Genomic DNA, 72,089 nt, shown 5'->3' on the forward strand with positions numbered 1-72,089 from the left:
AGTTACCACCCTACAAAAAGAATCCAGTCTCTCTCACTCTCTATTGCTTTGATTCCCTTTTATGAACAGTTCTGAGACCCCTAAAGTCTTCTTGCTCTTCTTTTTATTTCTAATAGTGGGGCTTCCCCAACTCATATCCTCTTCTCATGTTGACCTCTTTTTTTTTGGAAAGTTTTTCTCATATTTAAAGATACAGTTTGAACAGAAAAGTATGTATGGACCAGTGGTGGCCACTCATGTGCTCACATGACTCCAGTGGTTTATTTTTAATTCTCAGCGAAGACACCAGGGTCCATTTCAGCTGGCTTCTTGCTGGAATTTCCTCTGGCCATTTCTTTGTCCACTTCCTAAGAATTTGTTCTGTTTGGTCTTTTCATTTTCTCACCCTCTCACTGATTTCAGTGTCTCTGGTAGGCACAGAACTAGGCATTATGGGAGAACACGTGGGGATGCGTGCAGTACTGGCCTCAGAGATACCTAGTAGGAAGGAACCGGCTTTAGGAGAGCTGACCGACAGAGAGGCTTAGCAAGCCATCAGGGTTCTAGGCAAACTAAAGTTGCAGCCATATTGGGGCAAAGTCCAGGCTAGTTATGGGCTGAAAGGGAGACTGGTGGAAGATTAGGCACAGTGATAATTGAGCTGGGAAGGAGGGACTTGGAAACATAGGCATAAAGCAGGCCATAGAGGCTGCCCTAGGTAATAAGCCTTGTTGACACAACTAGAGTAATCTGGGAAGGCTTTCTGAAGGAGTTGGGACTGGATTTCGGGCTTGAAGAAAAGGGTAGAGTCTGCAGAGTTGAAAAGAAGTATGACATTCTGCTTCCTGTGATGTGAATATACATCACTCAGTGATTCGCACCTAAACTGGGCATTTCCATATGCTGATTGGCTAAAGTCACCTGTGGGCTAAGGGCCCAGCCATTAGGTCAGCATGATGTCTCACAAGGGCAGCTGAGGTAACTCCTGCAGGGAAGCCATCTTTACAGTAGGTTCTCATAGAACGTTGTTTCTTCAATGTCACTTCATTATAACATTGATTAAATACCATAGGAACTTAACCCTTGTTTATTAATTATAGATAATGGTAAAATTGGTTATGTTATACATCATTTTGGGTTTTGTTATATATTGTTTTACTTAAAGTTGCAGAACCTCTGGATGGACCTTGATAACATTATACTGAGTGAAATAAGTAAATCAGAAAAAACTAAGAACTATATGATTCCATACATAGGTGGGACACAAAAATGAGACTCAGGGACATCGACAAGAGTGTGGTGGTTATCAGGGGGAGGGGAAGGGATGAGAAGGAGGGGGTGGGGGGAGGTGAGGGGCACAAAGAAAACCAAATAGAAGGTGTCGGAAGACAATTTGACTTTGGGTGATGGGTATACAAAATAATCAAATATCAAAATGACCTGGAGATGTTTTCTCTGAATCTATGTACCCTAATTAATCAATGTCATCTTGTTAAAATTGTCTAAATTAAAAAAAAAATTGCAGAACCTCTTATCCATGACATTAAGTGAAGACTTTCTGTCCCTGATTCACAATTTAAAGGGTGCACAATTGTTTCTACTTGTTCTGAACAAATAGATCAAATCCAATTCAGCAAGGGAAATGATCTAAAGGCCATATTTAACAAGAGACACACGGTTTCTCTTTAAAAACAGTTAGAAACACATGTGTGCACATAATCTTTACTATAAAGTTTAAGCAAACTGTACTTTGAATGGCCAATTTTTCAAATGAGAAGGGCATGCTGGGTCCACATAAACTCCTGCCCATGGGAATTCTGAACTCAGCAGTCACAAACTCAAAAGTTTATTGAGAAGGTAACATAAATAATAAACCAAGACAATTGTGATGCAATAGGAAATGGTGGCGTCTATGGCTAATGGAGAGCACACACCTCATTTAAAGAAGACAGCTACTATCCCCTTCCTTGCTTTGTGTCTGTGCAAGAATGAGTCCACTGTGATCAGAGTTTCATATATATATATATATTATATATAATTTTATTATTTTTTTCTGAAGTAAGAAGCATAGGGGAAGCAGATAGACAGACTGCTGCATGAGCTTGACTGGGATCCACCCACATGCCCACAAGGGGGCGATGCTCAGCCCCTCTGGGGATTTGCTCCACTGCAATGGGAGCCATTCTAGCGCCTGAGGTGGAGGCCATGGAGCCATCCTCAGTGCCCACACCAACTTTGCTCCAATGGAGCCTTGGCTGCAGGAGGAGAAGAGAGAGAGAGAGAGAGAGAGAGAGAGAGAGAGAGAGAAAGAGAGAGAGAGAAAGGAGAAGGGTAAGGGAGGAGAAGGAGATGGGCACTTCTCCTGTGTGCCCTGGCTGGGAAATGAACCTGGGACTTCCACACGCTGGGCCAACGCTCTACCACTGAGCCAACTGGCCAGGGCCCAGAGTTTCTAATTTTTCAAGAGAAACGAGAAGTGCTTATTTTTTTGTAAGAAACTCCTAATCTTAAAAGTATTGTATGGGGTGCCTCCTGCTGTGGACCACCAGTTCCCTGTCCATGCATAGAGGCCATCTATGTTTGAAAATCACCTATACCTGTTCTCAGTCATCCTGGAAGGAAGTGTAGGCACCTGTAAGAAGAAGTCCAGCCCCTAATGACAGGAAAGATTCTGGCCTACTCTCCCAGACTTATCTTCCCCTGTGCTCACCTCCCACTTTGCTCTTTAGCCCTGCTGAGTGAACTGTAGCTTCTCCAATGTGCAAGGACCAGAGTCAGCTTCAACCTTAATCTAAAACCTTAGGAAAAGAAAGGTCATTGTCAGCCTGAGCTAAGACTGTGTAGAAATTCTAAAGTATGTCCACAACTGTTTTCTACATTTCTTCCATTAATGGTGGGCTTGAAAACTAGTTGGGCTTCTGTGACAAGTTCAAACAAGAGAGTATGTGGGAATGATGCTATCGGGCTTCCCAGGTTAGGGCATGAAAGGCAACACAGCTTCCACCTTGCTTGCTACAACTCTTCCTCCTGGTGCCTTCAGCTGCCATGTAAGCATTCTCAATGCCTGGGAGCTGCCATGCTGTGAGGAAGCCCAAACCAGCATGGGGAGAGACACCATGGAGAAGTTCTGAGGTGGCATAGAAAGAATTGTTGGGCCAGTCCCCCAGTGGCTCCAGCTTCCTGCTCTTTTTGACCTGACTACAACTGCCTGAGAGACGGTGAGCCAGACCCACCTTTCCCAAATCCCTGACTCATGAAAACTGTGAGAGATGAAATGGTTATTATTGTGATAAGCCACCAGTTTTGGGGATGATTTGTTATGCGATCTTTGAAAAAGAACCCAAAGTTTGGACTGGGCCAGAGGCAGCTTCAATGTGTATGTTGCATAGTCTAGTCTGGTATCCTGGCTTCTCTGCCCTTGATTCTGTGCACTTATGGACCAAATCCCTGTCATTCTTCCCGTGAAACTTTCAGAGGGAGCCAGAGTGATTAGCCAAATTAGTTAACATTACCTGTATTGCATGACTCTTTGGCAGTTTGGCTAGCCTGAGCCTTTGGGTCAGGTGTACACTCATCCAATCAGTAACCACTCTTGTTTGCTGTCACAGTTTGCCTGTTTAGGGGACTGTAAGTATGGCTCTCGGTCTGAAGTTAGGCTGTCAGGTGTCCAGTGGACCTGTGTGGTACCTGTGCCTTCTCTCTGCCGTTCCATGCTGTGCTCTGTGCTTTAGAATCAGCCCACTCCCAACACTTATTCATCTTCACAGTCTCAATTCAACATTGCTTTCCTTGCAAAGCCTGACAGGTTTCTTCAGAGCCCTCCTTTGGCTCTTTGCATTCCTGCCCCACTTCAGAAAACTCAATGGCTTCCTATTCATCCCTCCCAGCAGGTTAACTGCAACTGCTGCTGAATGACTGGGCCTGGGACCTAATCATTTCAGTATTCCCAACGCTGGCCTCTGCTGCTGGCTCCTAGCAGGGCTGGAGAAATCTTTGTTGAATAAATAGATGTATTTAGGTAAAAGAGGAGAAAAGGAGCCATCACACGAGCCACTCTTGAGTTTGGAATGCTTTTCATGTCTAAGTTGAAGGGCTGGGTTCTGGTTTACTCCTCTTCCAACATTTTGATACTGGCTAATTGATTACGTCATTCTGTTAACTGAACTAGGAACAGGTTGTGTCCTAAGTACGTGGTCTGGAACTTGAAACACATTTTTCCCTCATAAAAACAATGTTACAAGTCGGTGGTTTTCAGATTAAAAATCAGCAAACAAAAAAAGTCATGAAACTCTTTTCAAAAGAAATTGCTCCTTGAAGCTCACTTTCCCCCCTGCTTTCTACATCCCCTAACCCCACGCTATCAGCAGCAGATATCCAAGGTAGACACCTGCAAGCTTAGATTTGAAGCCACAGCCATAAACCAGTGTTGGGCCGAAGCACAACCTAGAAAGCCCAGAAAACACCTGAAGTAAAGGCCTAAGGTGGTTGTAAGCTGCCTAAAGCTTATTGGGAACATAGCCAGAGGCAGCAAAAGGTATCTACAGGAAAAGCAATAATGCAATTAATTTCTATTTATTCAGTGCTCACTTTAGATGCCTTCTTTTAATTCTCGCAACAGCTACGAAATGGGGAAAATGATAAAGATCTACTTTGGAAGTTGTTGGGAATAGAGATAATGTATGTAAAATGCCTGTGCTATGTGGCCTAGAATAAATAAATGTTTGTTGATTGTGTGGTCTCCTTTTCAGTCTGCCAAGGATTCCCACCAGCCTTGGAAGGTCTGTGCTCATGGGTCAAGGTCTTGAGCCTCATGACAGGTGGTGAATGCCTGAGAGTTCACATCAGGAAGAGTCTTCATTTGGGGTTAAGCATGCTAGCATGGAAGTTGAAACTTGTAGGTCCAAATCCTGGCTTTTCTAATTACTAGTATGTACTTCTGTTTCCTAATCAGTTGAAAGCAGATGATGATAATGATGACGATGATGAAGATACCTGTCCTCTCAGGTTGATGGAAGCTTACATGCATCGATACACCTGAGAACAGAGCACACGGGAACGCTCACAAATGGCAGCTGTCAGGGCCACTGCTTTCCCCTTTGCTCCCAGAGATAGAAGCAGAAGCACTCCAACAAGAGTGTCTCTCACTCCTTTTTTTTTTTTCTTTTTTGGCTCTTGAATTTTTTTTGCATCCCAAACATCTGAGTCAGAAAGTCAAGAGTGGAGACCAACAATCTGCATTTCAACAAAGGCTTCCAGAGAGTTCTGAGGCATACTCTAATTTGAGAACCACTGTTAGAGATCAAACTGCTGAAATCACTTGTTTAAGACACTCTCACTCTTTAAGCTTTCAGAGTCCTGAGTTATGTATGTAAAATAGATATTGCCACAAAAATGACCCCTGGAAAAATTTTCTACTTGCTACACTAAGACACCCTAGTAAAGGCAGCATTATTTTAAATGTCTCTGAACCACTTTTACAAAGTGGTCATATATTTAATTCCCTTCTAAATTCTAAATTGAAAATTACTTTCATATTGTTGGCACCTATCATATGTGGCTTGTGTTAGATAGACCTATTCTGTGTTACTACAGAATACTCACTTATTCAAGTAATCACAATTCAACTCTTTGAATGTTGATATAGCACCTACCAGTTTATAGCAGTCTTTTATGCGTTAGGAAAGAACAGACAACAGACCTGCTTTAATTTTTCAGATTTTTATTTTAAAAATAAACATTTTCAATGGCATTTGGAAGTTTATACTTGTAAAGAATTTGAGTGAGTTTGGGGAAATTTTCTTTAGCTCTTTAAAAATGTCTGGAGTTCCCTTGACCTTCTCTCACATTGATGTCCAAATAAGAGAAGACTTTCCAGGATTTTGCTGCTTTCATTGAGTTCTAGATTCCAGGTACAAAGAAATTATATCTTAGGTTCTGGAGGGTTTGCTGGATAGAAGACTTGTCCTAATGGTGTTCTTTGAGCCATTTTAGGGCAATGACAGAAGGCCTGGAAGAGGAGAGCTGAATAAAAGTCATTTGGATGCTCAGAGGGAGGTTACAACTTGTTGAAATACTACTGCTTTTGTCTCCGACAAGTTCTAGACTAGATTACTTAAAATAATGATAATAATAACTCCTGGTGCAGAAAAAATGGGGCCCAGAGATGTGCTTGAAATAGTGGGTGCACCAGCACGTTCCATGGTTGCAGCACTGGTTTTGACCACACAACTCCATTTTATCACCCAAGGGCTGGCTCTTCCGAGTAGAATATCCTTTTAAGGCCATCAGGCAGGGTGGCCTTACAGGGTAACTGTCAGAGGAAAAAAATGTGCACTAATTGTCACACAGAAGAAAATGCCTGACAAAATGTTGGATTCCAGCACAGTGACTCACTTAGTCAAGATTACTGAAAACACTGGCTGTGTGATGACAGGAATGACAGCTGACAGCAGATCCCAGGTACAGAGGGCATGCTATGAGGAAATGCGAGCATTGGGTGAGGCTCCTGTGGACACACTCTGCCAAAGAGTTGCTGGTGTTTCTCAGGTCTACATGCAGGATGAAGCTGAAATGAGGACTTTTGGTTGCTGCATGATTTTAATTGGTATCGTTGAAGAGCAGGCTCTCAGGCAAACCAGTGTGATCCTGCAGGTTACTACTGTGGGTTTAAAGCTGCTGCAGCAGGAGTAAGACAAACCAAGCCGACCAGTTTTCTTGAGGAAAAAAAAGTGAAGAAAAAATTTAATTGGACATTTTAACAGGCGGTGAAAACTGTGATTACATGCCTGACTATGGTTCTATAAACTTTTCAAACCTTCAGAATTAGAGTTGCACCAAAGTTGTGAGTTCGATCCCTGGTCAGGGCTCATATGGGAAGCGAACAATGAATGCACAATTAAATGGAACAAAATAAATGCTTCTCTCTCTCTCTCCAAATCAGTTAATTAAAAAAATAGAATTTCAAGTAATTACAGCAGAAAACCCTAACTTCAGAATTCTTACAGAAGCAGAGATGGACACTTATCTTGTTGCTATAGCAGACAGACTAAACATTGTAGTTAAACCAAATCCATGATGATACCACTTGCTGGTGTGTTTGGTGTCCACAGACCACCATTACGGAGCCCCTGGATTGAAAAAGGAACTTCTCTCACTCCTTCTGCCACTGAAGTGGTTAAGACTCTATATAAATAAAAACAGTGCTTTTTGGAGAAATATAATAATAATAAAGTTTGAAAGACTTTTGGAAAAGTAGCAGTCACTGGCATTCAGCCTAAGATTTTAAAAAACAAGCTAGGTCAGCCTGACCTTTTCATCGCTTAATATTGTTTCTAGAGTCATCTATTGAGGAAACATAATAGACACAAAGTCTGGAGCATAAGAGAGACTCAATCCATATTTGTTGACTGAATAAATGAAGACTTTTGCAAGGCTTTTGATAAAGTCTTTAATGACTTGGTTGATACAGTGATAGCACAATGCAGGCTGGATTCAAGGGCAATTAGCTGGGTTAGACTTGCTCAGAAAATGCCATGCATACCAGCCTGGAGGCACAGTGCTAATGCTGGGCGATCTCTCTCCAGAAAACTCTCCGTGACAGGGATGCAACATAGAGAACAGGCTCTTTGAATAATGCTGGAAGGCAAGGTATATATGTGCTGAGGAGTGGAATCCAGACCAACAGACTTTACTTAGCAATTAAAAAAATTATTTGTTGGCCTGACCTGTGGTGGCGCAGTAGATAAAGCGTCGACCGGGAAATGCTGAGGTCGCCGGTTCGAAACCCTGGGCTTGCCTGGTCAAGGCACATATGGGACTTGATGCTTCCAGCTCCTCCCCCCCTTCTCTCTCTCTGTCTCTCATTTCTCTCTCTCCCTCTCCTCTCTAAAATGAATAAATAAAAAAAATATTAAAAAAATTATTTGTTGATTTTTAGAGAGAGAAGAAGGGAAACAGAGAGAAAGAGCTTCACTCATTCGTGCTGTCATTGGTTAATTCTAGTATGTGCCCTGACAAGGGATTGAACCCACAACCTCAGAATATAGGCTATACACTCTAACCAACTAAGCTACCCAGTCAGGGCCTACTTAACAATTTTTAAACTTCTTTATTCCTTCTTGGATATATGCAACACCTACTTACTGTAGGCAATTTGAGAAATATAGGAAAAGTTAAGGAGGAAAAGAAAAAGAATTCATAATCTCCCTTTACTCAAATATAACCACAGTTAATGGTAATATATCTTTTCAAAATGCTGGTTTAATGTATACACATTTTTAAACCTAGATGAGTTAAGTTGAGATCTCTTTTCACTTAAACTAAACTCTTGTAAAGTATAATTTGTACTGATTATGTAACATTCCATCATACCTGGCTCTGCACATTTGCTGAGCCAAAATAAGTAATAGCAAACACAGTAGCAAATATCCACAAGGTATTTTATTAAGGCTCAGGTACTGTTCTAAGGAGTTTACACTGAACCTTTTTAATCTCCAAAATAACTCTATGAGGTATTATTATTATCCTTATTTTACAGATAAAAAAAGAAACACAACTTAGAGTTTAAATCACTTGCTCCAAATCACCCAGATATTAGGTTGTGTGGGAACAGGAGTTTTTCTCCTTTCTGAAGTCAGTTCTGATAGTTTACATTTATTACATGGTATGGGAATAATTAAAGAGCCATCTGGAAAAGAAATTAGGTAGATTTTCATATTACACTTTACCTTAGTATAAATTCCAGATGAATCAAAGACTTCAATATAAAAGATGAAATCTTAAATATGCAAAAACAGTGGTTTTCAGTGCTGGTTTAGAGTCACCTGAAGAATTTAAATAAGAATTATCTATTTAAATCAGAATCTCTGGAGAGAATGGAGGCCCTGATATTTTATAAAAGCCTCCCTTTCCCCATGATTGGATTGCAGCCAGTGTTGAGAAGCATGGACCAAAAGAAAAAATGTGCAGAATTAAAAATACATGTGGGAAAAGAGAAAGCTTTCTATATGATATATAAAACAAAAATTCTAAAGAAAAAGATGATCAATTTAGGGGGAGTTGTTATTTAATGGGTATGGAGTTTCAGTTTGAGAAGATGCAAATTTCTGGAGAAAGATGGTGGTAATGCTTGCACAACAATGTGAATCAATGCCCTTCATGCCATTGAACTGTATGCTTCAAAATGGTTAAAATGGTAAATTTCATGTTATAATATTTTACCACAATAACAACTTGCACTACAAAAAATATCATAGGAACAATCAAAACATAAATAACAGACTGGAAAAAATATGTAACCTATTATAAAAGGAACTTATATATAAAGAGCTTCCACAAATCAATAAAAAAGAACAACTCAATGTAAAAATAGATAAAAGATATGAAAATACAGTTTATAGAAAATACAAAAAGTTCTTAAACATAAGAAAAAAGAGCATTCTTACTAATTGTGAGAAAAAGTAAAATTAAAACTACACTAAAATATTATTTTCACTTAGATTAAGAACGATAAAAACAGTTGGCTAACTCAGTGTGTTGATAAAGGGCCTTAGGAAAAAAGTTACTTTTATTTATTGCTGTTGGCAATAAGATACAATATACACTGGTATACTGTCTATGATGGGCAATATCAATTAAAATTCCTAATGTGCACACAATTTGATCTCATAATTCCACATTCTAGAAATTTATTTTATATAAATATTTATGTACAAACTGACATGTGTATAAGGTTATTAACTACAATATTTTTAAAATGGCATAAGTAGTTCCCAACATCTGTCAGTAGAAGAATTCACTGGGGAACAATTTTTTTCCCCATCTTCTGTTGTATGAGGTTTTAGAACTGTTTCTATATATTTCTGCATCGCTGATTTCAAATCTGAAATCCGTTTTTTGGTGCATGCTCTAGTTTTTATGCAATTTTAATTTCTTTTTGTTACAGTTAATGGCATGCATTGGTTTTTTAAATTGGAGTTAAAGGGCAACGACTCTTGAATTGAACATAAGCACAAGGCAATTAATGTTTTATAAACAGAACTTTTACATAATTGTAGTTGTTTTGAAATGTAAAAAATTATCTGATAAAAACACCCTCTTATTTTGTTTTAAGATTGAATCATGGCTTCTCCAAGTAAGCGTAAATGTAAAAATAGTCCTGACACCTTCTGTTATATATGTGGCTGTTACACACTTCAATGTCAAAGGCGCAATATTTCATCATTTGTGACACGTGCATATATTGCCTATTTTCAAATTCCCCTTGGCTATCAAGACAAGAATTGGGCTCCTCATATTGTGTGTCATAATTGTGAGGAAATGCTTCGTGACTGGACAAAAGGAAAACACAAAAGAATGCCTTTGGGTATTCCCATGGTTTAGCATAAACCTAAGGACCACAACAGTGACTGTTATTTCTGTCTGATCCATACAAAGGGCATCAGCAAGAAAAAACGGCATATGATCGCATATCCTAATATTCCTTCAGCAATACGACCTATCTCACACTCTGAGACACTCCCGGTTCCAGTTTTCAATGGTTTTATTTCTTCTAAGGATGAAGAAAGTGAACATGGTGATCAAGTGTATTTTGATAAGATGCATGAGGAAATGGTTGTAGAATCTGAAGGGTCTTCTTCTGATGCCAAGCAGTCATTAACCCCTCAGCAGCTTAGCCAACCCAAATTGAATGACTTAGTAAGAATGACATAAAAATTGTCCTCAACTTTCTGAAGTATGAGGAGAATACCTGGATCATTTGTGTGATCTTAAAATGGTAAATTTCCTGCTAGGACAGCAGAGAGGTTTCACAAAGTATCCTTGCTTTTTGTGTTTGTGGGACAGCCGAGCTCAGGAGAAACACTGGACACAGAAGGAGTGGCCAAAACATGAAGCTCTGGAAGTAGGGATGCAAAATATTGTGAATGAACCTGTAGTTAATTGAGACAGGATTATTTTCCCCCCACTTCACATACATCAAACTTGGCTTAATGAAGCAATTTGTTCAGGCTTTGAAAGTGACTGCTTTCAACATATTATTTCTGCTTTTCCTACCTTGTCTTTTGAGAAGATAAAAGCAGGTGTATTTGATGGACCTCAAATTCGAACCCTCATATGTGACAAAGAATTTGCCAGGAAGATGAATAAGAAGGAGAAAGCGGCATGGCAGTCTTTTGTGGCAGTTACAAAGAACTTCCTTGGCAACAAAAAAGCAGAAAACTATGAACTTCTGGTTCAAAGGATGCTGTTGACTTTCTGTGACATTGGATGTAACATGAGCATTAAGATTCACTTCCTGAGGCCCTGGCTGGTTAGCTCAGCGGTACAGTGTCGGCCTGGCGTGCAGGAGTCCTGGGTTCGATTCCCGGCCAGGGCACACAGGAGAGGCACCCATCTGCTTCTCCACCCCTTCCCCTCTCCTTCCTCTCTGTCTCTCTCTTCCCCTCCTGCAGCCAAGGCTCCATTGGAGCAAAGATGGCCCGGGTGCTGAGGATGGCTCTGTGGACTCTGCCTCAGGCGCTAGAGTGGCTCTGGATGCAACAGAGCAAAGCCCCAGAGGGGCAGAGCATCGCCCCCTGGTGGGCGTGCCGGGTGGATCCCGGTTGGGCGCATGCGGGAGTCTGTCTGACTGCCTCCCTGTTTCCAGCTTTGGAAAAATAAAAAAAAAAAAAAAAAAAAAAAAAAAAAAAGATTCACTTCCTGAACAGTCACCTTAATAAGTTTCCCGAAAATCTTGGAGCTGTTAGTGATGAGCAGACTACTGCTGGAGCATCAAACAAGGTTGTCCTCAACAAGTACACAAACGTAAGAGCTACAAACACAAATTTTTGCCTGAATAGAATTTAAATAAGTTTTGCGCAAGTTTTATGATTAAAATAAGTGTTTTTATATGTTCTTTTTTAAAATTGTAGACAAATTCTGATGCAATCATATCTTTTAGTGTATTAGTGTATTTACTGCATTATATAAATTATATAAATTATTATATTTTCACAAAGATGATGCTACTACCAAGAAGACATTCTACTTCATTGTATTAAATTAAATTTTGAAAATTTTACAATAAGATGAAAACCTAAAATCTTGAATTGCAAAAAACTGTAGCTTACAGAGAAAAACTAATGTCAGATTTGAGATTAGCACACTCAAAATAGGTAAGATCAAGTATTTTTGTGGATGCAACAAAAATTTTGTTCCCCAGTGTTTCAAAATATTTTTGATATGTTTATTGTGTATACTTAGGAGTAAGCTGGAGGATATTTAAAAAATAAGGCAGATTTATATATGCTATAAGGAATGGTTGTAGCTATGTGAAAACAGCAAGTTTGAAACAGAGAAAGAATATAAAATAGATGTAATTTTACGCATGTAAAAATATGGTAAGAAAAGTGGTCTCTGAGAAGAGGACTGGGATATAAAAATGACATTTTTCACTGTGTGCTTTTCTTAATCATGACTTTAAAAGAAAACTTTATGAATGTTTAATCTCTCCAAAATAATTATTTTTCTTTAAATGAAGCTTCACTAGGGAGGAAAAGAGCTCTATGAATGGGATCCAGTGGAACAGAGAGTTGAGGGCTTGTTGTTGTCTGCTTTTGTTTTTAAACAGTTGGGGGAAGACTCAGATATTTTTTATGATGCAGGGATAACATCGGAAGAAAGAAAGAGGCTGCTGAGGCCAGTTATTTGGGGAGTAAAATCAAGATCGCAAGGGAAGCCTTAGCTTTGGACCAGAGCAGACACAACCTCTTCCCCGAAATAAGGGGAGGACTGGTCCCGAGAAAGACGAAAGTGGGGGCAAGAGGGTCGAAAGAGTTCAGAAGAGATGGACATCCTGGTAGGCAGGTGTAAACTGGATAGGTAGGTATGCATTCCTTGAATCCAGCAGTGGCTGTGTGGACTCAGCTGGTTCACTGGCTTCTGGGGAAATTGAATGTCACGGTTACTTTTTGCCATAACCTCCCAGCTGGCCTTTTAACTTCAGTGGCAGGTGCCATCCAGAGCCTTTCTAGATCTATCTGGTCTGCTGACAGACTGAGGTCGACATCTGCACCAGGATCTTCAGAAAGGCACTTGCGTTGGAGCTGAGTCCCAAGATGTGCCCTGGGACGAGTTGTGTGGTGGTTTCAAAGCCCTGGCCAGGCCTCTCACTTCTGAAAGATGAGGTTCTAACTGCCCTGGAGTGCTGCCTTGATTAGGGCTTGACTAGGTCTTGCATTGTCTGGAGGGACTGAAGCTCCAGCCTCATAGTCTTTATTTTCTGTGGAAATCCTAAGATAAGTTATCTGCAGATAGTGAGGTGGTGGTAGCCCTGGGGAGCAGGGTTAGGGGACCACAAGGACAGTGGTTAAAATTTAAAGCTGCTGTTGTGTGACAGTGAACAAGCACTGGGGAGGCTCAGAAGGTGATAGTTGGCAGCTTTGAGGGCCCTGTGAACCTTCAGTGATGACAGTCCCTGTGGCTGAGTTTTCTCTAGCAGTTTCTAGGACCCAAGGACACTGAATAGACAATAAAGAAGGGAAGGAGCTGGCAGATGGAGGAGTGGGGGTGCTAGAGGGAATGAGGTCTGAGGTCAAGAGGGGAGAGGGGAAGCATTCATATCCCGTGCTTGCCCCTTTGTCTCTCCTGTGGACTAGACCCTCCCTTTCAGCTCCAGGCCATCCCAGGCCCAAGTCTCACCATCCCCAGGGCCTGAGATAGTGCCTCATTGGGCACTGTGGAATGTTTGACCCTGCAAAAACAAAAACCACACAATACAAAAACAAACAAACCCGAAGTCTTTTATCGGTTGATTAAAGCTGTAGGTGTCTTTTATCCCAAATGGCATTACCCGGCTTATTTGCCTAACTTGTTCCCCAGACTTGTTTGCTATTTCCAAATATGAAAAAAAAAAATTAATTGACTGCCCGTCCACTCAAAGAATGAAGCCTTTCAGCTTAGTGGCCATGCAGTGGCGCAGCACTGTTGGCTGAGCACCATGGGACTTCCGAGGAACTAGATTGCCTTTGCCTAAGAGATATATACTGAAGGATACCCACCTGCTCAAAATAATCAAATTTTCCCTTAACTTAATTAAAACCACTTTCAAAGGAAGATGATATTGAAGATCTATGTTTTTAAATATATATTAAGCTATGATTATGATGACAAATAATTTGCAGAATTCCAAGCATCCCCTCTCCTTTCCTAAAAACAGTTTTATCACTGGTGATTGGAATTCTACTCTTGGTGATCCATTGCTGTGTACTCCTCTCCCAAAGTGTTTGTGCTTTGGGGTTGGGGGTGGGGTTGTGGGAGGAAGGTTCTGTAGAGGAGAGGGCATGCCCCTGCCTGGGGTAACACTTTGTTACTGACTCTGATGTACTGGTGGCTTGCAGCTCAGAGGGGCCAGCAGACACTCAATGTGTGAGGAATGCAGAGGGGAGGTTCTTAGACATGATTTGGAAACCAGCTATCTTCCGTAATTGAGGAGGGCCTACCCTTCCTCCCTTCCAGACTATGCTGAATGTTCTGCTATGTTTTTTTCTGATTTTCTTTCACCTCTATGAACCAAGGAGCTTCCTACAGCCTCCAAGAGAAACTCTTATTTGTTCAGTCATTCATCCGGCAGCATTTAGGCACCTGCTGTGTGCCAGCTCCTTTGGTAGGAGCAACGTAAAGGTGCCTGTGTTCTGGATCTCTCCCTGGATGGCTTGCATTCATATGTCCTCAGCTCCAGCTGGCTCAAGGTTCCACAGATGTCTTTGGGTATTATTATCTAAATACCAGGATTAACAACTCACTCCTGAAGCCTGAGCCATAGAGAGACAGCAGTGTCCTCCGAGGACCTGGGAAAGTGCACATGCTAGGCAGCACGTAGCTGCTACTGCAGGAATGACAGCGTTGCTATGGAAACAACCCAGGCAGCCTTTCCGATCACAACCGCTAGTTTCTTTTTGTTATTAGTTCCAGGGAGACACGTGCATAGCTGTCTCTCCTTCCTTTTCTCATTTCTGGGAGTCGTTGAAAAATGGGGTAGGGAGAGGTTGAATGGAGCCTGGGCAGGAAAACAGCTGGTGGGTGGTGGGAATCCAGCAGACCAGTGGGACAGTGGGACAGTGGCTTATGTCCCAGCTCACAGCCTCTGCCACTGCTGCTGGAAAAGCCTCTCAGAGCTGATCACATTACACCAGACCCCTTGCCCACCCTTCTTCCTGTCCCCTCAGGATGCATGGCATTTAGGGGCAAGGCCAGAGAAAGCAAGATTACTGTAATTAAACCTTGTTCAGTTTCCCAGAAGACAGAAGCAAGGACTCTCAGGCTGTGCACTGTAGTTGCAAAAGTACTGGAATTGGAGTCAGGAATCTATCAATAGATTCTGTCTGAGGCCTGGCACAGTGTGATCTTAGGCAAGTCATTTCCATCCTGCTGCCTCAGTTTGCTCATCCAGAAAACAAGGGGACTGAAATAGAGCAATGATTCCAAAGTGTTGCATCAGAATCATCTGCAGATTCTTTAATAAAAATGCATATTTCTAGAACCAATTGCAGGGAATCCTATTCAATATGTCTGGGGTGGGCCCAGGGAATCTGTATTAAGGTGAATATAAGTTTAAATCATTTGAAGAGTGTTTATATAATTGAGATAATTTAGAAACACCTTGAGAGCAGTCACACCAGGACTGTGAATCACTGAATTAGAGGTAAATGTCAAGTACACTCAGATAATGGCAAAGAATATACTAAGAGTATGTTATCTGATTAATCTCAGGCTGTTTTGGTGGTAATGCCACTTAGCTCATTATGTAATGTCTTTTAGTACAACAACAACAAAAAAAAGGAAAAGAAAAGAAAAAAATGACCATTGCTAAAATTCTCTTAGCCAGGCATGACTTTAAGGGTGTACTTTGGTATCAGGAATGGACAGGTACTTATTCAGCCTCTCCCCAGTGACCATGACCTACCAACTGCCATACCAGTGAGTGCTGTAAGAGGTGGGGCAGGGGTGGGGTGGGGTGGAGTGGGGAAGAGTAGGATTCCTAATACTTTCTCAAAAATTTCTTTCCTTCACTTGAGTAAATCCATTTTCTCTGGGTCTTTTAGGAGTCTTCACCTTTAAAAAAAATTTATTCAATAAATATTCATTGAATGCATACATATAGCCAGACTCTGTGCTGGGTACTGGGAGACAATGAAAAAGAGGGTTATAGTCTAGTGACAATAGATGTTATGAGTGCTATGAAAGTGCCAGAGGAATACTTAGGATGGATTCTCAACCAGGCTTGCCTGAAATACCTTCTTGCACTTATCCTGCCTCTAAGTATAAGCATCCCCCAGGGCTCAGTTTTACACAAACATAACATGGCATTTATTGGCAGAAGGATGGACCAGAACAAGGCAGGCCATGACCAGCAAACTGAATGGATTAAGGAAATGAAGGTGGCCCTGGCAAGAAGAATCTTACAGTTGATGAGAAGTTTGAACTGGAGGTCAATCAGCATCAAGAAGGTTTGAAGAACTTGACCAGGTGGTGGCACAGTAGATAGAACATCAGACTGGGATGCAGAGGACCCAGGTTCGAGATCCCGAGGACGCTTGAGCACGGGCTCATCTGGTTTGAGCAAAGCTCACCAGCTTGGACCCAAGGTCGCTGGCTTGAGCAAGGGTTGCTCAGTCTGCTGAAAGCCCATGGTCAAGGCACATATGAGAAAGCAATCAAGACAGAAAACACCAAGCCTAGACTCAACCAGCTTTACAAACAACACACCCAAACACACAGACATAATGAGAAGACAGAGAAGTGCAATTCAAATGAAACCACAAGAGAAACCTCCAGGAAATAAACTGAGTAATATGGAAATAACCAAACTTCCAGATGCAGAGTTTAATTTTTTTTTTTTTTTTGCATTTTTCTGAAGCTGTAAACGGGGAGAGTCAGACAGACTCCCGCATGTGCCTGACCAGGATCCACCCGGCACGCCCACCAGGGGGCGATGCTCTGCCCCTCCGGGGTGTCGCTCTGTTGCTACCAGAGCCACTCTAGCGCCTGGGGCAGAGGCCAAGGAGCCATCCCCAGGGCCCGGGCCATCTTTGCTCCAATGGAGCCTCGGCTGCGGGAGGGGAAGAGAGAGACAGAGAGGAAGGAGAAGGGGAGAAGCAGATGGGTGCTTCTCCTGTGTGCCCTGGCCAGGAATCGAACCCGGGACTTCTGCACGCCAGGCCGACACTCTACCACTGAGCCAACTGGCCAGAGCCCAGATGCAGAGTTTAAAATAATGATTGTTAGGATGCTTAGGGATCTTAGAACAACAATGGATGGTCATTACGAACACCTAAATAAAGAAATAGCAAGTATAAAAGAGAACATTGAAATATTAAAAAGAATCTGTCAGAGATGACAAATATAATATCAGAAATGAAGACCACAATGGAAGGAATTAAAAACAAAATGGTTCTGGCATAAGATCAAGCATATAGGATCAATGAAACAGAATAGAGAACCCAGAAATAAACCCACACTTCTATGGACAACTGATATTTGACAAAGGAGGTAAAAGCATACAATGGAGTAAAGACAGCCTCTTTAATAACTGGTGTTGGGAAAATTGGACATCTACCTGCAAAAAAATGAAACTAAACCAAAAACTTACACCATTCACAAAAATAAACTCAAAATGAATGAAAGTCTTAAACGTAAGCTGTGAAACCATAAGCATCTTTCTTAGAAGAAAACATAGGCAGTAAGCTCTCTGACATCTCTCGCAGCAATATATTTGCCGATTTATCTCCACAGGCAAGTGAAATAAAAGACAGGATAAACAAATGAGACTATATCAAACTAAAAAGCTTTTGCACAGCTAAAGACAATCACAACAGAATAAAAAGACAAACACACAATGGGAGAACATATTTGACAATATGTCTGATAAGGGATTAATAACTAAAATTTATAAAGAACTTGTAAAACTCAATACCAGGAAGACAAACAATCTAATCAAAAAATGGACAAAAGAAATGAATAGACACTTCTCTAAAGAGGACATACAGATGGCCAATAGGCAGATGAAAAAATGCTCAACATCACTAATCACTAGCAATGCAAATTAAAACCACAATGAGATATCACCTCATACCAGTCAGAATGGCGCTCATCAACAAAACAACACAGAATAAGTGCTGGCGAGGATGTGAAGAAAAGGGAACCCTCCTGCACTGCTGGTGGGAATGCAGACTGGTGCAGCCACTGTGGAAAACAGTATGGAGATTCCTCAAGAAATTAAAAATCAGACTGCCTTTTGACCTAGCTATACCACTTTTAGGAATATACCCCAAGAACACCATAGCACTGTTTGAAAAGAAGAAATGCACCCGCATGTTTATGGCAGCATTGTTCACAATAGCGAAGATCTGGAAACAGCCCAAGTGTCCATCAGAGGACTAGTGGATTAAAAAGCTTTGGTACATATAAACTATGAAATACTACTCAGCCATAAGAAATGATGACATCGGATCATTTACAACATGGATGGACCTTGATAACATTATCCTGAGTGAAATAAGTAAATCAGAAAAAACTAAGAACTATATGATTCCATATATAGGTGGGACATAAAAATGAGACTCAGACCCCCTGGGGGTGGGAGGGTAGGAGAAGGATAGAGAGGGAGGGGATAAGGGAGAGGAGGGGCACAAAGAAAACCAGATTGAAGGTGATGGAAGACAATTTACTTTGGGTGAGGGTTATGCAACGTAATCAAATGTCAAAATAACCTGGAGATGTTTTCTCTGAACATATGTACCCTGATTTATCAATGTCACCCCATTAAAATTAATTGAAAAAAAGAAAGCTTTCTGAGTGTTGTTTAATTTAATACTCATGTCAGTAATTTGCAATTTTGCTGAGGCATAAAATGGCTCTGAGAGGTTAAAATTTATCTATTATATTTATATAAAAAAAGAGGAAGCAATCAATGAACAACTAAGGTGTCACAACAAAAAAACTGATGATTGATGCTTCTTATCTCTCTCCGTTCCTGTCTGTCTGTCCCTCTCTATCCCTCTCTCTGACTCTGTAAAAAAAAAAAAAAAAATTAATTAATTAAAAGAAAAGAAGGTTCGAAGAGCTCAGGAGATGAATATTCTGGTAAGCTGGTAAAAACTAGACAGGTAAGTATATATTCCATGAATTCAGCAGTTGTATGGGCTCAGCCTCAGGGTTCTGGGGGAATGACCACGGTGATGCCTTGTTCAGAGGAACTGAGAAACTGCACATGACATCCAGGCACGGACACTGCCATGGGGCATGACAGGGGTAGAGGGAGATCAGTGAGAGATTCTCTGGGAAAATAATATTGGAGCTGAGATCTGGGAAGAAGGAATAAAAATTAACTAGACAAGAGAAGAGGAAATTATTCCAAAAAGAGGAAGCAAGATGTGGAGGCCTAGTAGAGAAAAGGCTATCAATGCCTGCTTCCTGAATGGGATCAATGGGTTCACCTTCTATAGAGAATGAATAAGGGCTCAGGAACCTTATAGGGAAATGGGCTAGGTCAGGCATGGCCAACAGTTTTTGCCCCCAGGCCAGATTAGAAAGAAAATTATTGTCATGGGCTGGACGAAATATTAAAATTTAAAAAGTGTTAAATACAAAAACGATTCTTTTAAGTGAACAAAATTTTATTATGTAATTCGTTTCTGAATAAATGTGAGTAAAAAAATTTTAATATACAATATTATTTTAATAAAAATATAATAACATACCATATAAATATCCAAACTGTATCACAATCAATTGAAACAATATTTAATTAATAGAATGAGCTTGAAGGGGTTATATCGCAAATAAAACAATTATTTCATTTTACAAACAGCCTGGACACGTTTTCAACTATCAACTGCAGCTATTGTCTATGCTACAATGCCACTTGATTTAGCACACTTAACCACAAAAATAACAAATTGTTTAATCTTGGGTGTGCACTGGCAAACTCCGCCTAAAAGAATTTGGGTTTCACATCACCGCTAAACGTCAAACAGTTCATATCAAGTACAGACGAGTACAAACGTTGTAAATTTTTATAATGGAATTTTTATTTTGTGGCAGTGACAGGGAGAGTCAGAGAGAGGATCAGATAGGGACAGACAGACAGGAAGGGAGAGAGATGAGATACATCAATTCTTTGTTGCAGTTCCTTAGTTGTTCATTGATTGATTTCTCATATGTGCTTTGACCGGGGGGTGGGGTGGGGCTACAGCAGACCGAGTGACCCCTTGCTCGAGCAGGGATCTTGGGCTCAAGCTGGTGAGACTTGCTCAAACCAGATGAGCCCACGCTCAAGCTGGCGACCTCAGGGTCTCAAACCTGGGTCCTCCACATTCCAGTCAGACGCTCTATCCACTGCACCACCACCTGGTCGGGCTATAATGAAATTTTTTAAAAAAAATAAAGAACTATTTTGAATCCATTCCACTGGGGAACAAAATTTTTGTTGCATCTACAAACACACTTGTTTTCACACAATTTGAATATGCTGATTTCAAATCTGACATTAGTTCTTTTCTGTAAGCTACAGTTTCTTTTTGGGTTTTTTTGCAATTCAAAATTTTAGGTTTTCATCTTATTGTAAAATTTTCAAAATTTAATTTAACACAATGAAGTAGAATGTCTTCTTGGGCATCATCTTTGTGAAAATATAATAATTTATATAATGCAGTAAATATACTAATACACTAAAAGGTATGATTGCATCAGAATTTGTCTACAATTTTGAAATAGAACATATTAAAACACTTATTTTAATCATAAAATTTGTGCAAAACTTATTTAAATTCTATTCAGGCAAAAATTTGTGTTTGTAGCTTTTGCGTTTGTGTACTTGTTAAGGACAATCTCCTTTGATGCTCCAGCAGTAGTCTGTTCATCACTAACAGCTCCAAGATTTTTGGAAAGCTTATCAAGGTGACTCTTCAGGAAGTGAATCTTAACGCTCATGTTGCATCCAATGTTGCAGAAAGCCAACAGCATCCTTTGAACCAGAAGTTCATAGTTTTCTGCTTTTTTGTTGCCAAGGAAGTTCTTTGTAACTGCCACAAAAGACTGCCATGCTGCTTTCTCCTCCTTATTCATCTTCCTGGCAAATTCTTTGTCACATATGAGGGTTCGAATTTGAGGTCCATCAAATACACCTGCTTTTATCTTCTCAAAAGACAAGGCAGGAAAAGCAGAAATAATATGTTGAAAACAGTCACTTTCTCTATTTAAAGCCTGAACAAACTGCTTCATTAAGCCAAGTTTGATATGAAGTGGGGGAAAAATGATTGATTAACTACAGGTTCATTCACAATATTTTGCATCCCTACTTCCAGAGCTTCATGTTTCGGCTACTCCTTCTGTGTCCAGTGTTTCTCCTGAGCTCGGCTGTCCCACAAACACAGAAAGCAAGGATACTTCATGAAACCTCTCTGTTGTCCTAGCAGGAAATTTACCATTTTAAGATCACACAAATGATCCAGGTATGCTCCTCATACTTCAGAAAGTTGAGGACAATTTTTATGTCATTCTTACTAAGTCATTCAATTTAGGTTGGCTAAAGTGCTGACAGGTTAATGACTGCTTGGCATCAGAAGAAGACCCTTCAGATTCTACAACCATTTCCTCGTGCATCTTATCAAAATACACTTGATCACCATGTTCACTTTCTTCATCCTTAGAAGAAATAAAACCATTGAAAACTAGAATTGGGAGTGTCTCAGAGTGTGGGATAGGTCGTATTGCTGAAGGAATATTAGGATATGCGATCATATGCTATTTTTCTTGCTGATGCCCTTTGTATGGATCAGACAGAAATAACAGTCACTGCTTTGGTCATTAGGTTCATGCCAAATTATGGGAATACCAAAAGGCATTCCTTTGTGTTTTCCTTTTGTCCAGTCACGAAGCATTTTCTCACAATTATGACACACAATATGAGGAGCCCAATTCTTGTCTTGATCACCAAGGGGAATTTGAAAATAGGCAATATATGCACGTGTCACAAATGATGAAGTATTGCTCCTTTGACGTTGAAGTGTGTAACAGCCACACATATATATATAACAGAAGGTGTCAGGACTATTTTTACATTTATGCCTACTCGAACAAGCCATGATTCAATCTTAAAACAAAATAAGAGAGTGTTTTTATCAGATAATAATTTTTTACATTTCAAAACAACTACAATTATGTAAGAGTGATATTTGTAAAACAGTAATTGCCTTGTGGTTATGTTCAATCCAAGAGTCATTGCCTTTTAACTCCAATTTAAAAACCAATGCATGCCATTAACTGTAACAAAATGAAATTAAAACTGCATAAAAGCTAGAGCATGCACCAAAAAACGAATTTCAGATTTGGAATTAGTGATGCAGAAATATATAAAAACAGTTCTAAAACCTCATGCAACAGAAAATTTAAAAAAGAAATGTTCCCCAGTGAATTATTGAAAGTTAACCCTAGATTAGTTACACGCTGAATTCTTTTCCATGTATCACTATCTTCTTAAATATCTCGATTTCCAATAATCAAAGATGCTTCCACTTCTGAGTAGCTGAAATTTTAAAGTAGCGGTGAATATTAAAAATTTAATCGTAGCCTGACCTGTGGTGGCGCAGTGGGATAAAGCATTGACCTGGAAGTGCTGAGGTCGCCGGTTCAAAACCCTGAGCTTGCCTGGTCAAGGCACATATGGGAGTTGATGCTTCCAGCTCCTCCCTCCCTTCTCTCTCTCTGTCTCTTCCTCTCCTCTCTAAAATGAATAAATAAACAAACAAACAAAAAAAACAACAACCAAACTTAAAAATTTAATCGCAGGCCACAGAAACTCATTACGCGGGCCGGATTCGGCCCGCAGGCCGTTATGTTGGCCATGCCTGGGCTACGCCCTGGGAGGTATTTGGAAGCTTGCAAATGAGACGGAATTTGGAAAAAAAGTTCCTTCCTAACCAAAGGGAATATTAATGATCACTGTACAGTAGGTCTGGCTATTGTTTTGAGATGGCCAATTTGGATGGCCTTTCATCCCTTTGGGATAGCTAGATAGCAGGAAAGGAAACACGAGGTGCTTGGATGTGGTTATATATATATTTTACTTCCACAAAGCTATGTACCTCATAATAGATTGTTACTTTTGCTTTAAACAGTCAATTATCTTTTAATAATTTTAAAAAAGGAAAAAAGATTTAAAAATATTTTCCCATATAGTTACCATTTTTGGTGGTATTTAGTCTTTCTTCTAGATCTGAATTTTTATATGGTATTATTTCCCTGTCACCTGAAGAACAGCCTTTAACATTTCTCATATATGGATTTACTGATGATAAGTTCAGTTATTATTAACCTGAAATATCTTTATTTCATCTTTAATTTTAAAGGGTATTATGATCGGATATAGAATCCTAATTTGGTAGTGTTATTATTTCAACACTTGAGAGATATCATTCTATTGTCTTCTGGCCTCTGTGGTTTCTGGAAAAAAAGTAATCATCGTTCTTATGATTCTCTCTGTATGTAATGTTTTCTCCCCTTTTACAACTTTAAAATTTTTCTCTTTTTTGCCTGACCTGTGGTGGCGCAGTGGATAAAGCGTTGACCTGGAAATGCTGAGGTCACCGGTTCGAAACCCTGGGCTTGCCTGGTCAAGGCACATATGGGAGTTGAAGCTTCCAGCTCCTCCCCCCTTCTGTCTCTCCTCTCCTCTCTGTCTCTTTCTCTCCTCTCTAAAATGAATAAATAGAAATTAAAATTTTTCTCTTTTTCTGTGGTTTTCAGAAATTTAACTGATAATAATGTTTTCTTTATATTTATTATAATTAAGTTTTCCTGAGCTTCTAAGTTGATGTTTTTAATAAAACTTGAAAAAATTTTTTGTCTGTATTTCTTGAAACAATCTTTCTGCTCAATTCTCTTGTTCTCTCATATCTTTCTGAGATTTCAATGGCCTATGTTTTTGACTTCTTACCATCTCACATGTCATTAAAGTTTTCTTCCTTCTTTCAATGTTTTTTTCTTTGTATATTAGTTTGAATAATTTTTATTCACTAATTCTTTTCTCTACATTATTTAATCTACTCTTAATCTTATCCAATAAATTTTAAAAGTTCAGATACTAGAATCTTTAGTTTTATAATCCCCATTTGGTTATTTTAAAAATAATTATTTATTTATTTACTTTCTTTACAGAGAGAGAGAGTCAGAGAGAGGGATAGATAGAGACAGACAGGAACGGAGAGAGATGAGAAGCATCAATCATCAGTTTTTCGTTGGGACACCTTAGTTGTTCATTGATTGTTCTTTCACATGTGCCTTGACCATGGGCCTTCAGCGGACTGAGTAACCCCTTGCTTGAGCCAGCGACCTTGGGTCTAAGCTGGTGAGCATTTTTTATTTTGCTCAAGCCAGATGAGCCCGCGCTCAAGCTGGCGATCTCGGGATCTCGAACCTAGATCCTCGGCATCCCAGTCCGACACTCTATTCACTGCGCCACCGCCTGGTTAGGCTTAAAAATAATTTTTAACTCTCTCATGAAATGTTCCATTCTTGATATCCACTCAGAGATTTTTTTTTTTTTTGTATTTTTCTGAAGCTGGAAACGGGGAGAGATAGTCCGACAGGCTCCCGCATGCGCCCCACTGGAATCCACCCGGCACACCCACCAGGGGGCGATGCCCTGCCCCTCTGAGGCGTCGCTGTGTTGCGACCAGAGCCACTCCAGCGCCTGGGACAGAGGCCAGAGAGCCATCCCCAGGGCCCGGGCCATCTTTGCTCCAATGGAGCCTCAGCTGCGGAAGGGGAAGAGAGAGACAGAGAGGAAGGAGAGGGGAAGGGGTGGAGAAGCAGATGGGCGCTTCTCCTGTGTGCCCTGGCCAAGAATCGAACCCGGGACTTCTGCATGCCAGGCCAATGCTCTACCACTGAGCCAACCGGCCAGGGCCCACTCAGAGATTCTTTAACATATTTATCACTGTTATTTTATTTATTTATTTATTTATTTATTTATTTATTTATTTAGTGAGAGAGAGAGACAGATAGATATACAGACAGATAGGGAAAGACAGACAGGAAAGGAGAGAGATGAGAAGCATCAACTCATAGTTGCGGTACCTTAGCTGTTCATTGATTACTTTTTTATATGTGCCTTGACTGGGTGGCTCCAGCTGAGCCAGTGATCCCTTGCTCAAGCCAGTGACTTTGGGCTCAAGCCAGCAACATTGGCTTTCGAGCCAGCAATCTTTGGGTTCAAGCCAGTGACCTTGTGGTAGTCTATGATCCCACAATCAATCTGGTTACCCAGCACTCCAGCTGGTGAGCCCACATTCAAGCCAGCAACCTCAAGGTTTAGAACCTGGGCTCAGGCCAATGCTCTATCCACTGCACCATCACCTGGTCAGTCTCATTGTTATTTTAGAATGCTGTTTTTAAATTCTAACATAGGGGTTGCCAATATGTCTGTGTCCATTGACTCACTGACTATTTTCTCTTGACTTTGAATCACAATTTTCTGCTTCTTCATAAGTCTGATAATTTTTGTAATATATTCAATATTAAATGTTGCATTGCATAGGTACTGGTTTAGCAATCTTACTCCAGAGAGGGTTAAGTTTTGTTCTTGATGGTAGTTAAATTACTGGTGGTTCACTCAGTTATTATGGAGGCTTCATTTTAGTTCTGTTATGTCAGGGATATTTTTCCCTTAATCCAGCGGGTTAGCCTTTAGTCTTACTCCTAAGATATAGCACTTATGGGACTTCACTGGGAAAGTAAGACCCTCTAAATTGGTTTGAAGTTCAAACTTGAACTTAAAAGTCAGTCTCCTCAGCATCAGACAACTCTTGAAATATCTGCATATAAAGTTATTGCTTTCTGCTGGGTTGTTTGGATTCTTTTTCTGAACATGTTTAGTTCAAAGTAATACAATGATTTGAAGGGGGTTTGCACATAGATTTTGGGGTTTCTCCTCTGTGACTCTCTTCTTTCCAGGATTTTCCCCTTCAATGTCCAGTTGCTTTCCCAAACTCTGACCTCTGACTTCTTAGCCCACTAAGACTGATGCTTTTTCTCTTTGAGCTTTATTCCCCTGCACCACACCACACAATCCTTAGGGGATAGATAGGGTAACCATGGATCTAATTCATCATATTTTCCTTCTTTTAAAGGTAAAATTCTCTACACTTTCTGCTATCCACCAATGTTCTCCAGTGCCCTTAAACTTAAAAAAAATACTTTGTTTATAGTTTTAAATGATCAACAGGAGGATTAATCCTATATCCCAATATATTACTGAGATAAGAACGAATAAAAGGTGAGTTTAGTCTTTGCATCTGACTTACAAGTTTGTGAATCCAAAGTAGAAGTGATAAGAATGACTCTAAATGACTCATTTGGAACTGAGGGAAGTTTAAGGGTCAATATGGCCCTTTCATAGAACTGAGAACCAGCATTCAGAGTTGTGATGATGGAGACCAGTTAGGGGGCTGAGGTCTTTATGTAGGTATGTGTTGAAGTCTCATTTTAGAAGGATGGCAATGAAAACAGTGATGGGATTCAGCTAGGCAAGTGGACAACCTTGGGTCTGATGGAGTAAAGAGGAACAGGAAGATAAAATAGACAGAGAGGACCCCTCCGTTTTAATCTTGAATGGTAAAATAATAGCACAGCTCTTGAGAAAGCCATGAAAATTGAGAAGAGTTGTTACAGGTAGAGGTGATAACAGTATCTGTGAATAGTTCACCTGGAGGAGACAGTGTTGAAGTCAATTAAAGTAGAAGTGGTGGTCTTGTTGAAGGAGAAGGTATGGAGAGAGACAAGTGGCAACCCAGGGACTGATCCTTGGCAAATACTGGCATTTAGAGGATGGGAGGGTAAAGTGGAAGCTTCAACAGGTCTAGAGGAAGGAATGGAAAGGTGGAAGGCAATCTCTAGGATAAGCTGTTAAGAAGGGTAGTTCAAGAATAAGGGAGCCCAAAAGTTCAGGAGCCCAAGTTGGGAGAAGGCAAAGAAAAACAACCAGAGGTAAGTAAGTGGTCACTCATGACTTGGTGAGGGTAGTTTCTGGAGAGTCATGAGAACAGAAGTCATCATAAAATGTTAAAGAGGGCCTGACCAGGTGGTGGCGCAGTGGATAGAGCATCGGACTGGGATGCAGAGGTCCCAGGTTTGAGACCCTGAGGTCGCCAGCTTGAGCGTGGGCTCATCTGGTTTGAGCAAAAGCCCACCAGCTTGAACCCAAGATCGTTGGCTCCAGGAAGGAGCTACTCAGTCTGCTGTAGGCCCGCAGTCAGGGCACGTTTGAGAGGGCAATCAATGGACAACTAAGGTGTTGCAACACGCAATGAAAAACTAATGATTGATGCTTCTCATCTCTCCCCGTTCCTGTCTGTCTGTCCCTGTCTATCCCTCTGACTCACTCTATCTCTGACTCACTCTCTGTCTCTGTAAAAAATAAATAAATAAATAAAAGTGTTAAAGAGGAAGTGAATTTAATTATTTTTAAAGAATGTCCTCTGCCTTTAATGCAGCCCTATCCCTCATTCTCCACTCTTCAAATCTCAGGTCAGGCCCTTAATTGCCTCCAATCTTCCCAGAGACTGGTGGTTGCACCTGTTGCCAAGTGGCTTTTACTGGGAAGTTTCAGCCCTCTGGGAATTAACCACCCAGAATAGGACTTGGCTCTGGGAAAAGGAATGAGCTCGCTGGTTGAGCAGCCTGGCCTTCCCCTGCTTGGAGATAAAAGCGTTCCACTTCAGAATTTTAATTTGAGCTTTCTAAACATTTAACTAAGATAACAGATAACACTTAATTGCACACCTATCTTCCTCAAAGCATTTTGAACTAGATTCTCCCAGGATCCAGATTGTCTGGAGATAAATCAGAAGGAAAAATTTGTTTCTTAAGCATCATTTTCTCTTCTTACAATCTCAGTATTAGCTTTTGGAGCTAGTCTCAGATGGGGTCAGCTTCGAGCTTGATGTGGACACAGTAGGTGCTGGCCATTGATTATAGTTCCCCAAACCGAGAGGCTAAGACATGGATTAACTGGGCATGGAAAGTAGGCTGGACAAATGTGGGGAGGAGGTCAGGATGCTCTGTGAGGTCCAGTTTGATGAATGAAGAGGCCATTCAACAAGATAGGGAATACAGGAGGAATAATGCATTTGGGGAAGAAATCATGACCTTAAGAACTGTTTGGTGAAGGGGTAATTTGAGATAAAATCATTCTTTTTTTTATTTCTGTAAACATTTTTTAATGTGGTATAGGTAACTAGTAATGACAGCAATTAAATTTTTAGAAAGTCTCTTCATAATAGTGCTCAGTAAATACTTTAAAAAATTCTTCTTAAAATAATTTCAGGCCCTGGCAACTGGCTCAGTGGATAAAGTGTAGGCACAGCATATGGAAGTTCCGGGTTGGATTCTTGTTCAGGGCACACAAGAGAAGCAACAATCTGCTTCTCCCCTCTTCCCTCTTCTCCTTTGCTTTCTCTTCTCCTTCTGCAGCCAGCGGCCAAATTGGTTCGAGCTTGGCCCCAGCGCTGAGGATAGCTAGGTTGGTCTGAGTGTGTCAGCCCGAGGTGCAAATGTAGCTCAGGACTGGAGCATCATCCCCAGACTGGGTTGCCAAGTGGATCCTGGTCAGGGGACACATGGAGTCTGCCTCACTATCTCCCCTCCTCTCACCTAAAAAACCCACAAAAAACAACAACAACAAAAAACCCCAGTCCTTTTTCAGATAAAGGAAAGGATCACATAACTTAATTCTATTATGACAGCTTCTGACTTCTAACACCGGTAGGGGTCCTATCTCAATTCTTCTACTGCCTCCAAGTCAAGCACAAGAATGAACACAGAAATTGGGGTGGGTCTGGTCTGAGCTGGTTCTGGGCAGGAAGATGGTTAAAGGGCCCCACTGATGAGGCTGGTTGAGGCATGGCAGGGTGGGGGAGGGTTGTAGGTTGGTGTTGCTGCATGGGGAACAAGGCAGTGGGAAACTTGCAGAAATAAGCTCAATGTCTGGCAGATAGTATATACTTCAATAAATGGCACCATATTTCCCTATGTATAAACCACATCTTAATTTTGGGAACTGAAATTTGGAAAAAAATGTATTACATAAAGTTATTGAACTCAAGTTTTATTCATCATAAAATTTATACAACTTGCCAAACTAGGCGGTGGTGCAGTGGATAGATTGTTGGACTGGGATGCGGAAGACCAAGGTTCGAGACCCCGAGCTCGCTAGCTTGAGCACGGGCTCATCTGGCTTGAGCAAAAAGCTCACCAGCTTGGACCCAAGGTCCCTCGCTTGAGCAGGGGTTACTTGGTCTGCTGAAGGCCCGCAGTCAAGGCACATATGAAAAAGCAATCAATGAACAACTAAGGTGTCGCAATAAAAAAATATTTATACAACTCCTCATTACTGTCAAAACTCCCATCCATTAGCTTGTCCTCATTTGTGTCAGATGGTAGATCACTGACTTCATATATTGCCTTGTCCTCAGTTCCATCTATGGCATTTGAAATGCCACACTTCTTAAATGACTTGATAATGATCTCAATCTTGGTATTATCCCAGGATCTTTTCACCCAGGTACAAACTTCTCCTATAGTTGGTTTCTTCACTCTTCCTACCGCTGTCAAATTGTCCCCAGAAAACTTCATCCATTGGTTCCATTCATCTCTCATTACAGCCTTGAAGGGTTTGTTAATGCTGACATCAAGTGCTTGGAGCTGGGATATCAAGCCTCCATGTATGATGGCAAGTTTTATTTTTCACTCTGCAGTAGTCTTCTTTGTGTTTTCTTTTGTTATGTGTGCCCTTAACTGATCAAGCACCAATAGGGCAGGTTTGCGTAAGAGCCCACCTGGTCTCCTTCTCCAAACTTTCTCAAACCAGATCTTCATTCCATCCTGATCCATCCAACACTTGTCATGAATGTGGACTATCACTCATTGAGGAATGTCTTCTTTTGGCATTGTTTTGCATTTGAAAATCAGCATAGGAGGCAGCAGGGTTCCGTGGGCACAATAAGCTAGAACAACTATATAATGGCTCTTTTCATATCCACTTGTCTTCACAATTACAGTTTTCACCCCCCTCTTATCAACAGTTCTGTTACTTGGGACATCAAATTGAAAGGGGACTTCGTCCATATTTGCAGTCTGTCCCAACTCAAACTGATGTGTCTTCTTACATTGAATGTCAACACGATGAAATTCAAGGACCTTCTCAGGCACCTTTTGGGCAAGTCTGGTGCATGTAAGCATATTTAGTACATTCCGTTTCATAAACCTGAAGCACCAGTTGTGTTCTCCTTTGAAATTATTAACTTCTTTTTCATCAGTCATTCTTCTTACCTCATGCTGAACCATCTTTGTGGACACAGGAATTCCAATTGCCCTTTGCTCTTCAATCTATATCTTCAATTCCCTCTCTAAATCAGGCTATTTTGCTGATTTGCCTCTGATGGCTTTCTTCTGCCGTGGCATTTTCAGTAGGGTTTCTTCTTCCCGTAGCCAGTCTCAGATTGATTTCTCAGTTGGAGGAGGACCAAACTTATGTTCAGCAGCATGATTTCCATTCACTTTTGCAAACTGGATCATTTTTAACTTGAATTCAGCACTGTATGAAAATCTTTTCTGAGCCATTTCTGGGCAGAATGTGGCAAAACATAACCTACTGTAATATACCGGTAACAAATACAGTACAAAACAATGAGCTCAAAGACAACAAATGCAAAAAAGCGGGAAATGCAAGTAAAAATATCTACAACCACTGTATGAGACGCACCTAGTTTATAGATCCCAAATTTTTCAAAAAAGGTGCATCTTATACATGGGGAAATACTAGTTATCATTACTTATACACTATTATTTTTCAAAGCATACTGTATACTGGAAATCTCAGACAATATAAATGTTAGTAGATATGAGAATGCAAATGAATCTAGGAACCACATTCATGGTGGCAGGGACAGTGGGGACACATTTACCACATCCATAGGGCTTAGCAAACTATCCAGAACATAGTAAATGCTCAATAAATATTTATTGACTAAATAAATGAGTAAATAAAATCAAGCCCAAATCATTTATCTCTGCAGAGATATGGTAAAGTGTGTTGGTTAAAAACACATATTCCAAGCCAGATACTGGGGTCCATATCCTGAAACTGACTAGCTGGGAGACCCTGTGCAAGTTACTTAACTACTGTACTCTATGCCTTGGTTTCTGCATCTGAAAAAGGAAATGATAGCAAAAGTAACTCCCTCAAAGCATTGATGAGAGGTCTATATGAATTAATATCTGTGATGTGCACAAAATAGTCTCTGGCACATTGTCAGAGCTATATAGTGGTTTGCTTCTTTGAGACGCATTTGCACTTTTAAGAGACTCTAAATGCAGATGAAGCATTTATGATGGAATAGCCCCCCAAATAAATCACTAATGACTAAATTCCAGTATCTTTGAACATACATAAAGAAAGCAGTCATGGCCCTGGCCGGTTGGCTCAGCGGTAGAGCGTCGGCCTAGCGTGCGGAGGACCCGGGTTCGATTCCTGGCCAGGGCACACAGGAGAAGCGCCCATTTGCTTCTCCACCCCTCTGCCGCGCCTTCCTCTCTGTCTCTCTCTTCCCCTCCCGCAGCCAAGGCTCCATTGGAGCAAAGATGGCCCGGGCGCTGGGGATGGCTCTGTGGCCTCTGCCTCAGGCGCTAAAGTGGCTCTGGTCGCAACATGGCGATGCCCAGGATGGGCAGAGCATCGCCCCCTGGTGGGCAGAGCGTCGCCCCCTGGTGGGCGTGCCGGGTGGATCCCGGTCGGCCGCATGCGGGAGTCTGTCTGACTGTCTCTCCCTGTTTCCAGCTTCAGAAAAATGCAAAAAAATTAAAAAAAAAAAAAAAAAAAAAAAGAAAGAAAGCAGTCAGTGTCACCTGTGTCCCAAGTCAGGTGCTATTTTTCTCAGAGGGGAATTTGATGACCAAAGAGGCCATTAAACAAGATAGAAAATACAAACATTCTGAGATAAGATTTAGGAAAATTGCATGAGCAGGGAGGGTGGTACTTGATTCTAAACAGCCAGAGAAAATGCTACCTTCTGTTTCCTAGAGAGAAAATGCTTGGGAAATGGCCATGCTGACTCTCTTGTGAGAATGATGGGAAGGAGGTAACTCAAAGTGGTGCTGAGTCTATCCACTTCTAATTCAGCCTGCACCTTCCTGCGGGCCCAAGACTTGAGACATTTTTACAGCATTGATAGAACCTTGCAGAAGTAGAAATTCTTCTTCTCTAATAGGTTGAGATCTAGAAATGAGGACTTTATTTAATGAGAAGATCAGATGTGACCAATAACAGAAGTTAGAAGTTAGGAGAGGGAAGTGTTCTTCACTATCTATTTTACTTGTAATAAAATGTTACATTATTTGTATTGGTCCAGATTCAATCAGGGAGGTTGAATCACTATGAGTATTGTGGAATAAGGAATTTAGAGAAATTATACCTTACATGATTGTGGAAGCTTCTGGGTGAGCACAGGCCTCAAAAGGGGATTTGAAGGATCACAGGAGAGTCATTAACCAGTCCTGGTGCTTGTAATTGAGCTGAAACTTGAAGGGAAGTTGGGAGGATGGGCACGTCCTGTAGGTGAATTGTCCTGCAAAGGTGGCCCATGTAGAAGTCTGTGGAAGGTGGAGGGTTTAGTGTGGCTTGTGCCTCTGAATGGGTGATCTGCATATCTTTCAAGCCAGTGTCTTGAAGTACAGTGTCTGGTAGCAAGACCTGGGCTCACTACTGGCCCACAGGGCTGGCAATTGGGAAAGACCTAGGAAAGGAGCTAGTCATGAGGGGAAGCTGCCTGTACCTCTGCACTGAGTGTTTCTCACCACTCTTATTTATGAGGCTGTTAGAGCCCAATGGTTGCTGCTACTGCCCCACATTGCATCCAACTTCCCCTCTGAGACCCACAGTCATATGGTCAAAGGGGTTTTGTGAGACATAGTTCCCAACATAGACAAGATAGGTTCTTTTGTTTATTTTACTTATTTTTTTAAGAGTTATTTTTTAAACTTTTTAAAAAATGTATTCATTTTAGAGAGGAGAGAGAGAGAGAGAAAGAGAGAGAGAGAGAGAAAGGGGGGAGGAGCAGGAAGCATCCACTCCCATATGTGCCTTGATCAGACAAGTGCAGGGTTTTGAACTGGCGACCTCAGCATTCCTGGTCGATGCTTTATCCACTGTGCCACCACAGATGAAGCCTGTTTATATTTTTTTAATTCCCATTTTGCTTCATTTAAAAAAGGATTTCTGAAGCAGCTTGGAGAAATATTTGCCACTGAGTGAATTTTTTAAAGGAAGTGATGGAGGCAAAGATGAAAGTGTAGGACAATAAAATAATTCGAGGGTGATGTTAGTGTTCAAGAAATTCATCTAAGAGCCTGTTCATTGAAGATGAGGGCTATAAATTTGCTTAGAACATCCTTGGAGCTCAAGCAAATATTTTGTAATAATGATTGTCACAAAGGAGTGGCATGGATTATCCTGGTCCTGAGACTTAAGAGAAATATCTTCTGGGGTCCTCAAAAATAACCCTGCAATAGTGCCTTGGAACTATTCAATGAGAGCTGTTCTCCTACAAGGGGTTAAGGCAAAGTAGACCGAGCAGAGCCCCATTCTATATACACTCTTCTGTTGGAAAAGGGACAGGAGACTGTTTCTTTTTTTTCTTAAGTGAGAAGCAGGGAGGCAGAGAGACAAGCTCCTGCATGTGCCCTAACCGGCATCCACCTGGCAAGCCCCCTATGGGCGATGCTCTGCCTATCTAGGGTTATTGCTCCATTGCTCAGCAATAGAGCTATTTTAGCACCTGAGGCAAGGCCATGGAGCCATCCTCAGTGCCCAGGGCCAGCTTGCTCCAACCAAGCCATGCCTGTGGGAGATGAAGAAAGCAATAGAGAGAGAGAAGGGAGAGGGGGAGGGGTAGAGAAGCAGATGGTTGCTTCTCCTGTGTGCCCTGACTGGGAATTGAACCGGGAACATCCACACACTGGGCCAATGCTCTACCACTGAACCAATTGCCGGGGCCTGGAGACAACTTCTAAACATTATATCTAGATGAATGGGTGATCTGCATATCTTTCAAGCCAGGGGTTAACAAACATTTTCTGTCAAGGGCCAGATGGTAAATATTTCAGATGTTAGGGCCATGAGATCTCTTACAGCTAATCAATGCTGTCATCGTAGGGTAAAAGCAGCCACAGAGACTCTGTAAACAAAGGAGTGTGGCTGCGGTCCAATAAAACTTTATTAGGAACACTAAAATTTGAATTTCTCATAATTTTTGTGTGTCACACAATGTTATTATCCTTTAGAGTTTTTTGAAGGTGTAAAAACCATTCTTAGCTTGTGGTCTGTAGCTGTACAGAAATAGGTAGCAGTCTGGGTTTGCCCATGTGCCAAGATTTGCTGACCTTAGTTTTAGATGATCCTCTATAAACAGTGATTTTTATAATTGGCTAAGAAAGTGGGAGGTAAAGTGTTTGATGTTAGGGTGGGTAACATTACTATAACAGACAAACCTCAAAATCTTGGTGGCTTACTGTAAGTATAGTTCTCTGCTCATGTAATGTCCAAGCAGTTGTCCTTAACGGGTGGGTGGCTCTCCTCCAAAGGGTGACTCAGGGATCTGGGCTCCATCCTCCTTCTGGCTCCACTCCCTGTTAGCAGATGTGAAAAGACAAGGTGATGGTGTGCCTGGTTTTCAACCCAGAATTGATACACACAATCAGCTACATTTAGATGCAAAGATGTGGGTGGTAGGTGTGCTGAAGAAGACAAAAAACTGGCCACTGTCTGATAATGATGCACCCCTGTGAAAGGAAATGCTAGTTTGTGTTGGGCTGCTAGCTGCCCTGCTACAGTGATGTTCTTGGGCAAGAACTTGAGTATAGATAGTGATGCTGAGAAAAGGTGGCTCTTGAACCCCAATGAGTGTAGAGAGGACATTATTTTTTGAAAGTTAAAGCTACTAATCAGTATACATAGAGAACTAAAATGTTGCCCTTGAAAACTACTCTGGGTGTGTCCAGTACAAGCTCCAACGTGCAGGTGAAAGCTTCAATATTCTTTCTTCAAAAACATGATTGTGCCTGACCAGGCAGTGGCGTAGTGGATAGAGTATTGGACTGGGATGCGGAGGACCTAGGTTCAAGACCCTGAGCTTGCCAGCTTGAGTGCGGGCTCACTAGCTTGGACCCAAGGTCACTGGCTTGAGCAAGGGGTTACTCGGTCTGCTGTAGCCCCACGGTCAAGACACATATGAGAAAGCAATCAATGAACAACTAAGGTGTTGCAATGAAAAACTGATGATTGATGCTTCTCATCTCTCTCCATTCCTGTCTGTCTGTCCCTATCTATCCCTCTCTCTGACTCTCTCTCTGTCTCTGTAAAAAAAACAAAAAACAAAAAACAAACAAAAAAACCATGATTTTAACATACTTTCTGGAAAACTTCAAAGAGTTGTGACCAATTTCCCAACATGGCCAAAGAAAAACAAAACAAAACCATCAACAAAGAACCCAGCGAACTTATAGTATTAAGCAATATAACCTGCTGTTGAACTTTCCAAAATATAGTCATCTTAAAAAGTATTTCCAGATGGCTCAGGAATTCTCAGCCTTGGCACTCTTCATATTTTGGGCCAGATAACTCTTTGTTGTATGGACTTTCCAGTGCATTACATGACAAAAGTAGCTTCCCCACCCAGCTTTTATATACTAGATGCCTGTAGTGTCCTCTGCCCACCCTGCCACCCCCACTCCTCCAGTTGTGACCATCAAAAAATGTTTCTGGACATTGTCAAGTGTCCCCTTGGGGACAAAATTGCTCCAGGTTGAGAAATATTGACTATCTAAATGACAAAACTTACCAAATAAAATTGCTGAAAATGAGCCAACTAAATGTTGCAGAGCTAATGCCATTAATGACTATGTTGATTCTCGAGTGGTTGGTCTGGGGTCATGCTTCCTGTCAATTAGGAATTGGGTTGGTCTGTTAAGACCTCTCTTGGTAAAAGATGATAGCACTTTGTCAGTGGCATAGACCTGAATGGCTGCCTTCAGTATGTTCCCTTCAATTCTCAGAAGCAGGAGGGTATTTAGCTACACATCCAACGTGGTTCCATGTCAATACATTTAAAGTAAATTATATAAAGTCTATGGTATTGGGACTAAAATATGCCAGAGTAAACTTGCATGAAACTAGTATCTGATCTGCCAGATCAACTCTATCAACCCCCACCCTGGAGGTGGCTGTAAGTCACAGGCTCTAAATACATCAATACTGCTCAGAGCCCTGACCTTTCTTATTTTCTGATTTTGGTCTTAGAGGCAAAGATGTGATCAAATAAAGGCTGAAAACTGATCCATTTCTAAGAGTATGCTCTGCAGTGTGATGGAAAATGCACTTAGCTTAATGGCTGAAACAAAATAAATAATAAACGTTAGTTATCTTTGTTGTCATTTATTTACTTTTTGTGACAGAGACAGAGAGAAGGACTGATAGGGACAGACAGACAGGAAGGAAGAGAGATGAGAAGCATCAGTTCTTTGTTGTGGCACCTTAATTGTTCATTGATTGCTTTCTCATGTGCCTTGACTGGGGGCTACAGCAGAGCAAGTGACGCATTGCAGAAGCCAGTGATCTTGGGCTTCAAGTCAGTGACCCTTTGGACTCAAACCAGTAACCATGGGGTCATGTCTATGATCCCATGCTCAAGCTGATGAGCCCATGCTCAAGCTGGCAACCTCAAAGTTTCGAACCTGGATCCTCTGCCTCCCAGTCCGATGCTCTCTCCACTGTACCACTGCCTGGTCAGGCATCTTTGTTGTTATTATTGCCGCTATTACTATTATTATTGTTACAACTGGCAATCACAGAGAAGCTTTGCTGAAAGATATGCAAGCAGGTAGGGTAGAATATCTCCCTGCCTCCTAGTTCATTAAAGAGGAAATTAGACTAGAATACAATCCAGACTCATTACATGGACTTCAAGACCCTGAGTGATCCAGCCCCAGCCTGAATCTAACCTGATCTTGCGCCATTTTGTCCCTAGCTCACCAAACTCCACCACTTCGGCTTTTTTAATTTCCTCTGCCTCTGGTAATTTGGCTTCAGTGGGTGTGAGGTAAGCCCAGGAATGAGTACTTTTTCCTACTGGTTCTGATGGGCCAACAAGTCTGCAAGTCATGCTTGGCTTAACCTAACCTAGCTCCGAAGCCAGACAGTTGCAAAGTGAGGTAAAAAGCATGTGCTCTGTGAAGCCAGGACTTCTTGTAGGGAGGCTGGTGTTTTAGCAGCAGTGTGGGCTGAGTCCAGGCTTGTGGAGAGTGGTGGGGAAGAGGAGACAAGCCCAGGGAAGGCAGAGCCTAGCAGGCAAAGTGAATAATGCAGTATCCACTTCAGGATTTCCCTTTCCTAATTGTGAAAAGTTGGGGGTGAGTTCAAGGCCTCAGCTCAGAACTAGACACTCGAGGAGGAGTGGAATCACTGGTGGTGGTGGTGAATAGGGCGAGAATGGTGTCATCTCTTAAAATAAAACATCCCGGGTTTCTGGTTATGGTGGGTCAGAGATGATGGAACCCGGAGCCTCTCCAGAGGACCCCTGGGTCAAGGTGGAGTATGCCTACAGCGACAACAGTCTGGGCCCCGGTCTTTTTATTTATTTATTTATTTATTTATTTATTTATTTATTTTTCCGAAGCTGGAAACTGGGAGGCAGTCAGACAGACTACCACATGTGCCCGACCGGGATCCACCCGGCAATGCCCACCAGGGGGCGATGTTCCGCCCCTCTGGGGTGTTGCTCTGTTGCATCCAGAGCCATTCTATCGCCTGAGGCAGAGGCCACAGAGCCATCCCCAGGGCCCGGGCCATCTTTGCTCCAATGGAGCCTTGGCTGCGGGAAGGGAAGAGAGAGACAGAGAGGAAGGAGAGGGGGAGGGGTGGAGAAGCAGATGGGCGCTTCTCCTGTGTGCCCTGGCTGGGAATCGAACCCGGGACTCCTGCACGCCAGGCCGACGCTCTACCGCTGAGCCAACCGGCCAGGGCCTGGGCCCCGGTCTTTTCATAGCATCGGTTCTACCAGTGCCTCTTCCATCCCCAACACAGATGACGAGGACAGTGATTACCACCAGAAGTCCTACAAGGAGTCCTACAAAGACCGGCAGCGACGAGCACACACTCAGGCTGAACAGAAGAGGAGGGATGCCGTCAAGAGAGGTTATGATGACCTTCAGACCATCGTCCCCACCTGCCAGCAGCAAGACTTCTCCATTGGCTCCCAGAAGCTCAGCAAAGCCATTGTTCTACAGAAGACTATTGACTACATCCAGTTTTTGCACAAGGAGAAGAAAAAGCAGGAGGAGGAGGTGTCCACACTACGCAAGGACGTCATGGCCCTAAAGATCGTAAAAGTGAACTATGAGCAGATCGTGAAGGCACACCAGGACAACCCACATGAGGGGGAGGACCAGGTCTCTGACCAGGTCAAGTTCAACGTGTTTCAAGGCATCATGGACTCCCTGTTCCAGTCCTTTATTGCCTCCATCTCCATGACCAGCTTTCAGGAGCTGTCAGCCTGTGTCTTCAGCTGGATTGAGGAGCACTGTAAGCTCAGACCCTACAGGAGATCGTGATTGGCATCCTGCATCAACTAAAGAACCAGCTTTATTGACTCACAGAATGGCCAACAGGAGGCCTTTAGTCTCCTACTTGGCCAAAGTCACTGGGCTTATGAGATTGGACTGCAACACGGTATATCAGTCAGCTGATTTCCCCTTGATGTTTGGTCCCCAAGTCTCCCTCATCCTCAGTGGGACTGGGTTGCTTTTTGAAAGCTTCTCATTACTTTATTATATTGACCATAGAGTTCAAACCTACCCAGTGTTTCCCCCTGTAGAAATAATCAAAGTGGGTCTGTCTGGGTACCCCCCCTTTTCCTGAGCCTCAGATTACAGGTTTTGGCACATGACCTATAATATTTAGAAACAATTGTTTGCTTGTCTTGGTCTCTTGGGTAACAACTGGCCCAAGTTTAGCCATTTTGGCAATAGTCAGATGGAAGAAAAGAATTAAGAGGAAACACTTCCACAGCGACAAAAGGTGAAAGGCCACTCACGCCTAGGTTACAGTTGCCTGGCCAGCCCAAGGTAAAAAGCCATGGCTTTCTGGCCCTGCCAGTTTCCTGCTCCTGCCTTCTCTTGCCCTCTCCGTCCCTCTCAGGCAGCAGTACTGCACAGCAAAGTCAAATGTGACACAGCACCACCTATTAAAGTTTTTATTTTTCTAAATACCAACAATGCAATTTTGCTAAAGTTACAATTTTAGAAAATTAGCTGGGCCTCAAAACCACCCCCAGCCTTTCTTGTCAGGTATATCTTTGTCTCCACCATCTCTCTGCTGCCTGCATTTCTCCCAGGACTTGGGGGTGGGTAAAGGCCTTCTAGGGTGTATAGAACCCAAGGGAGTCTGGGGTGCAGCCCTCGAGACTCCCTGAATGCTGTATATAATAGCCTCTCTACCCTTGTCCCACTAAGCTCCCTTTTGGCCTTCCTCAGGTTTCATATCTGGGAGGTTTGATTATCCAGAGGAAATTAAGTATTTTTATATCAAATTATATTACAATAAATATTGCTAATGTTTTCCTTTAAAAAAAAAAAAAGTAAAACATCCCTATTGTCAAATTTTCCTTCAATGACCTGCATTTGCCCATGAAACCCCAAGTCCATTATGTGCATATGTTACTCTGTTTAGGAATTCTTTTTCACACCAACACTTAACATTTAAGAGCCACTAAAAAAAGAACTACTGATGATGGTAGCACAACCTTGCAAATGTTGAATGCCACTGAATTGTACCCTTGACAATGGTTAAAAATGAGAAATTCTATGTTATGGATAGTTTGCTTCCCTCCCCTGGTGGTGGTGAGGAACACTGGGCTGGACTAAATGATGTCATAAAAGGTAAATCTATATGTGGACATGGGACATTTAAATAATTCCCCTTTAACCTCTAAAAAGAGTATAGGTGGAGAATTCCAAAGAGTTCTTGCAGGATTTATTCTATTCTGGCTGTTTTCATTTTGAACTTTTTATTATAGAAATTGAAAAACACATTTAAAAGGTAGAAAGAATTGGCCATGGCCAGATAGGTTGGTTGCTTAGAGCATAGTCCCAAAGTGATACAGCCCCAGCCTGAATCTGATCTGGCTGGCTTGATCCCTGGTCAATGTACATACAGAAACAGATTGATGTTTCTCTCTCCCTCCCACTTCCTCTCTTTCTCTGAAATCAATCAATCAATTTTTCTTTTAAGTAGAGAAAATTGAACAATGAATCCTCTTTGAATCTAGGACCCAGCTTCAACAAACATCAATTTTTGCTATTCTTATTTATATATTCCTTTGACTTTATTTTTTGGAGTATTAACAGATCATCTACAAACACTTTAATTATTCTATTCTATGTTAACATTAAGATTTCAGAGCTCAAATCTCATTCAGTGACTCATTTGATGTTATAAAGATTAAACAAAATAAGGAGATTAGGCTAAAAAGTTAGCTCATGCTGTAGGTGGTCCTGCCTTCAACAAGTTTATACTTGACCTAAAAATACAGACCTCTAATAGAAAATGAGACTACACAGAATTAAAGTTACACTCTCAAAACCACAAATGCCAAAGGGCAGCCAGTGTGTATTCTGTTATAAGATCTGAATCCTGGGTATGTCAGCTGTGCAGAAATCCCAGAGAGAGCTAAGCAGTTGAGGAGGTCAAGATAAGAAAAATGCCAGAATGGATCAGAAATAGATAATAGTGTCTCTTTTACTAGTCTTGATAATGAAAACTTGGTATCCCTCAGAGGTTGTTTGTAACTGGCAAGCTTTAGAGATCTAGACTCCTCGGCTTTTGAATTCTAATCCTCTGCCCCATCTGACCCTCTCTGCTTTTATAACATTCTTATACCAGCAGTCCTCATCATAGACTCTTTATTCTAGTGCTCCCCTTAGGTGTGCTTCCACCCACTCCCTGCTTCTCCTGGAGAACCTTCAAGACTCTGCTCATGCTGGGCAATGGGAAGATGCTTCCCACTAGCCTCCCTCCAGCCTTCTGGTTCTTTGGTGGGGCTGGGGTGGAGCCCACTGCTGCTGTTTGAGACTAGTGAATCTTGTACATGCTTTGTGGATTGAACTCACCATGAGACCAAAAAGCCTGTTGGTGGGGTAGTGAACACACAATACAATATACAGGTGACATTTTATAGAATTACACACTTGAAAATTATATAATTTTATTAACCAATATTACACCAGTAAGTCAATTAAAAATACAAAAACCAAAAACCAAAGAGCATGTTCAGCAAACTCATGTAAGTAATGAAGGCTGAACTCCAGTGACTAAAAAGCAGTGGGCAGGGGAAGGATGGAAGAAAAGAAGGACGGGAGAAAGAATGAATTAGAAGTGTAGCTGAGGCTGTCAAAGAGGCTGGTGACAGTGGCTGAGTCAGTGCTCAAGGGTCTGGGAACCAGTTCAGCCCGAACAAAAGCAGGCCTGACGACCTGACCATTGCCACCTGATGCCCTCCAGGTCTGCTCAGGGCATGTCAGGGAAAGTTCAAGTAGGGAATCTTAAGGTGGGTTGGGGTGAAATCGATTCTGCCAGGAGACAGATGAAAGGTGACCCGAACTGGAAATGTATTAAATGCAGATAGTCCCTGTGCCGTGAGATTTAGAAACTTGGCTTTTTAGATCATCCAGCTTCCCGATCTAGACACTTGCTACTTACAGCGAGGTCTTGTGTTGGCAGCATCTGCACCACATGGGAGGTTGTTAGCAATGCAGAACCCCAGGCCCTGCTCAGAGCCAATGAATCAGAAACTCTGGGAGTGGGGCTCAGGGATCTGTTTGCACTCACCCTCCACTGATTCTGATGCCTGTTCAAGTATGAGTACTTCTTTTTTTTTTTTTTTTTTTTTTACAGAGACAGAGAGAGGGATAGACAGGGACAAAGAGACAGGAACAGAGAGATGAGAAGCATCAATCATTAGTTTTTCGTTGCACATTGCGACACCTTAGTTGTTCATTGATTGCTTTCTCATATGTGCCTTGACCGTGGGCCTTCAGCAGACCGAATAACCCCTTGCTGGAGCCAGCGACCTTGCATCCAAGCTGGCGAGCTTTTTGCTCAAGCCAGATGAGCCCGTGCTCAAACTGGCAACCTCGGGGTCTCGAACCTGGGTCTTCCGCATCCCAGTCTGACGCTCTATCCACTGAGCCACCGCCTGGTCAGGCAGTATGAGTACTTCTTAAAGAGAGCATGGGGTACATGGAGAAGGAGGGCCATCTCTCCAACCCTGTGATTCTTAAGCAGTTGCTGTAGCTGAAAAAAAGAAAAACACAGTTGGGGAATGAATCAGAAGCTGAACTACAATTACTGCATAATTTATTCATGTATTTAACAAATGTTCATTGGGTCAGACATTGTTTTAGCACTATGGGAAAAACTGTGAACAAAATAGACCAAGAACTCTGGCCCTCGTAGAGCTTACACAAAAAAACTGACAGTACCATGTGTTGACGGAAATGCAGAACAACGGAAGTCTCGTCCACTTCTTGTGAGAATCCAAAATGATACAACCATTTGGAAGAGTGTTTGGTGGATTCTTATAAGGTTTCAATACACTCTTATCATATGACTTAGCAATTTCACTCTTAAGTATTAAACCAAGAAAAATAAAAATTTTTTACTGACCTATATATGAATGTTTATAACAGCTTTATTCATAATATCTCAAACTAGAATCAACCCAATGTCTCTCAGCTGGTAAAGGGATGCACAAGCTGTGGCCCCCACATACACAGGATACCCCCCAGCCATAAAGAGAAGTGAACTGTCGATACCACACCAACATCCAACATGGATGAGTCTCAAGAGTATATGTCGAGGGAAAGAACTAGAAACTGAAGATCACATACTGCATATTCCCTTTATTTATATAATGTTTTTGGAAAGGCAAAATTGAAGGGATATAAATAGATGGATGTTTGACAGGAGTTACGAGTAGGTGATGGAATTACAAAGAAGCCTGGGTGAATTTTGGGAGGTGGAGAGTTGATTGAACTGTTCTATATAATTGTAATAGTCCTTACACGGTTGTACACTTTTGTCAAAAGTGTTGATAATCATTATCTTTGGCTCTAACTCCCTCCTTGGCCATTTTTTCCTTATGACTCCAAACCCTCTCCCACCTCATAGGCTCATCTCTTCTTGGACTTGTGGGACCTTGCCATTGTTTTCATTGGCTGTTGTAATCTTGAGAGTTGCTTAAATCTATTGCTCACTTCCTCAATGTTATGCCCTTATTACCATCCACATTCTATAGATAAAGAAACAGGTTTCTTTCCCTAGATCACCCAGTGAGTAAGTGAATGGCTTCTGGGCCTCCAGCTCCAGGTTCTCCTGGGCCAGATGGCCCCCACAATATCCCGCTACCCTTTGCCATCAAGAGCCTCATTCTGAATATTCCTTTTGTGACTAACTCTCAAAGTGAGGAGGAAGTTGGGGCAGTGGGTTGACGGGAACTGGCAGCTGGGGACAGAGGTGAGCAGGAGAAAGTGACTGGGGGGTCAGGATTTTGAACTCCCTGCAGTTTCTGCCTCAGGGTATTTGGCAGGGGACAGTGGGGACAGAGTGGAGGCTGGTACACCTCGATAGGAGGAAAAGCTCCTAGAAGCAGTGGGCAGTATGGCTGCAATTGTCAAGAGTCCATCTCAGGAAGTGGTCAACCATACTGTGGTAACAACAAGGCAAACCTCACCACGTGGGCAGAGCAGAGCCTGGAGGGTGGAGACCAAGATTCCAAGCTCGGTTCTGTTTATTACAACTGGAGCAAGTCCTCAGCCCTCGTTCAGCAAACACTTTACCCAAATATGACAACATATGCCAAAGTGTTTTGTAAAATGCTACACAAAAGCAAGTTACTATTCCAAAAATTGGGAAACTTTCATTATGAGGGCAATCCTTGTACACAAGAGTATGTTTTCCTGAGGTAAGGATGCTACTGCCTTCCATCTGCACATTTAAAAGCAGCCACTTGAGAGGTTTACTTGCAAGCTCTGCTCCAAAGTAACTTGCAGGCAACTCACTCAATTCTTTCTTACCGGGCACACCCAAATGTCAGTGGCAGAGTCTCCGGGCAGCATTAGAATTGATTCTTATTTTATTTCTTATAGAGTTCTGCATTATAAAATAGCAAAGTCATGGACATGTGACATAGCAGGGAGGGCTTGAGGAACCAGAGAAGTCAGGTGTGGCTGGAAGGTGGGGTATGCGGAGAAGTGGTAGATGGGTCAGGAGCTGGATGACAGCCACATAAAGTGTTGTTTGTGGAGTCCTTTTATCAAAGCCTGTTAAACCACTCTGCTTTGCTCTCTCTCAAAGTGTGTTGCCCAGACTAGTAGCATTGACCTCACCTGGGAACTTGTCAGAAACGCAAAATTTCGGGCCCCATCTCAGTATTGCATTAGAAAATCTGGGGTAGAGCCCAGCTCTATTTTAATAAGCCCACCAGGTAATTCTGTTGCACGTTGAAGCCTGAAAATCACTGCTTTAAAGCGTTCCCAAGTTGGGACAATGCTCTCTGCCCCCAGTGAGCTAGCAAAAACAGCAGTGGCTTCAACTGTCTATTAGCCCACTCTCTTGTGTGTGGTCCCCGGTTGGTTCTCCAAACTTTACAGAATTCCTCCTCTATGACATGATGGCAGTGAGGTGAAGATGTGCCTCTGAATGATTAGTTGGGATTTTATTTACAGGCAGAGTAGTGGCTGTGAGGCACAGATTTCACACTGTTTGCAAATCTAACTGCTTCTCTTTTTGGATCAAAAACATCTGGAAATACCCCAAAAAAGATTCTCAGAAGGCATTGGACCATCTAGTTCTGGGGTGTTACAATGTGTTCCCTGCTGGTTCTCCAGACTCTATGGCTGTCCCTGCTTGTTCCCATTATCCAGGGACAGAGCCTCCCACCTAGGCCTCACACAGAACAAGGAGGCCAAGGGTGCATTGAATTGCTGTAAATAAAATAAAATAAAATAAAATAAAATAAAATAAAATAAAATAAAATAAAATAAAATAAAAACCAGGTGTTAGTTTGTTATAATAAGAATGAAATACATAAGCATGTGCCAGTTACTAAATACAAATTCTGTGAGTTTGGTAATTCTGTATATGAGTCAAAGGTTCTTATGTGCATTTATAACTTGCATTGCATAACATAAACAGTAAAGTTCATGTTGATAATTTGACATTTTAATTTTTCTGCACTCACAATGACATTCAATAGCAAATTAAAAACATCATGGCAAGTCAAGGAAAAGAACATGGAAGAAAGAAAATAAGCTTTATAGACTTAGGCTCATGACCCACAGACTTCCACTTCTCCCTAAAACCTGGGATTATGCATTGCAATTTCAATGTTCATTTGATTGAGTCATAGTCCTAAGATATATGTTTTAGAAAAGACAATGTATTGTCTTCAAATCCCATTTCAACATGTCTCTGGAAGTCTGTTTATAGTGAACAAACCTTCTTATAACCTGAATCTTTATAAAAACAAACAAACAAAATTTGGTTTTCTTTGGAGAGCATTAAGCTGTTTGTTTACTAGCTCCCATTGAGCGTTTTGGGAGAAGTCTGTTAGAATTTTTCTAGCATGCTGTTGCTCTTCCCCCCAAATTGTCCAGTACTCTCTTCTAAAACCCTTTCTCTTTTGGGACAGTACCAGCTTATCTTAATCAATTAGGTCTTCTTCCTAATTTCTGACATGCTAAAGACCCAGATCATAGTGCTTTGCCTAGCCTACATTCTGTGTCATTCTGGACAACCTCAGTCGTGAGGGTGATCTACCCTCTATCTGTATATGAAGCACCTGAGTTCCTCAGGGCCAGATCTGTCACCTCTGACTCTGAGATCCCTCACCTGGAAGCCACCTCTGCTTCACCTGCACTTGCTCTGCACCCAAGCGACTGGAATGACAGCTATCCCTGTGTGCCTTGTCTTCCTTACAGTCCAAAGTGCTTAGCGCATAGTAAAGAGCTCAAAAATGATAATTACTACATTGTTACTATTATTTTATGCTAAACAGGGAGAATAGGTAAAGGCATTTTAGGTAGAGGGAACAGGAGGGTCAGCTAGATGATTTATGGGGCCTGGTGCAGAGTGAAAATGTGAGTCCTGGTTAAGGAGCTAAGAAATCAATTTCTCCTTTTCATGGGCCTGCTGCCCAACTCATGTCTGATGAGTAACCCCAAGAGATCGCAACCTCTGTGCAGGGACATGCTTGGAACCTGGACTGGGGTGTGTGAGAGGCCCCCACTGAGTCACTTGCCAAAGACCATCTGTGGGGAAAATAGCTGTGTTAGGCTTGCTCGCTGTTTTACCAGCTGCAAACACATTGCTTGATTAGTGCATGAGCATGTGGCAGCAGCCAGTGTGGATATTCTATGTAAGGCTATGGGTGCTGCACAGATGGTGGATGGGGGTGATTGCAGATGGCGGATTGCCTGCCCACCACTGTGTGGGCCTACTTTTGCTGTTTGTTTGCCAGGGAAGTGGTTTTCCCTGTCTGTTTGCTCATCCACTGCTGAGAGACTATTAAACATAAATGGCCCAATGTTTTCTGGCTCCATTGTTCTCTACTATCTGCCCGAATCCAATATGAACCTGCCTGGCCTTGGCCACCAGCATTACACCATTACCAAGGCACTGCCAGCCCAGAGCAAAGATGACTGCCATGGCATCCTACAGGGAGCATGCCCAACCATGATCCTCCCCACTCATGCAGGCCCTGGCTGGGGTTGGAGTGCAATGGAGGAACAATCCAATTTTTGCCCAGGCAGAGGGCAACAGCTGTCATGGAGCGGGAAGAGGGATATTGGACTCCCGAGTCAGGGAGCAGCTGGCCGTGAATTCATCCCAGGGAAGTGGTGGGAGTGGGTCCACACATGAGCCAAGGCTCCAAGTCCTCAGTGCATGTCCCATTATCCCACTGAACTTCACTTACAGTTTCAAAGACATAATTATTAAGAATGTCAAGACAAAAAAAAAAAAAAAGAGTGTCAAGACAGCAATCACAGAGTGCTTTTAGTGTGAAGTTCTGTGTGACAGCACTGGTCATGCACTCATGAGGCCAGCTCTGTGGGACAGAGTATGTAGACTTGGCATACTAGTGGAACTGAAAGATAGTCTGCTGCTAGAGAAAAGTAAGAGTAAGTACGGGGGTGAGGGGAACAGGAATGAGGTTCAGATGGCAGGTAAGGATATAATATTTAACAGGTAGACAAAAGAAAAGCTATAAAACTTTTATTTAGGTTAAAATATAGTAATACATATGTATATTTAAATATTTGAAATATGCCATTACTAAGTCCCAGAGCTGTTATAACAAATAATCACAAACTGGCCTACAGCAACAAAAATTTATCCTCTCATAGTTCAGGAAGCCAGAAGTTCAAAATCAAGGTGTTGGTAGGCTTAGATTCTTCTGGGGTCTCTGAGGGAAAAACCAGCTGGTGCCCCTCTCTTAGCGTCTCCTGGCTTCCTGGTTGCTGGCAATCCTAGGCACTCCTCGGCTTATAGGTGCATCACTCCAGTCTCTGCATTTGTCTCCACATCACTGCATCTGTCTCCACATCACCTTGCACTCTGTTTCTGTCTCCTCTTTTTATTTTATTTTATTATTATTATTTTTTTTTGGTATTTTTCTGAACCTGGAAACGGGGAGAGACAGTCAGACAGACTCCTGCATGCGCCCGACCAGGATCCACTCGGCACGCCCACCAGGGGCGACGCTCTGCCCACCAGGGGGCGATGCTCTGCCCCTCTGGGGCGTTGCTCTGCCATGACCAGAGCCACTCTGGCGCCTGGGGCAGAGGCCAAGGAGCCATCCCCAGCGCCCGAGCCATCTTTGCTCCAATGGAGCCTTGGCTGCGGGAGGGGAAGAGAGAGACAGAGAAGAAGCGGGGTGGGGTGGGGGGTGGAGAAGCAAATGGGCGCTTCTCCTATGTGCCCTGGCCGGGAATCGAACCCGGGTCCCCCACACGCCAGGCCGACGCTCTACCGCTGAGCCAACCGGCCAGGGCCTGTCTCCTCTTTTTATAAAGATACAAGTCATTGGATTTTTCTGACCAGGCAGGTTCACATTGGATTCAGACAAATAATAAAAAAACAATGGAGCCAGAAAGCAACACCCTAAATCCAAGATGATTTCATCTCAGGATCTTTAATTACATCTGTAAAGATCCTTTTTTAAATCAAGGTCACATTCTGAAGTTCTGAGTAGGCATGAATTTTGGGAAGGCTCTATTGAACTCACTGTAGGACAGTAAAAGGAAGAAAAGTAAATCCCCCATGCTTCTGCTATCTAGAGCAAATATTGGTTAATAATTTAGGGTATATCTTTCCCATTTTTTTAATGCATAGATTTAGCTTGGGTACTTATTTTACGTCATGATAAGCTTCAGATATATATAATTTGTTGCCTGATCAGGCAGTGGCGCAGTAGGTAGTGTCAGACTGGGATGCAGAGTACTCAGGTTTGAGACCCCGAGGTTGCCAGCTTGAGCACGCACTCATCTGGTTTGAGCAAAGCTCACCAGCTTGAGGCCAAGGTTGCTGGCTTGAGCAAGGGGTCATTCAGTCTGCCATAGCCCCCGGGTCAAGGCACATAAGAGAAAGCAATCAATGAACAACTAAGGTGCCGCAAGAAAGAATTGATGCTTCTCTTCTCTCTCTGTCCCTATCCGTCTCTCTCTCTCTGTCTCTGTCACACACACACACACACACACACACACACACACACACACACACACATATGTACAATTTGTTGAAAGAAAATTTTAATCCAGGAAGTTGATTGGCTCAGATACAGTGTGCTGAAGCGGTTTGTCCTGGCTCCCAAGAGGAGACTATGACCATATCATCCCAACTTTCTGTTCGTGACCTTATGTTAGTAGCTTGAAGTCAGCCATGGTGGGAGAATTTACACTATAGAAATTGGCACATGCTACAAATCAGGGCTTATTTAATTATTGTTAGAAGAGCAACTTTACTAGTACATTAGTGGATTCTTACCTGGCAGAGAAGAGAGCAAGAACATTTTAGGGAGAATATAGGATGGAAAGCAGGTTGACATGGGAAAGCCAACCCTCTGCTGTCTTAGAAGGGGGCTGACTGGGCAGTGGTAGTAACTAAGCCTGGAGTGAAAGATGGGAGGCTGAATTAGGAGAGTCTTTTGAGCCATGCAAAGATACTAGAGTTTGTATTTTAGAAAGTTAGTAACTGGGCCCTGGTCGGTTGGCTCAGTGGTAGAGCGTCGGCCTAGCGTGCGGAGGACCCGGGTTCGATTCCCGGCCAGGGCACACAGGAGAAGCGCCCATTTGCTTCTCCACCCCTCCGCCGCGCCTTCCTCTCTGTCTCTCTCTTCCCCTCCCGCAGCCAAGGCTCCATTGGAGCAAAGATGGCCCGGGCGCTGGGGATGGCTCTGTGGCCTCTGCCTCAGGCGCTAGAGTGGCTCTGGTCGCAACATGGTGACGCCCAGGATGGGCAGAGCATCGCCCTCTGGTGGGCAGAGCGTCGCCCCCTGGTGGGCGTGCCGGGTGGATCCTGGTCGGGCGCATGCGGGAGTCTGTCTGACTTTCTCTCCCTGTTTCCAGCTTCAGAAAAATGCAAAAAAAAAAAAAAAAAAAAAAAAAGAAAGTTAGTAACTGGTAGCAGAGTAGTTGGTAGATGGGTATGCAGTGGGAATTACAGCAAGGACCCTGGATAGGAGGCACCTGTAAGACTATAGGTGACAACCACACGAGTCTCAACAGAGCATTACCAAGTCTTGGTTTGTGCTGGTCTCAAAGCAATTCTAACAGTAAGTTTTCCTTCTAGACTTGAGACCAGCTAGTCTTATCAAACTTCAATTAAATGAACAGTAAAATTCATGCTAATACTTTAAAATTTCAAATGTTTGTTATACTCAGAATTCAAATCCTGTTTCAACATGTCTCTGGAAGTCTGTTTATAGTAAACAAACCTTCTTATAGCCTGAATCTTTATAAAAACAAACAAACAAACAAAATTTGGTTTTCTTTGGAGAGCATTAAGCTGTTTGTTTACTAGCTCCCATTGAGGGTGTTGGGAGAAGTTTGTTAGAATTTTTCTAGCATGTTGTTGCTTTTCCCCCCAAATTGTCCAGTACTCTCTTCTAAAACCCTTTCTCCTTTGGGACAGTACCAGCTTATCTTAATCAATTAGGCCTTCTTCCTAATTTCTGACATGCTAAAGACCAGATCATAGTGCTTTGCCTAGCCTACATTCTGTGTCATTCTGGACAATCTCAATCATGAGGGTGATCTACCCTCTATCAGGATTCAAAGTTCCTTGAACATGTGATTGACTTAGTAAGTCTATATTAAATTCTGTATCCTACAGAGAATACACTATATTTCCCAGCACTTGTGGGATATTTACCAGGAAACAGAAGTTATACTATTCTCAAAATTCTTTACTAACATATCACTACTTCACTGTCTCCTTTCCTTTGTTTTTCAGAAACCAACTCTTTTGAGGACCATTTCATCTGACAAAGCTACTTTGTCTCAGTGACATCTATGGTTCATGGGCATGTTACCTGGGTAGTCACATAGGGGCCTATACCCAGAAGGGCCTCGTACTTGGTTTAATCCTCTGCTGTTATCATCTTGAAATTAATAATAATTCTGTCTTTGAACTTGTATTTAATAAGTGAAATCCAATGGGACAAATGGAGCACACGCATGAACAGAGGAGATATATGCAACATGTGTGTGCACCATCCCTTGTTGCCCTATTTGTATTGCACTTATGATGCCCCATGAGCACAGAATTCTGGTGCATTCATGATGTGTGGGAGTTCAGTGAGACTTAAAGCAGGTACAAAGTAAGTGTGTTATGTCTATGACTGAATAAGTGAGGGCATTTATAACCGTAACAGCCACACTTTTTTGATCAACTAGAACATGTATCAAGTACAGAAAGAAGGCATTTTATTATTTTTATTTTAATTTATTATGTTAAGTAGATTCTAGTGTCTCTCCGAATGTATTCCCACCTCCCCGGTGTTCCCCACAACATTCCCCTTTCCCCCTTCCCACAACACCCTCCCCCTTTCCCTCTAGGAAAGAAGGCATTTACAAAAACAAAAACTATCAAAGAACCCTGTCATACCTTTTGAAACTGTATCAACCAACCACTTACTCTGAAAATGATGATATGAAAGGAAAGGGAAGATTGGGCAACGCATAGTTCCTTTTCCTTTCAGTTCTCCCTTACTCATAAGTAAGCCTAAGGAAAAGAGTGTTGGTAGAAATATGTATACATCGAGATGTGAAATAAAAACCAAGTGTTAGATATGTTATAATAAGAATGAAATACATAAGCATGTGCCAGTTACTAAATATAAATTCTGTGAGTTTGGTATTTCTGTATATGAGTCAAAGGTTCTTATGTGCATTTATAACTTGCATTGCATAACATAAACAGTAAAGTTCATGTTAATAATTTGACATTTTAATTTTTCTGCACTCACAATGACATTCAACAGCAAATTAAAAACATCATGGCAAGTAAAGGAAAACATGGAAGAAAGAAAATAAGCTTTATAGACTTAGGCTCATGACCCACAGACTTCCACTTCTCCCTAAGACCTGGCATCATGCATTGCAATTTCAATGTTCATTTGATTGAGTCATAGTCCCAAGATATATGTTTTAGAAAAGACAATGTATTGTCTTCAGATTTGATTCTATTTTAGACAAGAAATGTTTATTTCAATACTCCTTAAAATAGCAAAAATTTGAAATAATATATATAGAATATAATACAATGCAACATCAACTCTTCCTTGAGTCTCCAGTTCTGACCCACCAGTCCCTACAATTGCCCAAGCCAATTTCTTAAAATAAATCTCTCACCTTATACATATACCTCTTATTGATTCAGTTTCTCTGGAGGACCCTAACTAATGCAAAGTTCTTTCTGTTTACTCTTCACTTGTCCATTTCTATGATCACAACAGGACTATGGCACAAACAGAACCTATACCGCCTCTGAAATCTTATACTCAGATGCCACTCTCTGACTCTTACACTATATCTAAATCTGTTTCTTCAGTCTCATTGAGAGTTCCAGTCCTGTCATCCTTCCATTTTCTTTTTACCATCTGTCAGCCTTCTTTTATCTTTCTCAGCCAGATTAAGCTTCTACAATCCATCATCTCAATCACTCTCATGCCCCAAATATTTGGGTCTCTCTCTCTCTTTTTTTTTTGTTTCAACTGGCTTGACAATCTCCAACTCTGGACCAGCCTAACCAACTGCTGTCTTCACTTCTATTTCCTCATTATTGATGTTTTCGTCAGGGTTCTCCAGAGAGACAGAATTCTTTTTCCTATGGGGGACATCATTATTTTTTTCTTGGGATTTTAATTAATTGATTGTGAAGGGTAATCAACTTTCTTCAAAGTCTATTGATTTAAATGTAATTACATCTAAAAATGACCAAATACTTGTGCACCATATCCTAATTAAGTTGACACACAAAATTGAATATCATAGCTGAGTAGTTGAAAAAACTCAAATTTTCATTTAGAAAATACTTATTGAATACATAGCACATAGAATGTGCTGTATGATGAGAACACATGGGTGGCTACAACCTGCTTCTTTTTCTCCAAGGAGCTCATCATCACAGTGAGGTGGAAACAAAAGCAGACATTTATAGTATAAGGTTGTTGTTTCTTATTAGCGTGGACGCAAAGAAGAAACCAGAGACAGATGAAAGAAAGCAGAGGACTGAATCTCGTAAGGCGGAATCAGCCTCGAACATCGTTCACTCTGCATATTTACTGGTTAACATACAGTGGGGGTGCACCAGTCTAACTATGTTATTTTTCTTTTCTAAACACCAACTGTAATCTTTAAATCATGCACTTCTCCATTTCTCCCAGAACACTAGGTGAAGGACAGGACAAATGCTTTAGGTAGTCCTAATCATAAACAAGACATCTGTATCTGTGGCATGCTTCCAAGATTCCCGTGTCTGCGTGCAGAACAACACAGGCCGATGTCTTGTTATTTTTCAGACTCCTTCAGCTTCTCATGCTCTCCACTAACTCCTGCTCCGACTTTATGTCAGTGCACAATTAAAATTCCTTCATTTTCCCCTTTTTTCTTTATAAAGAGCTTTTTGTATCATAACTGAGAATATAGCAGAACTTCTTTCTATTCTATCTTGATGGTCATTTTCTTTTCTTTGGGCTAAATATAACAAGAATACAACAGCCTGACCAGGCGGTGGTGCAGTGGATAGAGCGTTGGACTGGGATGCCGAGGACCCAGGTTCGAGACCCTGAGGTTGCCAGCTTAAGCGTGGGCTCATCTGGTTTGAGCAAAAGCTTACCACCTTGGACCCAAGGTTGCTGGCTCGAGCAAGTGGTTACTCAGTCTGCTGAAGGCCCGCGGTCAAGGCACATATGAGGGAGCAATAATGAACAACTAAGGTGTCGCAATGCGCAGCAAAAAACTAATGATTGATGCTTCTCATCGCTCTGTTCCTGTCTGTCTGTCCCTGTCTATCCCTCTCTCTGTTAAAAACAAACAACCAAAAAAAAAAAAAACCACCCCAAAAAACAACAAAAACAAAAAAACAAGAATACAACAATAAGTAAGATAAGTACAGTGCTTCCAGAAATACCACTAAATATCTGAAAATTCTTTAATGGATTTAGATTAACAATTCTCTCAGTAATAGAATCAATTAATTTTTTTCCATTTAACAATTTCAATTGATCGTGTGTGTGTGTGTGTGTGTGTGTGTGTGTGTGTGTGTCAGAGACAGAGAGAGTCAGAGAGAGAGAGTCAGATAGGGACAGAGATGAGAAACATCAATTCCTCCTTGTGGCTCCTTAGCTGTTCAGTGATTGAATTCTCACATGTACCTTGACCAGGGGGCAATAGCAGACCAAGTAACCCCCTGTTCGAGCCAGCGACCTTAGGTTCAAGCTGGTGAGCCTTGCTCAAACCAGATGAGCCTGCGCTCAAGCTGGGGACATCGGGGTCTTGAACCTGGGTCCTCCGCATCCCAGTTCAACACTCTATCCAGTGCGCCACCGCCTGGTCAGGCTCAATTGATCTTTATAAGTTACATCAATATGCTTTTGTAATTCTGTTATTTCTGCAGTAATGTTCCCATGGTTTAACAAATGTTTATGCACTTTCTCCCATGGAAAGTGAATATTATTCCAAGGAATAGGAGTTACACAAAAAGTAGTAATATTCCAATCACATCTCAATTTGATTTGCCTTTGCAGACTAACAATTTGATCACCTAACATTATAACAGCTTCTTCTAAATCATTAATTTTACTATTTAATACAGTGTCAATTTGTCTTTGAGAGTTCCACAATTGCTCAGAATTTTTATGCCATTTTTGAACAAAATGTACAGTTTGTATGCTCTGATGCAAGGCCGTTCCTGCCATGGCAGCAGTACAGCAGTAGCAGTAATAGCAATAAGTCCCATGATGATAGTGACAAGAAGTCCAATAATCTTCTGGTTCTTTTCAGGGTTTTATTAAATGCTATAACAACATCATTGATGGAGAATCTTGCCAAGGTGGATGCATCTGTACAGAAAGCCAGACTCCTGTGCGGGCTCTCAAAATGTATTAAGAATCTCTACTACTATTAAAATTATTGGAAGAGTTAAGACAAGTTTTTTAAAAAGAGCAATTATCACAAGCAATAGTATGATTTGATGGGTTCCATATAGCAGGTCTTATTATGAGTAAATACAGTAACCAAACTCATGCAGAGACAATGAGTCTCATTTTTTGTAAAGTTTAACTGGGTATTGTTATCAGACACATTTCTCTATATATTTCCTTTCCAAGCGGCCATATGTTTTAAAGCCGTGACTAATTTCCACAGGTGTATTTGAGGAGGACCATATGCCAAATGAGGGGCTTGAGGAGACATTCCTCCACCATGTCATACAATAGTATTATTTCCATGAGTACTGATAGTGTTTGTTTTTTCTATGCCACCTCAAATCAGAGCCTTGTCCCTTAGTTTGGGTGGAACCGCGAGGGCTCTAATCAATGACGCTTCCATAGGAAGTATTAAGCAAAACCCGAACTGTTTCTCCTCTACAACTTTCCTAGTGAAGCCATTAACTTAAATGATCTACTATTGTAGTCTGACAAGGGAGTAAATCAGGTGGCTTTTCAGTACTATTATAAGTACAGTTTCCTTTAAATCCATATCCTTGAAGGATAAATAAACGTTTAAATCCTTCTCCTTTATTATTGTCTTTCATTATGGACAACCAAGCTTGTGCCTCTATTTTTAAACAGTGATCTCCTTTCCCAATACATATAGGAATCCCTTCAGCTCCTACAGTATAACTAGATATTTTACTTCCTTCCTCAGCTGGAATTAAAGGTCCTCTATTGTCATATGGTCCAGGCAGCCAATTAGAATTACTTACAAAAATAGGAACCATGCTATCATCTTAGTGAATGATGCGATTAAGAGGGGGATTGGGTATGTAGACCCAATAACTATAATTTTCTGTGGTACTTACTGGACATGTTAATAGGGCCAACATGGCCACAAACAGCATTGCAGCATTCTTTTCTTGTCCTTGTTGGTGCACCAACTTTTCTCCTTCCATCATCAGCTTTTTAATTTGTCCCAAAGTGGAAATATGAGCTTTTTGGGTTTTAATTAACGGAACTCGAACACTGTGAGGTCCCAGATGAAGACCTTCCATCTCCGATATCGGGACATAAGATGTGAATTGGGATCTCATTCTACGATCTTGATTTTTCTTGTAGGAATCCGATTTGTTCTTCTTGTTCTGTAATGACACAGGCAAACCCTCTTCCCCAATACTTAACCACACCCGGACTCCACTGATCTGTTTCATTTTTATAATATATAGGTTGTAACTTTTCCCTTTATACTTTACCCCAATGTCTCTCAGCTGCAGTCAATCCATCTCTAGCAACATTTTAAAAATTCAGAGTAAAAAGAGCTTTATGCACTAACCCTCTTGGTATTCTATTCAAACCTTTATCAACTCCCCCCTTTTGTTTAATAAGCATTTCTTTTAAGGTACGGTTACTCTTTTCTATAATAGCTTGGCCTTGAGGGTTATAGAGAATTCTAGTAATATGTTTAATGTTCTATATTTGCAAAAATTGTTTAAATTTAATGGATAGATATGCAGAACCATTGTTTGTTTTTATAGTTTTAGGGATACTTATGTTAAATGCTTCAAGAAGATGTTGTATAACACAATCAACCTTTTCTCCATTCAAGGGAGTAGCCTATTGGAAAGATGAGAAAGTATCTATGGAACAATGACCATAAGATTGTTTACCAAAGCTAGGTATTTGCCATAACTGATTAGTTTTGTCTCCTCTAGGGTTAACTCCAGCGTCTAGAGTTCTCCCATTAACAAAAGAGCAGCAAGTGCAAGAGTGTGTAATATCAGAAGCTTCTTTATTAGGTATGTTAAAATGTTTTATTAGTACCTTCTTATTTACATGAGTTTCTTCATGAAATTTTTTTGCTAGATCTACAGAAGCTATTAATAGCTGATCTATTTAGTTATTAGCTTCTGCTATTGGTCTAGGCAATTTAGTATGAGCCCTAATATGGGCAATATACACTGGCTCAATACAATGCCATATTAGTTGTTGTAACTCTTGAAACAATTTGTGTAACTCAGTATCATCATTAGGGATATATACTGTTTCAATTAATTTAACAGTTTGTTTAACATATTGAGAATTAGTTACAATATCGAGTGGCTCTGCTATATCAGGTAATAACATAATTATAGCAGCAATTTCAGCCTTTTGTACTGACTGGCATGGTGTCTGTACTTTTTGTTGAGGTCCAATATATCCAGCCATGCCAGTTTTGTTAGCAACAGTATAGAAGGTTGCAGCTTTAACCAAAGGGTTACTAACAACGATTTTAGGTATAATAAATTGCATTCTTTTTAGAAATTGTATTCTTTTATTATTTGGAAATTGATTAGTTATGTTTCCAAAAAAATCAGCTAATGCTATTTGCCAATCAATATTTATTTTTCAACATCCCTATATCTGTTTAGTAGTTAATGGCACAATAATTATATCTGGGTCTTTACTAATAAGTTATCTTAATCATAATCTACCTTTAAATATAAGAGCGCAAATTTTTTCTTCTTTTTTTTTTTTTGAAAGCAAATTTTTTCAAGATAAGTAAAATTTCTTTTGAGTTTTATGAGGCAAAAACTGGCACTCTAAGACTTTATTCTCCTGCCACATTATTCCTGACAGGGAATGATCTGAAGGGAAAACAATAAGAGAAGTAGGTTCTGTGGGATTTATTCTATCTAAATAGGTGGTTCTCATTATTTCCTCAATATACTGTAATTCTTTTTTAGCTAAGTCAATTAGATGACGAGGACTATTTAAATCAGGATCTCCTTGTAATATATTAAATAAATAAATAAAAATTTTAATGTATACGTAGGGATACGTAAAAATGGATGTAACTAGTTAATATCACCTAATAATTTTTGAAAGTCATTTAAAGTCATTAAATGATCATACTGTATCTGAACCTTCTGTGGAAGTACTCTCTGATTTTCTAAAATATGTCCTAAATATTTAAATAGACTTTGTTGTTGTATTTTTTCTTCAGCTATTTGAAGTCCATAATTGTGCAATTGAATTTTTAAATCTCTAAATATGTTTTGTAATATTTCCTTATTTTTATGAGCTATCAATATATCATTCATATAATGGATTATCATACTGTCAGGATATTGTTGCTTGATTTTTTCTAGAGGTTGATTTACAAAATATTAACATATAGTAGGACTATTTAACATCCCTGTGGAAGCACTTTACATTGATACCTTTTAGTAGGTGCTGCATTATCTAATGTACGTACTGTAAAGGCAAATTTTTATCTACATTTGGTTGTAATGGAATTGTGAAAAAACAATTTTTCAAATCTGTTATAATTAATTCCCATTGTTGGGGAATCATACTGGGTTGTGGCAGACCAGGTTGTAAAGCTCCCATAGGTTGAATAACAGAATTTATTTTCCTCAAATTTGTTAGAATTCTCCATTTACCTGATTTCTTTTTTATAAAAAACATGAAGAATTTCAGGGACTTTGAGATTTTTCAATATGACCTGCTTCTAGTTGTCCTTTTGCTAGCAATTGTAAAGCATCACGTTTCTCTTTTGAAAGCGGCCACTGCTCAACACAAATTGGCGTTTCGTCCATCCATTTTAATGGCAGGACGAAGCTTGTCTGAGTGGCTGCTATTCTAAATTTGAATAGCCTAATCCTCTTCAATTATTTTTTACTGTTATACTTATAGGTTCCACAGAACCCTGTTTTTTTTTCCTAACCCTTTAAGAAAAGAATGGTGCATATTAGCCATAATATTTTTAGTTTGAGGAGATAAAGTAGAAATATGTAAAGAGGCTCCCCTATTTTGCCCACATTGCTGTTATAAATCAGCAAACTGTCCCTGTCTGAAAAGCTCATCTTGTGTAATATTAACCGGAGGGTTAGCATGAGCATTCCAATTAGCTTGAATATGAGCCTGATCCTCCCACCAAGTCATAAATTGTAAATATTCTGTTCTTGAAAGAACAGTCTGAGCTAACATCTCCCAACAACAGGAGGAGGAGGTGAAGGCCAATTATCTTGGTCAGTTTTGAAAGGGTTAGTACTATGTTGAGCCTCTACGTCAGAAAGTTTAGACTGTAATTCAAGAAGTCACTCCTTTTGTAGGATGTGGCCTGACAAGCAGCCAACTGCCTGAAGCAGCTTGAGACAAATACTTGAAATGACTTATTAGGGCCCTGCCTAATTTTGCTTAATTCTTTTGTTTTACAGGTCTGAGCACATCTTTATACACACACAAGACAATTTACAGCACAGAAACAAAAGTATAACACATAATTTTGACTAATCCTAATACTTAAATTATTATTTGACTTCTAACTCCAAATATATCTTTTTTTCTTTTTTTAAAAATTAATTTTAATGAGGTGACATTGATAAATCAGGGTACATATGTTCAGAGAAAATATCTCTAGGTTATTTTGACATTTGATTATGCTGCATTCCCATCACCCAAAGTCCAATTGTCTTCCGTCACCTTCGAACTGGTTTTCTTTGTGCCCCTCCCCTCTCCCAACCCCCTCCCTCTCATCCCCCCTCCCCATAACCCCCACACTCTTGTCCATGTCTCTGAGTCTCATTTTTATGTCCCACCTATATATGGAATCATATAGTTCTTAGTTTTTTCTGATTTACTTATTTCGCTCAGTATAATGTTATCAAGGTCCATCCATGTTGTTGTAAATGATCCGATGTCATCATTTCTTATGGCTGAGTAATATTCCATAGTATATATGTACCAAAGCTTTTTAATCCACTCGTCCACTGATGGACACTTGGGCTGTTTCCAGATCTTCGCTATTGTGAACAATGCTGCCATAAACATGGGGGTGCATTTCTTCTTTTCAAACAGTGCTATGGTGTTCTTGGGGTATATTCCTAAAAGTGGTATAGCTGGGTCAAAAGGCAGTCCAATTTTTAATTTCTTGAGGAATCTCCATACTATTTTCCACAGTGGCTGCACCAGTCTGCATTCCCACCAGCAGTGCAGGAGGGTTCCCCTTTCTTCACATCCTCGCCAGCACTTATTCTGTGTTGTTTTGTTGATGAGCGCCATTCTGACTGGTATGAGGTGATATCTCATTGTGGTTTTAATTTGCATTTCTCTAGTGATTAGTGATGTTGAGCATTTTTTCATATGCCTATTGGCCATCTATATGTCTTCTTTAGAGAAGTATCTATTCATTTCTTTCATCCATTTTTTGATTGGATTGTTTGTCTTCCTGGTATTGAGTTTTACAAGTTCTTTATAAATTTTGGTTATTAACCCCTTATCAGACATATTGTCAAATATGTTCTTCCATTGTGTGAGTTTGTCTTTTTATTCTGTTGTGATTGTCTTTAGCTGTGCAAAATCTTTTTAGTTTGATATAGTCTCATTTGTTTATCCTGTCTTTTATTTCACTTGCCTGTGGAGATAAATCGGCAAATATATTGCTGCGAGAGATGTCAGAGAGCTTACTGCCTATGTTTTCTTCTAAGATGCTTATAGTTTTATGGCTTACATTTAAGTCTTTTATCCATTTTGAGTTTATTTTTGTGAGTGGTGTAAGTTGGTGGTCTAGTTTCATTTTTTTGCAGGTAGCTGTCCAATTTTCCCAACACCATTTGTTGAAGAGGCTGTCTTTACTCCAATGTATGCTCTTACCTCCTTTGTCAAATATCAGTTGTCTGTAAAACTGTGCGTTTATTTCTGAGTTCTCAGTTCTGTTCCATTGATCTATATGCCTGTTCTTACGCCAGTAACAGGCTGTTTTGAGTATAATGGCCTTGTAGTATAACTTGATACCCAGAAGTGTGATACCTCCCACTTTATTCTTCCCTTTCAAGATTGCTGAGGCTATTTGTGTTCTCTTTTGGTTCCATATAAATTTTTGGAATATGTATTTTATATCTTTGAAGTAAGTCATTGGTATTTTAATCAGTATTGCATTGAATTTATAAATTGCTTTGGGTAATATAGACATTTTAATGATGTTTATTTTTCCTAACCATGAGCATGGTATATGCTTCCACTTGTTTGTATCTTCCCTGATTTTTTTAAATCAATGTTTTATAAATTTCCGAGTACGAGTCTTTAATCTCCCTAGTTAAATTTATTCCTAGGTACTTTATTTTTTTGGTTGCAGTAGTAAAGGGGATTCCTTCCTTCATTTCTCTTTCTGATAGTTCATTGTTAGTGTATAAAAATGCCTCTTATTTCTGAGTATTAATTTTATATCCTGCCACCTTGCTGAATTCATTTATCAGGTCTAGTAGTTTTTGACTGAGACTTTAGGGTTTTCTATATACAATATCATATCATCTGCAAATAATGATAGTTTTACTTCTTCTTTTCCAATTTGGATGCCTTTTCATTTTTTTTCTTATCTGATTGCTGTGGCTAGGACTTCCATAACTATGTTGAATAAGAGTGGTGAAAGGGGGCACCCCTGCCTTGTTCCTGATCTTAAGGGGATTTCTTTTATTTTTTTGCCCATTGAGTATAATGTTGGCTGTGTGTTTGTTATAGATGGCCTTTATCATGTTGAATATGTTCCCTGTATTCCCACTTTGCTGAGAGTTTTGATCATGAATGGGTGCTAGATTTTATCTAATGCTTTTTCTGCATCTATTGAAATTATCATGTGGTTTTTCTCCTTCCTTTTGTTTATGTGATGAATCACATTGATTGATTTGCGAATATTGTACCAGCCTTGCCTCCCCAGAATAAATCCCACTTGATCATGGTGTATAATTTTTTTCATATATTGCTGGATTCAGTTTGCTAATATTTTGTTGAGGATTTTAGCATCTAAATTCATCAGGGATATTGGCCTATAATTTTCTTTCTTTGTGTTGTCTTTGCCTGGTTTTGGAATCAGAATTATACTTGCTTCATAAAAGGAGCTTGGAAGTCTTCCTTCCTCTTGAATTTTTTGAAATAGTTTGTTAGAAGAACTAATAGGAGTTAGTTCTTCTTTGAATATTTGGTAGAATTCACTTGTGAAGCCATCAGGCCCAGGACTTTTCTTTTTTTGGAGACTCCAAATATATCTTACAATGCTCTAACCAAATTAGTAAGTCTTAAGGATCCACATTCTATTCAATTTAAATTTAAATGAGTGCCCTTTGCAAGTTCTAATTTTAAAGCAAAAAATGTAGGGATGAAATTATTTTTTTAAATATGAGAGCTGGTATTTTTAATTTTTGCATGCAATAACTTAATTCAGGCCTTAAAATTACACTTTAGACAACATCAAACATAAACTAAACAGAAACTACAATCAGACAAATCAGAGAGAAATCCAAGATTTCAGAGCACAATCAGACTAGAAAGATGCCTGCCTGCCTGATCTCAGTCAGGGCATTTTTTGACAGAGACTAAAGATGGATGAGACTAATCAAGATCTCTCTGAGAAAAAAAACTCATGGCCACCGAGAGATTTTGTAATCAGATCCATCTTTGCCCCCGTCTAAATTTCCAGGCAAAGAATAAGAAAGAAACAAAATGATAGTTCAGATGATTGCAGCTAAGCCACTAAAGAAAATCAGACCATAACAGGAAAAGCTGTAACTTTCCTAATACCCCAGTCTCCTATTTATTCTTAAATTCTACAGCTGCTGCAACTGGCAGTTCAGGTTGACCATGCTGAGACCTCTCCTCCACCCCAATTCCAGCTGAGTGGCAGACTAAGTTAAAAAGTTCTGATAACCCACTACCATTGGACCAGCCTTTTAAAGGAATGATTTCTCCACTCTGATGAGCTCTCCAGAGAGATTTCATTACTAATCTCCACTGCCATAAATTAAGTAAATTTTTTCCTGTGGACGTAAACCAATAACAATGCCTCCTAGTTTTTAAGTTTATTGCTGCTTTTCCTTAAGGATGAAACCAATAGCAGTGTTTGCGAATATGTTTAAATAATTCCTTAAATGCTTTATCCTTAACTGTCACCCCTGACCCTTTCAGCCAAGCTTGCAAAATCAGCACATACTGCATTTCTACTGATGGGAAATTCCCCATGAGTAATGGGGAATTACTGCTTAAAATATCCCGAAGGTTTCGCTTGCCACCAAGCAGACTTTTCCCCCTTTTGTCTCTGGAGAGTGAACACTCCCTGTTGTCTTCTTTGAACCCCACATTGGGCACCAAATGTTTCTTATTAATGCAGATGCAAAGAAAAAATCCAAGACAGATGAAAGAATGCAGAAGACTGAAACTCCCTAAGGTGGAGTCAGCCTCAAACATCGTTCACTCTGCGTATTTACTGGTTAACATACAGTGGGGGTGCACCAGTCTAACTATGTTATTTTTCTTTTCTAAACACCAACTGTAATCTTTAAATCATGCACTTCTCCATTTCTCCCAGAACACTAGGTGAAGGACAGGACAAATGCTTTAGGTAGTCCTAATCATAAACAAGACATCTGTATCTGTGGCATGCTTCCAAGATTCCTGTGTCTGCGTGCAGAACAACACAGGCCGATGTCTTGTTATTTTTCAGACTCCTTAGCTTCTCATGCTCTCCACTAACTCCTGCTCCGACTTTATGTCAGTGCACAATTAAAATTCCTTCATAAGGTGATGAGTGCAATGATGGTAAGCATATTATCTGCCTGTAAGATAAAAATCTTGATCTGATTCTGTAAATCAACCATAAGATTAAAGAATTTGGCCCTGGTCGGTTGGCTCAGCGGTAGAGCATCGGCCTGGCGTGCGGGGCACCCGGGTTCGATTCCAGGCCAGGGCACATAGGAGAAGCACCCATTTGCTTCTCCACCCCCACCCCCTCCTTCCTCTCTGTCTCTCTCTTCCCCTCCCGCAGCCAAGGCTCCATTGGAACAAAGATGGCCCGGGCGCTGGGGATGGCTCCTTGGCCTCTGCCCCAGGCGCTAGAGTGGCTCTGGTCGCGGCAGAGTGACGCCCTGGAGGGGCAGAGCATCGCCCCCTGGTGGGCAGAACGTTGCCCCTGGTGGGCGTGCCGGGTGGATCCCGGTCAGGAGCATGCGGGAGTCTGTCTGACTGTCTCTCCCCGTTTCCAGCTTCAGAAAAATACAAAAAAAAAAAAAAAAAAAAAGGTAAAAAAAAAAAGATTAAAGAATTTTGGGCTCAGACTTAAAATGAGTCAACCACATGGTGTAAGTTGTACAAGATGACACAGAACTTTGGTTAAACAAGAAGGTGACAACCAAACTGCATTGTAAAGAACCAGTAGGAATTGGGCAGGTAAAGAAGGCAAAAGAAGACAGGGCATTTCAGGTTGGAGAGTGTGGGAATGCGGCAGCACATAGCATGAGTTAAGAATCAGAGATCATGTAGAATATCAAGAATTTGTATTATTGAGTGAAAACAGACAGGGTGATTCTTTAGGTCTATAAAGCAACATATATTGATTAGGAGTCTGCTACTGCCAGGTACTAAGCCTGTGTGTTAGGGAAGGGAAGATGCAGGGTGAGGTGGAATGAGGTGTTTCAGCCTTCACAGAGTTAAAAGGTTGGGGACACACACACACACACACACTTGGGATTGTTCATTGTAGTTTTATGTGTTGTTTGCAGTGCTGGGGGAGAAGATACCAGGGTCAAGCAGAAGGACAGCAGAGAGAAAAGGTGCAGCCATAAGGTAAACAAAGTTTCAAAGAAGGCTCATGGGAGCCCAGTTTCCATTACACTGGGAAGAGACCAGACTTGTTAGATGGGAGAGTTTTTGTCAGGAAGAAGACTAGGACATGGTGGAGAAGAGAGCGATGAATGAAAAAGTAATTTGGACGTGATCCTGTGAGCAGTGAGGTTTGATCAAAGAAGTGGTATGGTAATAAACAAACAAGCAAGCAAACAGAAAACTTGAGGTGATGTGGGTGTAGGAGCAACGTCTGAAATGTAGGGCTTCTGAGGCTGAGGGTAGTAGGTTTAAGGGATGGGCAATACTATGACAGGCTTTAAATAATAAACTAAAGGTTTGACATTTATCTTTCAGGCTAGCATATTTTTCCCCCCAAAATTTTAAACCAGTGGAACTCTTCATTTAAAATAATCTTAGCAGAAGTCCAATATTCCAAATAGATACAAGCAGCCATTAGGTTTGCCTGGCTTAAAAGCCCCTATCGAAAGTGATGGTGAGCCTGACCAGGTGGTGGCGCAGTAGACAGAGCGTCGACTGGGATGCCAAGGACCCAGGTTTGAGACCCCGAGCTCGCCAGTTTGAGCGTGGGCTCATCTGGCTTGAGCAAAGCTCACCAGCTTGGACCCAAGGTCACTTGCTTGAGCAAGGGGTTACTCAGTCTGCTGAAGGCCCACTGTCAAGGCACATATGAGAAAGCAATCATGAACAACTAAAGTGTCACAATGAAAAACTGATGATTGATGCTTCTCATCTCTCTCCATGTTTGTCTGACTCTCTCTGTATCTCTGTAAAAAAAAAAGTGATGGTGATACATGAGAGTTGTCAATGTGATTGCCATGAAGGATCAGGACTGGAAGGGGGAGGGTAGAAGCTGGAGCAGGGTTAGAAAGAGAGATTGAGAGTGTGTGGATTATGGAGGAGATAACAGAGATGAAGGTTGGGAGCAGGTGGATTTGAAGGATTTCAAGAAGAGAGTCAATAGGGAGGGAAGGGAACAGCTCAACCTCAGTCAAGAAGGAGGGGGGAGAAGGAGAGCTCTGGGTCATAGTGGTGGGGTCAGGTTCTTGGCTGCCATCAGGGAAGAGAACTAGAAAGTATCTGGTCCAGTTGAGTGGCCACTGTCAGAGATAATCATCACTACCTATCTCCTAAACCTAATTCAGTGCTGGGACTTTTTGGAAGAACTTTCAGAAGAAGCTTTTAAATTTAATCTTATAAAAATTGCAATACTGGCCCTGGCTGGTTGGCTCGGTGGTAGAGCATGGCGTGCGGAGGTCCCGGGTTCGATTCCCGGCCAGGGCACACAGGAGAAGTGCCTATCTGCTTCTCCACCCCTCCCCCTCTCCTTCCTCTCTGTCTCTCTCTTCCCCTCCCGCAGCCAAGGCTCCATTGGAGCAAAAACTGCCCGGGCGCTGGGGATGGTTCCTTGGCTTTTGCCCCAGGCGCTAGAGTGGCTCTAGTCGCGACAGAGCGACGCCCCGGATGGGCAGAGCATCGCCCCCTGGTGGGCGTGCCGGGTGGATCCCAGTCAGGAGCATGCGGGAGTCTGTCTGACTGCCTCCCGGTTTCCAGCTTCAGAACAATACAAAAAAAAATTTGCAATACTGCCTGACCAGGTGGTGGCGCAGTAGATAGAGCTTCGGACTGGGATGAGGAAGATTCAGGTTCGAGACCCCAAGGTCGCCAGCTCAAGCGCGGGCTCATCTGGTTTGAGCAAAAGCTCACCAGCTTCTTGGACCCAAGGTTGCTGGCTTGAGCAAGGGGTCACTCGATCTGCTGATGGCCCGTGGTCAAGGCACATATGAGAAAGCAATCAATGAGCAATTAAGGTGTCGCAACAAAAAACTGATGATTGATGCTTCTCATCTCTCTCTCTGTTCCTGTCTGTCTGTCCCTATCTATCCTTCTCTCTGACTCTCTGTCTCTGTAAAAAAAAAAAAAAAAAAAAAAAAAAAAGCAATACTATGCACTTGTTCATACAGTGTGACAATCTGAAGTAAAAGAACTCCATCTGCTTGACCTGTGGTGGCGCAGTGGATAAAGCATTGACCTGGAAATGCTGAGGTCGCCGGTTCAAAACCCTGGGCTTGCTTGGTCAAGGCACATATGGGAGTTGATGCTTCCTGCTCCTCCCCCCTTCTCTCTCTTCTCTGTCTTTCCCCCTCTCTCTCTCCTTTCTAAAATGAATTAAAAAAAAAGAACTCCATCTGGCTATTAGGGAATTTTGTTTGAAAAATCCAGTGCAGTTCTTAATATTGCTAACACTGCTCTTGAGTCCTGTGCTAAAATGACCTATGTAGGTTTCTGACTATCAATAATTGTGAAAGGTTTGAGATTTTTACCCTACCTACAAGCTCATAACCCTGCCTCATTGATGCTGACAGAAGACACAAGATTCCTATGTCAGAGGGAAAGGACAGCTTATTATAACAACAACAGTAGCTAGTGTGACATCATTTTTGCATTGGTTTCTCAAACCCCACTTTTCACAGGGTGACATGAAAGAGTCAGGTAATGCATAATTGTTGGTTACATTATAGAAAAGAATCCCAAGTTTAGGATCTTTTCTAATGGACAGTAAGCCTACCTGAACTTTGGCCTGAAGGGATACACTATCTTTATTATACCAAAAGGTAAACAAACTTGCCCATGCTTTGGAGGGATACATTATCTTCCAAGACTGTTTGCTATACTAACATTCCTTTTTTTTTCATTTAAAAATGTTTATTTTATTGACTTTAGAGAGAGAGGAAGGGGGGGGGGGAGAGAGAGAGAAAGAGAGAGAGAGAGAGAGAGAGAGATAGGAACATTAAATCGTTTCTGTATGTGCCTTGAAGGGATTGAACTGGCAATCTCTGTGCTTTGGGACAATGCTCTAACCATTAAACTATCTGGCCATGGCTATTCTGACATTCTTCAGAAGATAGTATGGAATAAAGACATAGTGGTATCTGTCCCCAAGATATGCAGAAATGCCAAAGAACTGTGGAGAATTGCCTCTTAACATGACACAGCTTTGATAATGATGGCAATTTCCTTCATTCCCTCTTTCCTCCATTGGATGAATAATGCACAGGTGACTTTTCCACTTGACAGTAAAGGTCAAACCTTCTACTACACTGACATTCTTTTAAAGTCTGAAAGTTCTGACTGCTAGCTATCTGAAGTTCCAAAGGAAAGTTCAACTTGTCTATACACAGTTTAATGATTCTTCATTGATTGGGTATTCGAGCTACTTTGATTTGTTTTATCTCAAAGTTCTCAAGTCTCTTAATGGCTTGAAATTTTATAAAAATCAGTCTTATTTACCTGGACCCAAATTCCAAGTTCATAGTTAAGAGATATATAAGGAAAGTTCAGAAACTCTCCTAAAACTTTCCCCTCAAGTTTGAGAGAAATAAATGCATATAGAGCTTTGCAGATAGGAGTTGTAAAATAGAGCTGCTGACATTCCCTGATAAAAGATTTTAGGAGGCAATTAAAGAGAGTAAGTGTCTACATCTCAAAGGTTTTTCTAAGTCACCAGTCTTGTTACTTTACAATCTCACCAGACTGGAGATTAACACTCTGGCACCTTCAGATGAGGATAGCTCCCAAATGGAACTAAGCAAAGTCAATGCTCTAAAGGAGTGGGTGGGTGGGTATAATCTTAGCCTTTTCTGAGGCAAGGGGCTCAAACGGAGGCTGTATCCTGTTGCACTGGCCCAGGCCTATACATTGAGTGAAACTTACCTTGTTTCCATTACAATGACTGACTGAATGGGATATCATTCTCCATACCAAAGGGAACTAGGTAGAGATTGGACATCATAGAGCTCAGCCCACTGAGATGTGTCTTGGAGAAAAATTTAACTCAATACAGGGGAGCCATGTTGGATGGGACAAACAAGTTCAACCAAGACCTCTCTATTGAAGAGTACAAGTGTCAAATCCACAGAAAGCTGTTGGCATACCCTTAGAAAGCAAAGCTGTTGGTGTTTCAGTACTCCTTGAGCCCAGGGTATGTTGGAACCCAGACAAACTAGAGAGTTAAGAAGAATAAACAAATCCTGCATCCCTTTACATTTATGGTTTTGAACCCATCCTGAAATCTTAGAGTGTAATTGTATGCCCTGACACAATTAAAGGGCCTTTCAATCAACATGTGGCTAGACACAGAATCAGAGCTAGGGAATAAATCGAGGATTCACCCATGCAAGAGATCTGAGAACCCAGGACATGAGGCATTCTGCTCTAGCCCAGGACAGCACAACACCAGGTGGGTCAAATATCTGCTAGTAAGGAGAGAAGTTACCTTAATTGTTCTTTATGTTAGAGATGAAGGTAAGGACTTGCTTCCAGCTACTCTGGAAAAACTTTAGGTGGAGTGGTCTACATATGTGGGAGATTGAAAAATGTTAAGCATATATGAAAATAAAGCTTATTTGTCCATATCACTCCCACCCAATTCATCCTGAGAATAAGTTGGAATCTCATCCTTTTCCAGAGGTGGATTGAGGTCGGTTGAGGCCCTGGGCGCAGAAGAAAATATTGGGCCCTTAAAAAAAGAGAGAGACAGGGAAAATAAAAATACATGTTAACCATATTTTTAAAGTCTCTCTTTTTTTTTTAAAGAGACAGAAAAAGAGTGAGAGAGAGGGATAGATGGGGACAGACAGACAGGAACGGAGAAAGATGAGAAGCATCAATCATTAGTTTTTTGTTGCGACACCTTAGTTGTTCATTGATTGCTTTCTCATATGTGCCTTGACCGTGGGCCTTCAGCAGACTGAGTAACCCTTGCTCCAGCCAGCAACCTTGGGTCCAAGCTGGTGAGCTTTGTCCAAACTAGATGAGCCTGCGCTCAAGCTGGCGACCTTGGGGTCTTGAATCTGGGTCCTCCACATTCCAGTACAATGCTCTATCCACTGTGCCACCTCCTGGTCAGGCTTAACCATATTTTTAAATAAATAAAAAATATTATGTACCATTAATGTTAAAATTGCACATATGGAACCAAACTTGGTATCATTAGAAAATAGTGTAAAGTTGGGGTTTTGCAGGGCCCTTCAGAAGTTGGGGCCCCCAGCGCACACCTGGTGCGCCCTCTGTTAAATCCACCTCTGTCCTTTCCCAGGGTTTTAATTGCAACCCTATGCTGACAGCTCCCATATTTTATCTCCACCCAGATCTCTTATATGAAAGAAAACTCATAGAACCAGCTGTCTACTTGTCATTTCCACTTAAATTATCACAGGCATTTCAGATTAGCATGTTGAAAAGGTAACTCTGGCTAGAACCACTACCTCTGTTCTCCCTTATATTCCTCTGTCTCAATAAATGGTACTGCCCACTGACGTAAGCCAGAAACCTGGAGTCATTCTTTGCCTCTCACATCCAATCTACCAACAATTGTCAGTTCAGTTCGCAAACACGTCTTGACTTCATCTATTTCTCTCTTTCAGTAGTTACCATCACTGCTAAGTCACCTTCATCTTTTGCCTGGTTGACTTGGAAGCCTCCTAACTGGCTACCAGTTCTTATTCTGCTTTCTTCCAAACCACACTCCTGACAGCAGCCAGAGTGTCTTAAATATCTGTATACATTAAACCATGTCACTTACTTGCTTAGTTCCCTTAAATCTTCCCATTGACTTTAGAATAAAAATCCCACCTTCTTCTCACGGCCTTCTATATTCTCCATGAATCTGAGCCTCGTCTCTACCCCTACCCCCCAGTCCTCTAAAAATATGTTACCTCTAGTTTGTACTTCTAGGAGTGGCTTCTCCTTGTCAAAATACTTCTTATTCTGATGACTTTGAGCATGCTTTTTCCTCTTCTGGAAGTCTTTGTGGCCTCATCTGCTTGGACATATGGGGGTGTCATGCACATTGTGTTTTCTGAGTACAATCTCTGTGCCTGCAGTGGAGGCACCCCTCTCCCTGACTGCATAATCTAAAGTGGGCTGCTGGCTTCTCATTCTCAGGGCACATTTTCCTCTTGCATGTCACATAATTTGTATTATATATTTATTTGGGTTTATACATTTTTTTGAGATATATATATATGTCTATGTATATATCTAGAGAGAGAGAGAGAGAAAGATAGGACTGACAGGAAAGGAGAGAGATGAGAAACATTAGCTCATAGTTGCAGTACCTTAGTTGTTCATCGATTGCTTCTCATATGAGGGGCTTCAGCCAAGCCAGTGACTCCTTGCTCAAGCCAGTAGGTTTGAGCTTCAAGCCAATGACATTTGTGTTGAAGCCAGTGACCATGGGGTCATGTCTATGATGTACTCAAGCTGGTGACCTCATGCTCAAGCTGGTGAACCCGCATTCAAGCTAGCAACCTCAGGGTTTCAAATTAGGTCCTCAATGTCCCAGGTCAATGCTCTATCCACTGTGCCACCACCTGGTCAGGCTGGGTTTATACTTTTTAGCTGTTTGTCTCCTCCATGGAGGTAAGATCATATCTGTCACGTTAACCACTGTCACTCTGGGCTTGATACAATGCTTGAAGTAATAGGTGGTTAATGAGTTCTCATTGAATAAATGGGTGAGTGAATGAATAAATGTCTCAAGCACAAGATGCACAGGGTCCTACAGTGCTCAGTAAGGAAGAATTAAACAGTAGCATAGCATCAATATTGAGAAAATTTGAGCTTGACATGCTGAATGTTTCTCTGTGTCCCATCTGTCAAAGCTCTTAGAACTTTGTGCTGACTGTTCTCTAAGTGGGGATAAATATTAACATACTATCATTACCCTGAATGTGAAGTCAACTTGCACAGTACTAGTTGAAGGTCTTATCTCTTGATATGATCACCAAATACACAAAATAGAGACTGGTAGTCTCTGCTTCAGCCATGCTGAAATTCTTTCTCTCTTGTTTTCCTACTCCATACCCTAATACTCTTTGCCCTTTCAAGTTGTTGTGTTCTGCCTCTGCTACTTATTGATTTTTGAGGTGCTCTCTTCTCCATGCCAGAAGACTGCCGTTTCTTTTAGTCCCCGTGCTCCAGAGGGGTCGCAGGCATTCTGGCCCTTGACTTCGGTGTGTGACTGTGGAATCAACAACCGTTGTGCTCATGTCTTTCCTGAGTCATACTGACTGTCTTGGCTAGAGAGCCCCAACTGCCTGCCTCCCACCTCCCGACTTGTACTGGCTCTCATGGAGCAGTATGTCATCCTTGAGACCTCATGCCCACTTTCTGAGGCTACATGTAGCTCTCTCTTTCAAGAGGGAGGGACAGTCATTTCTCATGCTCCTGTGGTTTGAGAAAGCAGGCACTAAGTGCCTAGAAAAACCAAACCTCAGAATAAAAACAGACCTTCTCTCTATAGTCTCTTTCTACTTCCTTTTTAAACTTCCTTTTTTTTTGTTTGTTTGTATGTACAGTCAACAGAAATTAGAACCATATGTCAGTGAACACCAAAGTTTTTGCAGGAAAAACTGGTAGCATTTGATAATATTTATTATTGTTACTTAAATTTCTATTTCATTTTCTAATGATGCATGTGTTAAAATATTCAATGTGTATAACTAGATAAACATAAAATGTTAGTTCTCCCTCCTGTCATTGCCCCCCCACCCCTCTCCACTTCCACTCTGTGAGTTTCTTGCATCATCTTCCCAAGATCTTCTAAGCACTTACAAACATGCATCTATTTTTACTCTCTTTTGC

General features: G+C 41.2%; 1 protein-coding gene and 1 pseudogene across 1 annotated transcript; both read left to right on the forward strand.

Moving 5' to 3' along the window:
• Window positions 1-2,960: 2,960 nt before the first annotated feature.
• Window positions 2,961-7,054, forward strand: LOC136329873 (proteasome subunit alpha type-6-like; annotated as a pseudogene).
• A 30,537-nt stretch (window positions 7,055-37,591) lies between these two features.
• LOC136328775 (max-like protein X) lies at window positions 37,592-38,673 on the forward strand. Its single transcript, XM_066264790.1, has 2 exons — window positions 37,592-37,687; window positions 38,147-38,673. Exons 1-2 carry the CDS (start codon window positions 37,609-37,611, stop codon window positions 38,671-38,673), a joined length of 606 nt encoding a protein of 201 aa, XP_066120887.1. The 5' UTR covers window positions 37,592-37,608.
• Window positions 38,674-72,089: the final 33,416 nt, after the last annotated feature.

Source organism: Saccopteryx bilineata, chromosome 3 (assembly GCF_036850765.1).
Source record: "Saccopteryx bilineata isolate mSacBil1 chromosome 3, mSacBil1_pri_phased_curated, whole genome shotgun sequence".
In the NCBI taxonomy this organism is placed as follows: Eukaryota; Metazoa; Chordata; class Mammalia; order Chiroptera; family Emballonuridae; genus Saccopteryx; species Saccopteryx bilineata.

Coding starts and splice junctions, on each gene's coding strand:
- LOC136328775 (XM_066264790.1), top strand. CDS start 37,609: ATGATGGAACCCGGAGCCTCTCCAGAGGACCCCTGGGTCAAGGTGGAG. Junction 37,688..38,146: donor CGACAACAGTCTGGGCCCCG/GTCTTTTTATTT, acceptor TCCCCAACACAG/ATGACGAGGACAGTGATTAC.